The sequence below is a fragment of the Nomascus leucogenys genome, chromosome 17 (assembly GCF_006542625.1).
Source record: "Nomascus leucogenys isolate Asia chromosome 17, Asia_NLE_v1, whole genome shotgun sequence".
In the NCBI taxonomy this organism is placed as follows: Eukaryota; Metazoa; Chordata; class Mammalia; order Primates; family Hylobatidae; genus Nomascus; species Nomascus leucogenys.
This window is the reverse complement of record NC_044397.1, coordinates 87,706,056-87,775,804: the sequence shown is the minus strand read 5'-3', so window position 1 is coordinate 87,775,804 and position 69,749 is coordinate 87,706,056. Positions and strand designations below refer to the sequence as shown.

Genomic DNA, 69,749 nt, shown 5'->3' with positions numbered 1-69,749 from the left:
CGGCTGGCTTGGCCCAGGACCCATCAGGAGGTTGGCACCAGCTGGCAGTAGGGGGCAGGGTCGGGGTTTAGCAGGTCCTGCTTGGGGGGAAGAGAGAACAGAATTATGACTGGGTGGAGGGGGAGAGTCTTGGGGAGACAGAGAGGGACAGAGGATGAGAGACAGGGTGAGATGGAGAGAAACCCACAGAGAGAATGGAAGAGCAAGGTGGAAAGAGAGTGAGACACAGAGACAAGAGGTCCTGGAAGAGCCAGGAAATGAGGTGGACACAGTGACAGAGACAAAGAGGCAGGAGAGACAGAGAATGGAGAGGGAGAGACAGAGATGCAGAGAAACAACGGCGTGTAAAGAAATGCATCTTAGACAAGGCAGCATGAACAAACTGGAAACAGAGAAAGACAGAGAGATTAAAAAGGACACAGCCAGAGAAATTGAGAGAGAGAGAGAGAGTCCGAGAAAGGGGAAGACAGACACACAGACATACGTAGGCCACTGAGAGAGAGACAGAGCTACAGGATCAGACAGCTGACAGGAGGGGATGGAGAGGGACTGAGCCCTGCAGTGGGGTTTCACTGGGGACCTGACTGGCTGTGTGGCCCCAGGCAATTCCCTGTCCCTCTCTGGGCCTTGTTCCTCCTGTGCAAATTCAAGGTTTTGGATCCCTTTTGCAAAGAAGGAAATTGCAGCCTTGGGAGGAAAAGGGACTTGCCAGGGTCTCTCAGGGAGGTGGTTTGGGCTTCTCCGAGAGCTAAGACCGTGAGTCTTGGGGGGACGAGGGAAGGAAAGCCCCCAGTTTCAGTTGTCTTGACCCCTCCCCACCCCGGTTTCGGGGCTCCTGGATCCATGAGATCCCCACCACCCCTCCCAGCTCCCAGCTCCACACCTGGTACTGGTGGTTCTCTGGCCCCGCCTGCAGGGGTGGGGGTGTGGGCAGGGGCTGCAAGGGAAGGACACAGGTGAGCGGGCGCTCGGCACCCCCCACCCTCTAACCTTTGACCTTTGGTGCTAGGACAGTCCCAGATTCCAAGTCCCCATCACCCCTCCCAGACTGCGAGGCCCCTGGGCAGAGGGGATTAGCTTCCTTACACCTCCGTGTTCTCCTCTGACAAATGGGCACTGGGCCCCAGCTTCGTGTGGTATCCAAGTGGCCCGCCAGCCACTCCATTAACTCTCAGTCTACCCCTGTCAACACCTCTGGTTCTAAGCTCTTAGCCTTAGGGTTTTATGTTTCTCTTATTTTTCACTTTTTTAGAAAAAGACAGGATCTTGCTCTGTCACCCAGGCCAGAGTACAGTGGTGCAATCCCGGCTCACTGCAGCCTCAAACTCCTGGGCTCAATCGATCCTCCCTCCTCAGCCTCCCTGGTAGCTGAGACTATAGGTGCACACCACCATGCCTAGCTAAATTTTTGTAGATATGGGGTCTCGCTCTGTTCCCCAGGCTGGTCTCAAACTCCCGGCCTCAAGCAATCCTCCCACCTTGGCCTCCCAAAGTGTTGGGATTTACAGGTGTGAGCCATCATGCTCAGCTAAGTTTCTCCTTTTATTTAATCTAAATAACTTTTTTTGGGGGGGGATGGAATCTCGCTCCTGTCGTGCAGGCTGGAGTGCAGTGGCACGACGTCGGCTCACTGCAACCTCCACCTCCTGGGTTCAAGCGATTCTCCTTCCTCAGCCTCCCAAGTAGCTGGGATTACAGGCATGTGCCATCACACCTGGCTAATTTTTGTATTTTTAATAGAGACGGGGTTTCACCATGTTGGCCAGGCTGGTCTCAAACTCCTGACCTCAGGTGATCCACCCACCTCAGCCTCCCAAAGTGCTAGAATTATAGGCGTGAGCCACCGTGCCCAGCCTAAATGACTCATTTTTATAAACTTTTCGTTATATATACATAAAACCTCCCCATTATAAAGGGAGTAGCTGCTCAGTGCACAGCAAAACACAGACAAGTATAAAAGAAAAGAAGATAAAACCCACCCACCAGCCTCCACACCCCAGAGACAAATGCTGCTTCTGTTGCGCTGTTTCCTTCCAGTCTCTTTTCCTTAGGATTTTTAAAAACAGGGAACAATATATAGAGAGTTGAGATTCCCAAACCTGGTGTCAAAATGGCCCATAGGACCACAGCCAGCTCAGAGGGGAGGCGCCTGTTAGCATTGGCTTCAGGGGAGAGGCTGGGGACGGGACTCACCAGGGCTGGGTTTATGGACCTCGTGTCACTGATGGGGGACACCAGGAGGACTGGAGAGGGCATCACTTCATAGATGTTGTTGTCACCTGAAACGGGACAGGAGAGGTACCAGCTGACAGATGGGCCCCACAGGCCACTCTGGCTGCCTGTTCACATTCATTTATTTATTTATTCAATTAACATTTGTGCAAACGCTTCTTCTAGCCAAACCCAGTGCTGGGGACACAGTGGTGACCACGACAGTCCCGGGCCTGCCCTTCCAGGACTCACAGTCCAGTGGGGGATGCAGACCAGTCTCCAGAGTGACAACCTGGAGTGTTTAGGGCTGGAGTGGGGGGACTGGGGGTGGGTGGGAGCCCAAGAGGGGGTGCCTAAGCAGCCTAGGACTCAGTGAGGGCTTCCTGGAGGAGGGGACATCTGAAATAGTAGAGAGAAGTAAGAGTGAAGCCAAGGCAGGAGAGGATGAGTGCAGAGGTCTGGTGAGAGAGCCAGCTGTGTTTCAGAAACTACGTTTGATCTGTCTTGTGAAGGGCCTTGAGAACCATGTTAAGGAGACTAAACTTTGTCCCAAGGGCACAGGGGAGCCATGGAGGGCCTTTGAGCAGAGGAGTAACAGGATCAGAGTTTTAGAAAGACCTTATCGCGCGATGGGTTGGAGGGGTCTGGAGGCTGGGAGACCAGTGAGGAGCTGGGTGTGGGGGGTCTAGGAGGCTGGTAGTGGCCTGTGGGGGTGGATGGGATCCACTTGCATGATGGGATGGGGGTGCCAGCCACTGAGAAGAAGAGAAAAAGCAGGTTTGGGATGGGTGCCGATGTGCTCAGATTATGTGGGTGGAGTTCAGCGGGCCCCAGAGAGGTCTCGGGGCAGGTGCATTGGGAAGTCTCTGAGTGAGGGAGAATAAGGGGGCTTGTGGCTATGGGGGAGAAGGGAGGAACTGAGAGTAGGGCTAGGTAGTGAGATCTGGGGCTCCCGCCTTACCAGCATCATGAGCAGGGCCCAATTCTGGCTTCTCTGTGGTCGCCATCCTGGGGACACATGGAGGGAATTGATATTAGGATACAGAGATACTCAGGCGGGTGGAGAGAGACTTAGAGAAGCTGGAAATCCCACCAGGTCCCTGAAAGCCACATGGTCTCTCCTTCAGAGTGAGCTAGGATGAGACCTGAGCTATCCCAGACTCTTCTTCCATAATCCCCACCCGCAGTCCCTCAGTTTCCCTAGCCACCACCTTATGCCAGTGAGTAGTGTTCCCCAGACATCACCATTTATAGAGATCACCTAAATGATCCTGCTCCATCCACCTGTCTTATGATTTCCTTAATATTTCTCTTAACATTGATTCATTTGAATACCCTTATTTATTTTTTATTTTTATTTTTTTTGAGACAGAGTCTCGCTCTGTCCCCCAGGCTGGAGTGCAATGGCATGATCTCAGCTCACTGCAAACTCCGCCTCCTGGGTTCAAGTGATTCTCCTGCCTCAGCCTCCCAAGTAGCTGGGATTACAGGTGTGTGCCACCATGCTCGGCTTATTTTATTTTATTTTATTTTATTTTATTTTATTTATTTTATTTTTTTGAGACAGAGTCTCGCTTTGTCGCCCAGGCTGGAATGCAGTGGTGCAATCTCGGCTCACTAAAACCTCCGTCTCCCGGGTTCACGCCATTCTCCTGTCTCAGCCTCCCGAGTAGCTGGGACTACAGGCGCCTGCCACCACGCCCGGCTAATTTTTTGTAATTTTAGTAGAGACGGGGTTTCACCGTGTTAGCCAGGATGGTCTCGATCTCCTGACCTCGTGATCCGCCAGCCTCGGCCTCCCAAAGTGCTGGGATTACAGGCATGAGGCACCGCGCCTGGCCCATGCTCGGCTAATTTTGCATTATTAGTAGATACAGGGTTTCATCATGTTCGTCAGTTTGGTCTCGAACTCCTGACCTCAAATGATCCACCTGCCTTGGCCTCCCAAAGTGCTGGGATTACAGGCATGAGCCACTGCACCCGTTCTGAATACCCTTAATTTTAAAAGTACACTGGAACCAAGTGAAATGGCTCATGACTATACTCCCAGCACATTGGGAAACCATGGCAGGAGACTTTTTTGAGACCAGGAGTTTGAGACCTGCCTGACCCACAAAGTGAGATCCCGTCTCTACAAAAATTACAAAAATTAGCCAGGTGTGGTGCTGCGCACCTGGGGTCCCAGCTGCTTGGGAGCCTCGGGTGGGAGGATAGTTTGAGCCAGGGAGGTTGAGGCTACAGTGAGCTACGATCGCACCACTGCACCCCAGCCTCGGCAACAGAGTGAGACTTTGACTCTGAAAACAAAAGTACTCTTGACACCACTATAGCAAGTTTGTTAATTCACCAAATAAGTATTTACAAGCACCAACCATGTGCTGGGTGTCACTGAAGGCACTGGGGACACAGCTGAGCACAAGATGGACAGAGATCCCTGGCCCCCCGGAGCAGGCAGTCTAGGGGGGAAAGAGAGGGGAAGAAAATTGGAATAAGGCATTGACAGTAGAATATCAGACAGCAACATTCCTTCCCTATGAAGGAAAGTGGAGAGACGGGGAGGGGGTGGAAGGTGCGTGTGCGGTTTTGAGTACAAAAAATAGTAATCGACCGGGCTCAGTGGCTCACGCCTGTAATCCCAGCACTTTGGGAGGCCAAGGCGGGCAGATCACCTGAGGTCAGGAGTCTGAGACCATCCTGGCCAACATGGTGAAACCCCATCTCCACTAAAAATACACAAATTAGCCAGGCGAGGTGGTGGGTGCCTGTAATTCCAGCTACTCAGGAAACTGAGGCAGGAAAATCGCTTGAACCCGTGAGGCGGAGGTTGCAGCGAGCCGAGATCTTGCCACTGGATTCCAGCCTGGGCGACAAGAGCAAAACAAGAAGAAGAAGAAAAAGCTTGGAAATGGTGCACTCCTGTAGTACCAGCTACTTGGGGGGCTGAGATGGCAAGATGGCTTGAGCCCAGCAATTCAAGACCAGCCAGGGCAACGCAGGGAGATCTTATTTTTACAAAAAGTAAAAAATAAGCTAGGCATGGTGGTGCATGCCTGTAATTCGAGCACTTTGGGAGGCTGAGGCGGAAGGATCGCTTAAGGCCAGGAGTTTGAGGTCAGCTTGGGCAACCCGTAGCAAGACCCCATCTCTACAAAAAATAATAATACAGATAATTAGCCAGTTGTGGTAGCGCAGGCCTGTGGTCCCAGTTACCGAGGAGGCTGAGGTGGGAGGATCGCTTGAGCCCAGGAGTCTGAGGCTGCAGTAAACTATGATCATGCCACTGCACTCCAGCCTGGGTGATAGAGCAAGACCTTGTCTCTTTAAAAAAGAAAAAAGAAATAGGCCAGGCGCAGTGGCTCACGCCTGTAATTCCAGAACTTTGGGAGGCCGAGGCTGGCGGATTGCCTGAGATCAGGAGTTTGAGACCACTCAGGGCAACATGGTGAAACCCCATCTCTACTAAAATACAAAAAATTAGCCAGGCGTTGTGGTGCACGCCTGTAGTCCCAGCTACTTGGGAGGCTGAGGCACGAGAATTGCTTGAGTCCCAGAGGTGGAGGTTGCAGTGAGCCGAGATTGCTCCACTGCACTGCAGCAAGACTCTGTTTCGAAAAAAAAAAAGAAAGAAAGAAAAGAAGAAGAAGAAAAGAGAATCCATGGCACATACGGAAGAGTTGAGAAAGGAGACAAAATTGCTGCTTTCATATTCTGGGAATTGGAGAGTGATTCTACAATCAGTTCAGAATCAATTTCAAGAGACAAAGTTCTGCAAACGCTGATGTCATAAGAAAGGAATTTTTCACGAATAGACTCTCCCTGGGGGAAACAGGACCCCATCTCTCTCTCTCTCCCCACACAGAGGTAGGTAGCATCTGATAGCTGTGCCTGCCGCTGTCCACTCCCCTTCTTTGACAATAGCAACCAGTTTTCCTTTGGAGAGCCGGTCTACACTCTCAATCCACTTGATTAAACGGAGTTGGATCTAACCCAGGCTCTAGGGCTGCACAAATAGCCCAAGTTTGGCCAATCAGAGCTTTCCCTGGCCACCAACCCCTGGCCACAGTGATTGGTTCATAAAAAGTCATGTGATCTGAGTCAAGCCAATGAGAGGTAGACTTGGGGCTTTTGCTGGAACTACCAGGAACAAGGTGGTCTCCTTGCTAGGAATGGCTAAACCAGTGGAGTATGAGCCCGGGCCCCCTGGGAGTGATCTTGTCTCAACAGGGGAGAGCCTGCCTGAGAATGCCACCGAAGAAAAAGACAGAGTTGAGGAGTATATAAAGGAGTCACTTGAGAACACTGAGCCCCTGGATGCAGCCCTACCTGAAGTTAATAAGTTATGTAGTATTAAACAATTCCTTGCTTTTGGGCAGGGAACAGTGGCTCATGCCTGTATTCTCAGCACTTCGGGAGGCCAAGGCTGGAGGATCACTTGAGCTTAGGAGTTCGAGACCAGCCTGGGCAAAACCCCATCTCTACAAAAATAAAAAAAATTAGCCAGGCCTGGTGGTGCACACCTGTAGTCTCAGCTACCTGGGAGGCTGAGGTGAAAGAATCACCTGAGCCTGGGGAGACTGAGGCTGCAGGGAGTCGTGATGGCGCCACTGCACTCCAGCCTGGGTGACAGAGTGAGACCCTGTCTAAAATTCCTTGTTTTTGGTAAGTCAGTTTAAGAATAGGTTTCCTGTCCCTTGCAATGCAGAATTCTGTTTAATACAGGATAGAAAGATCCTTTTCACCCCAGAAGTTCTGAGATTTGATGAGATTGTGTATGAGCCGGATGATGTGACTTGTGGAAGAATCCATGGGGCTTGAGAAGACAATGGGAGGAGACAGGAGAGGGATGCCTGGGGGCCCTGTACCTGTGGCTCTGGCCCCTCCAGTTCCTTGTCACCAAGAGATAGGCAACGCAGCTGATGAGAAGGGCCCCGGCAGCAAGAGATCCAATGATGGTGGCCGCCAGGATCCCGGCGTTGGTGGGCAGGTATGTACTGGGAAGCTCCTTATTCTTTTCTGAGGGATGACAGAAAGAAAGAGAGAGGGGGGACTGTGTGATGTCTCCTGAGGGCTCCCCCAATCCCCCACCGACTGTATCAGTGACTGCATGGAGAACTGAGGTGCAGTTTCCTATTTCCAGCCCAGAGCTTTCTCCTGCTTTTCAGATCTGAGTATCCAACCATCTGGGTGGCACATAAAATCCAACATGTCCCAGCGGCCGGGCACAGTGCTCACACCTGTAATCCCAGCAATTAGGGAGGCAGAGGCGGGAGGATCACTTAAGCCCAGGAGTTCGAGACCAGCCTGGGCAACATAGTGAGACCCTATCTCTATTAAAAAAAAATTTCAACATGTCCCAGATGGAACTCCTTAGTTGTCCCCTATCTCTATGTTGCCACTTCCCTAGGATTTCATATGATCCTCGGCACATCCAAAATCTGCTTGCTGACATGCTCCCCAACCCTACCCCATCAAACTGATTTTTTTTCTTTTTTGAAATGGCGTCTCACTCTGTTGCCCAGGCTGGAGTGCAGTGGCATGATCACGGTTCACTGCAGCCTCAAACTCCTGGGCTTAAGCCATCCTCCCACCTCAGTCCCCCAAGTAGCTGGGACTACAGGTGCACACCACCACTCCTGGCTAATTTTCAAATTTTTTGTAAAGAAGGGGTGTCACTAAATTACTCAAGCTGGTCTCAAATTCCTGGACTCAAGCAGTTCTCCTGCCTTGGCCTCCCAAAGTGTTGGGATTACAGACATGAGCCACCAAGCCAAGACCCAATCTCCTTTGCTTTTTCTCACCTCAGTTGATGATACCTGAATCCTTTCAGCAGAAGGATGAGGTTCTGTGCTGTGTTTTGCAGGAGATGTAGGGGACTCGGAGGATTCTTAAACTGGACTTGCCAAAATTAAGACCACGCCTACCTGGCTCTTACCCTCTGACCTCCCAGCTTTACTCTCAAGCTGGACATCTGTTCTGTCCCAACCCTTCTTGGCAGCTAAGCTCATAGACTATGAGATCCTAATGCTGCCTACTAGCTGTGTGGCCTTGGGCAAATTACTCAATCTCTCTGTGACTTGGTTCGTCTGTGAAATGAGGATAATACGAATACCTAGTTCTTAGGGTTGTTATGAAGTTTGAAATACACACACACATGCACATGCTGTTCTCTCAATGATCCAACAAAGAAGTAAGCTCTGTGCCATTTTACAGATAAGGAAGCTGAGGCACGGAACAGTAAATTGACTTGCTTGATGGCTCACAATAAGTGCAGTGCTGGGATCATACCCAGGCCACCTGAACTCCTTAATGACCATGCTGTGCAGCTTCCAAAAGGGGCACCTGTGACCTGGGAGCCCCAGAAATGTGGGGAGAAGCCACTTCAGGCTCCATGAGTGAAGTAAGGACTGTTATCTCCAACCAGACTAGAGTGTCATTTTATGCAGATTTGTGTAATCAAATTAATGCATATGTTGAGTCAACTTTTGCCTATTTCATCCATTTCTCTAAAATTTTTTCTATTCAGTGTCCAAAACCCATTTTGAAATTTAACTAGGGGCCAGGAGTGGTGGCTCACGCCTGTAATCCCAGCACTTTGGGAGGCCGAGGTGGGTGGATTGCCTGAGCTCAGGAGTTGGAGACCAGCCTGGGCGACATGGCAAAACCCAGTCTCTACCAATAAATTAAAAAAATTAGCTGGGTGTGATGTCAGGCACCTACAGTCCCAGCTACATGGGAAGCTGAGGTGGGAGGATCGCTTGGGCCCAGGAGGTGGAGGTTACAGTGAGCTGAGACTGGGCATGTGGCTTATTCTTGTAATCCCAGTAGTGGGAGGCCAAGGTGGAAGGATTGCTTGAGGCCAGGAGTTTGAGACCAGCCTGAGCAATACCAGTAAGACCCTGTCTCCACAATCTTATTTTTATTTTTTATTTTATTTATTTATTTATTACTATTATTATTTTTTGAGACGCAGTCTCGCTCTGTCGCCCAGGCTGGAATGCAGTGGCGCGATCTTGGCTCACTGCAAGCTCCACCTCCCGGGTTCACGCCATTCTCCTGCCTCAGCCTCCCAAGTAGCTGGGACTACAGGTGCCCACCACCACGCCTGGCTAATTTTTGTATTTTTAGTAGAAACGGGGTTTCATCATGTTAGCCAGGATGGTCTCGATCTCCTGACCTTGTGATCCACCCGCCTCGGCCTCCCAAAGTGCTGGGATTACAGACATGAGCCACCGTGCCCGGCACACAATCTTATTTTTAAATTGAAAAAAAAAAAATAAGGACATACAATCTATTTACAAGTGCTCTACCCTCATGATCTAATCACCTCCCAAAAGCCTCACTTTTTTTTTTTTTTTTTTTGAGACGGAGTTTTGCTCTGTTGCCCAGGCTGGAGTGCAGTGGCGCAATCTCAGTTCACCGCAGCCTCCACCTCCCAGGTTCAAGTGATTCTCCTGTCTCAGCCTCCCAAGTGGCTGGCATTACAGGCACCTGCCACTACGCCCAGCTAATTTTTGTATTTTTAGTGGAGACAGGGCTTCACCATGTTGGCCAGGCTGATCTCGAACTCCTGACCTCAGGTGATCGACCCGCCTCAGCCTCCCGAAGTGCTGGGATTACAGGTGTGAGCCACCATGCCGAGCCCAAGCCCACCTTTTAATACCATCATCTTGGAGGTTAGGATTTCAACATATAAATTCTGAGGGGATCTGTGTCCTGTGGAAATGCCAAGGGGCCACAGCACCTCCCTCCCTCAATCACCTTCTTCTGGTCTCTCCTCTAAGGTCACTTCTTGAGTGAGGTCTCCCTGATGACCTCCTTTCCCATGTCACATCATTCTGGTTCGTATTCTTTACTCAGCAAGTCATAACCACTGCATGCCTCCATTTTTCAATCTGTAAAATGGAGACAAGAATGGCACCCGCCTCATGGAGTTGTTTTAAGGTAAAAATGAGTAAATATAGAGTAGTGGTTCTCAACCAGGGGTGATTCTTATCCCAGGGTGGAGACATTTGGTAATATCTGAAGGCATTTTTGGTTGGCATGACTAGGAAGCTGCTACTGGTACCTAGTGAGTAGAGGCCAGGGGTGCTGCTGAAATCTCTGCAATGCACAAACCCTCTACTAGGAAGAACTGGCCAATACAAAACATCAGTAGTGCTGAAGCTGAGAAACTATGCTTTAGGGAAAATGTTTAAGATGGTGCCTGGCTCTTAATGATCACCCAAGAAATGCCAGCTGTCATTATTGCCCACTGCCCTTTCCCTCACACTTTGCCCCGAGTGGATTCATCAGTAAATACTCGTTTTATGAACATAAAGATTGAGGGATGCATTCCTCACAACCAGGCATACAGTAAGTGCTCGATAAAAATTTGGTTAATGTTAGTGCATGTGAAAGGTAAATGAGATGGTGCATTCTCCAGTGTCAGGCACAAGGCAGGCATTTCTTAGATATTTTATTAGTTAATGCATGTGAGGGTTAAAGACTATCTCTGGGGATTGGTACACAGTAGACGCTCAATATGTGTCGAGTGAATGAATGAGAGGACCAAATGAAATGGCGTTTGCACAGCACCTGGTGCATGGTAGCTGCTCAGGGCTCATTAGCTTCCTCACCTCATCCCCAGACCCTAACACTTACCAGCTACCTGGACCTCAGTCTTGGCCTTCATAGTCCATTCAGAGTTGATGGTAACAGCTACTTGGTAGGTGCCACTGTCTGCAGGCTGGGCGCGGCGCAGCAGCATGGAACCATTGGGGAAGCCCACGATGTCTCGCTGTCCCATGGCACTGCCATCCCTCTGAGGCCGTTGTATCCCAGGGATGTAGGTAAATAGCCTCGTGCCTCCATACGTCTCCTCCCCCAGGTACCAGTTGAAGTCCTGGAAGGTGTCTGGGACACCCTGGACCAACAGGAGAAGGTCCTGGTTCTTTTGAGGCTGCTCTGGAATCTTTTGGATGTGGAGAGCTGCCTGGGAGCCTTGGAGCATCCAGAGGACCAGGATTGAGGCTGTGGGAAGTTATAGGGAAGGGCTGAGATCAGGGCTGTTGCCAGGGACCATGGCATGCTCTTCTCTAGATAGAGATCTTCAGCAGGGAGCAAGGACTCTGAGTGCTGCTCACTGGAAACAATGCTGGGATTGATTAGTGATGTCTGCCCTCGGTGCAGGAGTGGGAACACAGGCATGGATACCACAGATTTGCCATCCTATTGATCCAGAGGTTTTTCTACCTTGAGATGCTGTGTGGCCTGCTTCTAAACACATGGACTGTCTGAATTCATTCATTCATTTATTCAACCAATACTTAGAGGCATATGTAATGTATAAGCTATAATACCAACTATATATAATACATCTAAACTTCCTTCAATTTCTAGACACTGGAGATATAGCAGGGAAACAAACATACATAAATTCCTGCCTCCATGGTCCTAACATTATAGAAAATTCTATAGATAAAATGGCAATGAGGCTGTGATTCTGTTGCCCCTCCCCCATCTTACTCTAATTTCATCCTCTCAGGTAATCTTTCCCTACTTCTAAGAGGAAACTTCAATCTCTGGGCTGAGTCTCCATTTCTCCCCTTGGCCTTTAGGGTCTATTTCCTCCTTACCTGAGAGCAGGAGGCTCTTTGAGAAGCAGCCCTGGGTCCCCATGGGAATCTCCATCTTGGCGTCTTGTGGAAATGCCAAGGGGCCACGAACTGGACACTAAGGGGGCCAGAGGGGTGGGCCCTGGCTGTCTGAAGTAGGCCAGCTCAGTGGGGATCCCAGGGGTGCCTTAGAGACACCGCTGGGGCTGGCCCAGCCCCAGCATGCCCTGTCCGCGGGCTCTGGAGGCTCCACCTACACTCCCTGGGATGGGAGCACAGAGGTTGAACCAGTTTTTCAGGGTAACTGGGGAACTTCCCAGGACTCCTCCCCTGACCCTCTTCAACCTTTTTTTCTCACTCAGTGTGACTACAACAGCAGTCACTATAGCAATAGTCATAACAGCCTCTGTTTGAACAATTCCCCTGGGTTTGCTCAAACACACACTGCCTCATTCAGCAGCCACCATAAATAACTGTTCCCATTGCACAGATGTGGAAACAGAGGCTCAGGAAAAGAGGCAAGTCTGCCAATAGACAGAGGTGGGATTTCACCTGTGGCTGACTCACTTGAAGGCTCTGAGACAGGCTGGGTGCGGTGGCTCACGCCTGTAATCCCAGCAGTTTGGAAGGCCAAGGTGGGTAGATCACAAGGTGAGGAATTTGAGACCAGCCTGGCCAACATGGTGAAACCCTGTCTCTACTAAAAATACAAAAATTAGTCGGGCGTGGTGGTGGGCACCTGTAATCCCAGCAACTGGGGAGGCTGAGGCAGGAGAATCACTTGAACTTGGGAGGCAGGGATTGCAGGGAGCCAAGATCGCACCACTGCACTCCAGCCTGGGTGACAGAGTGAGACTTCGTCTCAAAAAAAAAAAAAAAAGCTCTTAGCCTCGTGTTTTTTTTTTTTTTTTTTTTCTTTTGAGATGGAGTTTTGCTCTTGTTGCCCAGGCTGGGGTGCAATGGCGCAATCTCAGTTCACCGCAACCTCTGCCACCCGGGTTCAAGCAATCCTCCCACCTCAGCCTCCCGAGTAGCTGGGATTACAGGCATGCACCACCATGCCCAGCGAATTTTGTAGTTTTAGTAGAGATGGGGTTTCTCCATGTTGGTCAGGCTGGTCTTGAACTCCTGACCTCAGGTGATCTGCCCACCTCGGCTTCCCAAAGTGCTGGGATTACAGGTGTGAGCCACCACGCTCGGCCTGTTTTTTTTTGTTTTTGTTTTTGTTTTTCTTGAGACAGGGTCCTGCTCTGTCTTTCCATTCATGAACATTGGTTGTCTTACCATTTAAATATGTCACCTATAATTGCCAGAATATTTTGTAGTTTTGGGAGTGGTTTTTTTTTTTTTCAGACGCTCTGTCACCCAGGCTGGAGTAAAGTGGAACAATCTCAGTTTACTGCAACCTCCGCCTCCCAGGTTCAAGTGATTCTTCTGCCTCAGCCTTCTGAGTAGCTGGGATTACAGGCATGCGTCACCATGCCTGGCTAATTTTTGTATTTTTAGTAGAGATGGGGTTTCGCCATGTTGGCCAGGCTGGTCTCAAACTCCTGACCTCAGATGATCCTCCTGCCTCGGCCTCCCAAAGTACTAGGAGTATAGGCATGAGCCACTGCACCCAGCCCCAGAGTGTATGTTTTGTACTTTTTTGGATCATGTTTATTCCAAGTGTGTTACTCTTTTTTTTTTTTAAGACAGGGTCTCACTCTGTTGCCCAGGCTGGAGTATAGTGGCATGATCATTGCTCACTGCAGCCTCCAATTCCTGAGTAGCTGGGACCACAGTTGTGCGCTACCATCCCTGGCCAATTTTTTTATGTTTTGTAGAGACGGGATCTCACTATGTTGCCCCAGGCTGGTGTTGAACTCCTGGGCTCAAGTGATCCTCCCACCTTGGCCTCCTAAAGTACTGGGATTACAGATGTGACCCACCACACCTGGCCTAGCCTAGTTTTTGAAAAGCATCCTCCATTCATTCCAGCACACACTCCTAGTGCCCAGTTGTGGGTGCTGTGTGATGTTGGTGACACAGTGATGATTGAGACCACCTCTGCTCTGCCCTCTGTCCACAGTAGGGCACACAGTCCTGTAGGGTATGGGGGGCAGACCCCTCTCACACAGTTATGATCCAGAGTGATCACGGCTGGGATGGAGGAGCCCGGGAGTCTGGGAGAGCCCAAGGAGACACACCTCATTCAACCTGACGGCTAGGGAGGGCTTCCTGGGGGAGGGGGCATCTGAGCTGAGACCTGGAGTAAGAGTAGAAATGAGGCAGATGATGGGGTGAGGCAGCGTGAGGTGCACCAGGCAGCATAAACAGCAATACAAGGATGTGGAGGCTGAGATAGTCATCAAGGTGTATTGAGGAGGTTGCAATATCTTGGGTGAGTGGAGCCAGGAAGGAGGGTGTGGGGCATGTGTGTGTGAGGCTGGGAGGTGGGAGAGATCAGGTGTGCTCTGTTGGCTGGATCAACAGAGCTTGGGTGATAGAGGGTCTAGAGTTACGCTGTTTAATATCATAGCTATTAGTCATATGTGGCTATTTAAATATAAATTTAGGCCAGGCACAGGTGACTCACACTTGTAATCCTACCCCTCTGAGAGGCTGAGGTGGGAAGATTGCTTGAGCCTAGGAATTTGAGACCAGGCTGGGCAACATAGTAGGACCCCATCTTTACACAAAAAAAATTTAAAAAATTAGGTAGGCTTGGTGGCTTTCGACTGTAGTTCCAGTTACTCAGAAGGCTGAGGCAGGAGGATCGCTGAGCCTGGGAGGTCGAGGCTGCCGTGAACTTTGATCATGACACTGTACTCCAGCCTGGATGACAGAGTGAGACCCTGTCTCAAAAAAATATATTGAATAGGCCAGGTGTGGTGGCTCATGCCTGTAGTCCTAGCACTTTGGGAGGCAGAGGCAGGCAGATCACTTGAGGTCAGGAGTTCAAGACCAGCCTGGGCAGCATGATGAAACCCTGTCTCTACTAAAAATGCAAACATTAGCTGGCCATGGTGGCACACGTCTGTAATCCCAGCTACTCGGGAGGCTGAGGCAGGAGAATCGCTTGAACCCGGGAGGTGGAGGTTATAGTGAGCCGAGATTGTGCCACTGCACTCCAGCCTGGGCAACAGAGCAAGACTCCATCTCCAAAAAAAAAAAAATTGAATATATATATAATATATGTGTATGAATATATATATATAAATGTATATATGTGTGTATATATATTCAAAGTAATTAAAATTAAATGCATTAAAAATGCAGTTCCTCAAACTGGCCACTTTCAAGTGCTCACTTAGCCTCATGTGATCAGTGGCTACTCCATTGGACAGCACAGATAGAGAACGTTTTCATCATCATCTCAGAAACTTCTATTCGGGAGTGAGAGCTGACCTAGGGATCTGAGGCAGGCGGTGCCAGGCATTTCTACCCGGTGAGGTCCATCAGAAAGAGACAGCTAGGTCTGGGTGTGGTGTATCCATAGCACTTTGTGTGTGTCTGAGTGTTCTGGACACACATCTTCAGCTTGTCGGGGGTGATGGTATCTTCTAGAGGGCCCAGGTTGAGGAAAATCAGGAATCTTGACGTTGAACTGCCTTGAAGGATGGAGTGGCCCGGCTATGGACTGAATGGTTGTAGACTCCAGGCAGCTCTGCCGTGAGCTGGTGAGTCTGGCTGAAAACTTGGTTCTACCACCATTTGGCCGGGGTATTTTGTGGCGCATGACTTCACCTCTCTGGGCCTCAGCCTCCTCCCCTGGAGAATGGGGAAAAGCATCACCACCTCACAGGGATGTTGGGAGAATTGTATGCAAGAGGCCCGGCAAACAAGCAACAAATGCCTGTCATTGTTATTATTATTATTGCTGTTGACCTTGTCTTTGGACTTGCCCCACCTCCCACATTGCCCCCACCCCTCGTGACCCTGCTCAAGAGAAGTCTATTTTCCCTGGAGGGATTTCCAATCCTCCACATCCTCAATGTTCCTTAATGCCTGGAAGATTTCATGCTGGGTTCCTAGGGTCAGAGTACCCTCAGAATCCACCTGACAGAGTCTTGCTCTGTCGCCAGGCTGGTGTGCAGTGGCACGATCTCAGCTCACTGCAACCTCCGCCTCCCGGGTTCAAGCGATTCTCCTGCCTCAGCCTCCCAAGTAGCTGGGACTATAGGCGCGCGCCACCACGCCCGGCTTATTTTTGTATTTCTAGTAGAGACGAGGTTTCACCATGTTGGCCAGGCTGGTCGCGAACTCCTGACCTCAGGTGATCCAACCCACCTCGGCCTCCCAAAGTGTTGGGATTACAGGCGTGAGCCACCGTGCCCGGCCCTTCAATCCTTCCTGCAGTTTTGTAGTTTCCTTGGTCTGTCTCCGGGAGAGAGGTTGTTGCAAACCCAGCAGTTATTTCCGGGCATGGGTTAAGCAAAGCCAGCTATTCTGGATTTTCCGGTGGCTGGATTCTACTCTCTCTCCTGTCTCCTTCCCTGCCTCCCTCCCTTCTTCCCTCCCTCCCTCTCTCTTTCTTCCTCTCCCTTTCAAACAAACACTTCGATTCCTTTTGCATTATTAAAAGAAGAGTCAAGGTTTATTGCAGAACTTTTAGACAGTACTTAAAAGAGAATAAAATTCAAACATGTTTCAACCACCCAGACAGAGGTAGTCACTGCTGGTAACATAAGTCTAGGATTCCATCCTGTCCTGCAGCCTTCATCCGGGCCTCTCCCCAGCCCCAGAGGGCAGGTCCTGATTGGTCCAGCCTTCCAGGCGGTCCCATTCTTTTGGCCAGGGATTGGTTGAGCGGTGGGCGGCGCTGGTGAATGAGACCGGAAAAGACGCTGCTGGGTGAGGTTTCTGCTGCTGGGTGCGGTTTTTCGTTCCTACAAAGCTCACCCAGGTAGGGATGGGCAGCTTCTCTGGGTCTGATTCTGGATGTGATGCCCGGAATGCAGCAGCCATCTTGGCACCAGAGGGTGATGCCAATACGTGGAGGAAAGCAGAACAAACAGCAGAGCAGCAGAACTGGGCCCTGCACGCCGTGCCCGGAGTAGAGCCAGACAATCCAGTTCTTTTTTTTTTTTTTTTTTTTTGAGACAGAGTCTCGCTCTTGTCACCCAGGCTGGAGTGCAGTGACTGGATCATGGCTTACTGCAGCCTCCACCTCCGGGTTGAAGGGATTCTCCCACCTCAGCCTTCTGAGTAGCTGGGATTACAAGCATGCACCACCACGCCCGGCTAATTTTTTTTTGTAGAGACACGGTTTCACTATGAGCTGGTCTTGAACGCCTTACCTCAAGTGATCCACCCGCTGCAGCCTCCCAAAATGCTGGGATTACAGGCGTGAGCCACTGCGCCCAGCTCATAATTTTTTTTAAAAAGTTAGATTTCAGTAGCACAGGCATTTTCACCCCAAGCAATCTGCAACCCAGAGGCTTCTGGGACCTCACAGCTCCTCAAGGTGAGATCATATCAACCTGAAAAGATTCCCGACTCCCATGCAGGAGCAATGCAGAGGGAGGGTGTGGAGTGTTTTAGCCTCTTTATGATCTCCATCATACCCTGCCCCCCGCCAAGTCTCTGATATGGATAGTTGCGGTTTTCTTAACCTTACTGTAAGTTTATACAACACCTATACCAAAATTCTGGGTCAACTCTCCATTCCTGGCTCTGTGGACTCCAAGGATGCCCCCTCCCTCCAGAAAAAGGTCATCACCTACGTTGCTGGTGGGAACAGAACTCAGCACAACTTCTGTGAGGGTTCATTTGTCAATATCTATCACAATGACAAGAAACATACTCTTTGGCCCAGCAATTCCACCTCCAGGAGTGTGACCTACACTCAGGTGTCAACATGAGCTAAATGACAGTGTGCATTGGCCAGGCACGGTGGCTTATGCCTATAAATCCCAGTACTTTAGGAGGCCAAGGCAGGAGGATTGTTTGAGCCCAGGAGTTTGAGACCAGCCTGGGCAAGATGGCAAGATTTCTGCCTCTAAAATAAAAAAAAGATAAGTAAAATAAATGACAGTGTGTAAAGTTATTCACTACAACATTGTAATCGTAAAAGGCTGGAAATGATACAAATGCCTGTCCTTAGGGGCCTCGTTATAAAAGCCCTGTGCATCCCTCCCATAGAATATGAGGTGGGTGTAGAACAACTAAGGAGGTACTCTCTGAATTACCAGAAACTGAGCAACGAAAGTAAGGTCCAGGGCGGGCGCGGTGGCTCACATCTGTAATCCCAGCACTTTAGGAGGCCGAGGCAGGAGGAGCACTTGAGTCCAGGAGTTCCAGGCCAGCCTAGGCACATAGCAAGATGCCCATCTCTACAAAAGTTAAAAAGAAATTTAGCCAGGTGGGGTGGCGCCCACCTATAGTCCCAGCTACTCGGGAGGCTGACATGGAAGGATCGCCTGAGCCCAGCAGGTCGAGGCTGCAATGAGCCATGATCACGCCACTGCACTCCAGCCTGGGCAACAAAGTGAGACTCTGTTTCTAAAATAAATAAATAAATAAACAAATAATAAATAAATAAATAAACTGTACTATTCAATGGTTTTTTGGTATAATTAATTTTCAAAAATGGTGGTTAAAAAGAGATAACAGAAAATTTGCCATTTTAGCTATTTTTGAGTGTATGATTCAGTGGCATTCATTACATTCACAGTGTTGTGTAAAACTGGATATCCACGTGCAAAAGAATGGAGCTGGACCATTATACTCCAAACACAAATTAGAATGGATCCCTCATGTCTTTTTATAACTTCTAATTTTGGGAAGTTTATGTACTATCTAATTAAAAAAATTAGCTTGGCATGGTGAGGGGCACCTGTGGTCACAGCTACTTGGGAGGCTGAGGTGGGAGGATTGCCTGAGCCCCGGAGTTAGAGGCTGCAATGAGCTATGATTGTGCCACTGCACTCCAGCCTGGGTGACAGTAGACACCGTCTCTTAAACATTTTTTTTGGAGAGGAAAAAAAAAAGACAAGCTGTTCCTAAGGTGCCTGGGAATCCCAGCCCTTACGGCCCTCTTCATTTAGCGTCTTGCTTCCATGCCTCTGGTTCCATCCCATGTGGTGACAGTACACATGAAACCTGTCTGCTCCTTGATTTCCACAAGAGACCCCATTGCACACAGCCACTGGAGGTACAATAAATAAACTTTAATGAGATTCTGGGCGCAGGAGACAGACAAGGAGCTTATGTGCCACCAAAGCAACCAATGTTTCTTTGTCTCCTCAACTCTGTGGGGTCCCACCGGCCTCCTCACCCTTGAGCCCTTTGCCCCTGCCATCCTGCTGGTTCCTATCTCTTCCCCACACTTCTCTGTTCCCTGTTCTTCCATCTCTGTCCAGAGCAAATCCTCCGTCCTGCTTATTTTCTCTTGCAGAGCAGCTCAAACATTGCATTCCCATTTAGCATCTTGGCCCAAAGTCTTCTCTCCCTCAAGGTATCTTCCCAAAAGCTTTTCTTTATAAGAGGAATTCTGGTGTCTGCCCTCAAGATCATAGACCTTTTTAACTTGTCAGTTGCACCGAGCAGCTGGGCCTCCTGGGTCTTGGGTCACATCCATCTTGGTCCTATAGGAGCGTGTCCTGAGCAACTGCGGCGCTGCCTCCCGCTGCATCCCTTCCCCCTTGTGTTGGAAAAAGCATTTGCTTCTTTTGTGGGTTATTTCCTGCCAGTCCCAGCTTGCTGGCTGCAGATGCTGGCAGAAAGTGGCTGCAGCTGACAACCTTCTTCAAGTTCACATCTAGTAGTTTTCTCGGCTCCTTGGACACCCCCCAGGCAGCTGCTTGTGGCCTGAATTGCAGCCTCTGGTGACCAGGGTCAGTGGCTGTTTCTTGTAACCACAGAGATCTGACAGATACAGAGATTTAGAAGCTCAAGGCCAGAGGCCAAATTTTTACCGAAATTCTCTGGTGATCCACACCCTTCTGTGTGGTCTGCTATGCAGTAAAGGCTTAACCTTGCCCAAAGAAAGATCGGGCCCTTTATCCTCGGCTCCTGGGCATTCATCTGTAAGCCCTTGGAATATCCTGCCTGGTAGCTGATCTGAGAGTCTTGGGCCACTCTGGGTGGTTCATGCTAGTGATGTGATTTATGGTGGGGGTCTTGGGCCACACGGTATTGGCTTGATGTATGAGGTCAGCCGTGTGGATGGTGAGCTGCTTAATTCAGCACTTTGGGAGGCCAAGGCAGAAGTATCACTTGAAGCCAAGAGTTCAAGACCAGCCTGGGCAACACAGGGAGACCTCGACTCTACAAATAATAAAAAGATTAGCCAGACGTGGTGGCACATACCTGTAGTCGTAGCTACTCAGGAGGCTGAGGTGGGAGGATGACTTGGAGTTGAGAAGTCAAGGCTGCAATGAACTGTGATCCCACCACCATACTCCAGTCTGCCAACAGAGCCAGATCCTGTCTCAAGACAAACAAAAAACTCTGGACACGAAGATCTCGAGTGAGCTGCTCTCTTTGGCAGTACTTCTTGCATGTTGTCACATGTTGCTGTGAGAATCAGGTGCTGCCTATATGGCTCCACTGGGAGAGGGCAGCTGGAAGCTGGCGCCTCATCTGTCCTGGAACGTGTGCTGTGCACCTCGGTCCCTTTGCTGATCTTAATCTCTGTCCTTTTACTGTAATAAACTGTAACTGTGAGCCTAACAGCTTTCCTGAGTCTAGTGAGTCCTTCTAGCAAATGAACAGAGGGTGGTCTTGGAGACCTCTGAACTTGCACCTGCCCCCCTTGTTTTGAGGTCTGGCACAGGGAGGGAGGGTGGTCTCTTTGGAGGCGGTCTTCATCCACTGGGGTGGGGTCCAACTCTGGAGGCCCATGTCCTTGCCAGCTCCAGTCCCTCTCCCCTCTCAGTCCTGATGCTGTCACCTTGTGCCCTCTGTCTGTGGATCCTCTCTGCTCACAGCTGAATAGGAGACGTGCTAGAAGAGGGTTTTCAAACTTTAGCCTTGGGGCTCTTTTGAACAAAATCAAACATCTTCCCACTGAAGCCCAATGTGCAAAGAACTGCAGGCCCATCCCCTCCTCTATCCCTGGAAGCCAGGGATAGAGGCTTCTCAAGGTGTGTGGCCATGGGTAGAATTGAGGGGGCGGGGATTGGGGGGGAGGGAGCGGATATTAAAATGCAGATTCCCCGGCCCCATCACAGACCAGACTGTCTGGGGCTGCGTCTTAGCAAACTCTACAGGGGATTCCGCCCAGCAGGAAGGGTTGGGAAATGCTGCTCAAGGCAACAGGAGAAAAGACCCAGGCTCCTGAGGCCAGGCCGTGGGCATCTGAAGACGTCTGGTCTGTAGTTCGTGCAGACCCCACGCCCTTCTTAGCTCCAACGTGGCACTTACCCCATTAGCCGAGGCGCTGGCATGCTCATTACCTGGGGAAATAGGAGGGGAAGTCGTCAGGAAGGAATAATGCTGGGAAGCATGGGAAGAAGACATGCCTGGGTGTCAGGGCCCTGAAAATGTCAAGTTCTGCCTCTGCTATTACATGGGGGTGCCATTTCCCTTAATGGTGTACACATGTGTCAGACAGGGATGGCGGGTGTGCTCTTTAAGGATCTGATCATCCAGTTATTCACTTGGTTATTAAATATCCATAAATATCGAGCCTGGGCTCTAGAACCAGATGGATGGGTTCAAATTCTATCTCTGTTCTTTAGGAGCTGTGTGAACTTGGACAAGTGACTTAACCTCTCTGTGTTTCAGTTCCTAGACTATTCAACAGGGGTTTATTTAGCAAATAGTAGTAGTATTCAGCAAATGGTAAATGTCTACTTTGTGCCAGGTACATTCTAGGTGCTGGGGACACTGCTGTGAACAAAACAGATAAAAATGCCTGCTCTTGGCCAGGCATGGTGGCTCACACCTATAATTCCAGCACTCTGTGAGGCTGAGGTGGGTGGACTGCTGGAGTCTAGGAGTTTGAGACTAGCTTGGGCAACACAGCGAAACTCCATCTCTACTAAAAATATAAAAAATTAGCCAGGCATGGGAATGCATGCCTATAATCCCAGCTACTCGAGAGGCTGAGGTGGGAGAATCACCTGAGCCTGGGAGGTTGAGGCTGCAGTAAGCCAAGATCACACCACTGCACTTCTCCAGTCCGGGCAACAGAGTGAGATCTTGTCTCAAAAAAAAAAAAAAAAAAAAATGCCTGCTGTTGTGCAGTTTATGTTAATAATAACAATAATAGTAATAATAGCAATAACAATCACAGCTAATATATACCCAGTATGTGGCTTACAATGTGCCACCTGCTGTGTTAAGTGCTTTACTGTATTATTAGGTACCGTCACCCCATTTTACAGATGAGGAAACTGAGTCATACAGATTAAGCTATTTGCCTATGGTGACATCACTAATCAAGCAGTAGCTTTAGGGCCCAGATACAGGCAGTTTGGCTCTGGAGTTGACACATTGAATCACTCAGCAAACACTTCCTCGAGTGCCTCTTTTATGCCCGGCCCAGTGGTAGGTGGTCCTGGGGACATAGTCACAACAGTGACAGCCTCAGGTCTGCTCTCTAGGGGCTCACAGTCCACTGGGGAAGACAAACAAGTCCCCCACAGTGATGACCCAGAATGGGCAAGGCTGGAATGGGAGAGCCTAGTGGATGCTTGGCCCATGCTTGGGGGTCAGGGAGGGCTTCCTGGACGAGGCAGCATCCGCCCAGGATGTAAGGGAGCAGATCTGTTTAGTGGTTGAGGGAAAAGCTTGGTAGTCAAAGATCTGGCTTTTTCTCCCCATCGACCACTTTCCAGCTGTTTGACCACTGGCAGGTAACTTCATCTCTCAAAGCAAATACTTCCTCCTCTGTAACATGGGGCTCACGGGAGAAGCACTTTGCTGGGTGGTTGTGAGCATTCAAGGAGATTGTACAGGCCGGGTGTGGTGGCTCACACCTGTAATCCCAGCACTTTGGGAGGCTGAGGCGGGTGGATCACAGGAGGCCAGGAGTTTGAGACCAGCCTGGCCAACATGGCAAAACCCTGTCTCTCCTAAAAATACAAAAATTAGCTGGGCATGGTGGTGCATGCCTGTAATCCCAGCTACTCAGGAGGCTGAGGCATGAGAATTGCTTGAACCCGGGAAGTGGAGGCTACAGTGAGCTGAGATCGCGCCACTGCACTCCAGCCTGGGCGACAGAGTGACAGCCTGTCTCAAAAATAAATAAGTAAATAATAATAAAAAATTAAAATCGAGGGGGTTATACATACAAAGTGGCACGTAGACAGTGCTCAGCAAAATATCGTTCCTCTGATTACAGAATTAGCTGGCGCACTTCTCCAGAAGGAGCCATGGGAGGGTGCTCCAGGCAGGGGAACGGCCTGTGCAAATCTCTTGAAGTGTGACAGCATCAGACCCTTTTAGAGCTAAGCCAGTTCCTGCCATCTCCTCCTAGGAGTCACTCCTGAACAAGGCAGATGGAGTAAGGCTGAGGGGTTAAGCATTATTTCACCCTCCATCCATCTGGCAGGGACTCCCACATCACCTGAATTAAATTCCAAAGTCCCTACCACCGCCTTAAGGCTCTATACGCTCTTCTCCCACTCTGTAAATAATATTTGTAAATGTAATCAATGAACCAGTGAATGAGACTCCCTGGCTCTGCACCCTCATCGGTCAAATGGGGGAAACCTCATGGCAGTGGGGTGAAGATTCAGTGAGAGGCACACGGGAAGGACTCAGCACAGAGCCCAGCACATAGTAGGTGCTCGATTACGGCAAATCTGGTGATGCTCACTCGAGGGAGACAGATGACGGTGCCAAAGGAACTCACGGGAACGTCTGAACCGATAGCAACAAAACCCGATCCCCAGCAGCAGGATCAGAGAAATCGCGATTCCCAGAATCAGGACGGTGATGTCCTTACTGGACATGCCTGAGTGCTCACTGGGAGGTCCCTCTGAAAGAGAAGGAAACAGATACTTAGGTAAGGAAGCTCTTGGGGTTTATCCCTCATTCTTGAAATGGCATCTCGAATTTCTTTAGGGAGCCACCACTCCACTTGCCTCAGTCTATTTAATTCAGGTGAACTGGATCCCACCCTCTGGTTCCTAGAATGGGACTTTGACACAGGCCTGGCCAATCAGAACATTCCATTCTCCCTGGCTGCTATGATTGGTTCATAGCTGGGCTGTGGCCTAAGCTGGGCCAATGAGAGCCAGCCCTGGGACTTTGGCTACAGTTATTGAAAGTGGTGTGTTTTTTCTCCTGCTGTTGCTATTCTGGTAGGATGTGAGCCTGTTGCTGCTGAGGGCCATCTTGCTTCAGAGCCTGCCTGAGAATAAAGCCAGTATAACGAAAAGCAGAGACAAGAGATGTATAAAATAAAAGTTCCTGGGTTACATGGTTGGAGCCCCTGGATCTAACAATACCTGAAGGTGAATTTTCCATAAAGTCCTGTTTCGTTTGTTTGTTTGTTTGTTTGCTTAGACTACTTTGAGTTGTGTTTCTGTCAATTGCAATTGATAGAGGTCTGCCTAATACATTTGGAAAGGCCTGAGTCCCTGAGAGAGAGGGATTCCACATCTATCCCAACCTGTGTGTGTGGAGGGAGTGTATCCAGGCAGCTGAACAACGGTACCAGTGGTATAGGTATGGAGTTAACACGGGAGTAAAGCTGGCCCCACTGGTCCTTTTGTGAGAAGGCTTAGGAGAAGGATGGGAGCCAGAGAGCATTAGAGAGGGAACCCTGCCTCGACCTCTTCCTTTGGTCCCTGTTCTCCCCACCCAGGGAGTTCCTCACCTTTGACCTGGACGGTCAGTTCTGCCTGGCGAGCTCCTAGGGCATTGGTGACGTTGCAGATTAAGGTTGTGTTGATTGGTTTGTCCACAGGACGGATCAGCAGCTGGGCGCCCTGGGCCACAGCAAAGGGTGGCAGGGGACCCATGGTCCTGGGAGAGACAGAAAGGTGAGGAGGTGGCTTCTGCTGCAGCTCCGGAGGGACAGTGATTGAGCACTCACTACGTGCCCAGAAACCCTCACGCCCTCTACAGCATAAGCGGAGAGCAACTCTGGAGGCCCCCCCGACTCTTCCCTTCCTCTCATGCCCACACCCAACCCATTAGCCAATCATGTCGGCCCCGCCTTAAGATCTGTCCAGAATCCCACCGCTCCTCAGGGCTTCCACGGCTACCTCCCTGCTCTGGCGCTGTGCATCCCGGCCCCCAGCAGCCGCCTCCACGCTGGGCTCCGTTTCTGCCCTCGCCTCCTCGTCTGTTCCCCACATGGCCACCAGAGGTCGCCTGTGAACCCTAAGTCAGTTCCCGTCCCTCGGCTCAGTACCCTCTGGCGGCTCAGCCTGGCTCAGAGTTAAACCGAAGTCTTCGCGTGTCACAGGCCCCACGTGATCTGGCCCCTGCTACCTCGGCCCACGTTTTCCATTACTCTCCCCTTTGCTCCCGCCTCTGCATCCACCGTGGCCTCCTTGTTGGTCCTCAAACTCTCCAGTTAGGTGTCCAGGGTTTGCTTATGCAGGGACCGATGGATAGAAATGGGTTTGCCCATGCTGTTCCCTCTGCCGGAATGCTTTCCCCCCTAGGTACCCGCAGAGCTCACCCTCATCTCCTTCAGGCCTCTGCTGGGATGTCACCTTAGTAACACCTCACTTGGCCACCCTGTTTCAACTGTGATGATCACCCTTCCCATCCCCTTCTCTTTTTATTTATTTTTTTTTTTGAGACAGCGTCTCACTCTGTCACCCAGGCTGGAGTGCAGTGGCACCATCTTGACTCACTGCAACCTCCACCTCCTGGGTGCATGGAATCTTTCCACCTCAGCCTCCTGAGTAGCTGGGACTACAGGTGCATGCCACCACACCCGGCCAATTTTTGTATCTTTTTTGGTAGAGATGGGGTTTCGCCATGTTGGCCAGGCTGGTCTCGAACTCCTAGCCTCAAGTGATCCTACCATCTCTGCCTCCCAAAGTGCTGAGATTACAGGTATGAGCCACGGTGCCCAGTCCCATTCTCTTCTCTGCTTTATCTTCTCTATGGTATTTATCACCATTGCACACACACTACACACTTTATGACTTTATCTTGCTTCTTGTTTCTTTCACCACTAGAATGGAAGCTCTATATGGGGAGGAAATTTGGTCTGTTTTATCGACCAACGTATGTTGGTTAATTGTACCCGGCACACAGTAAGTAGTCAAGGAACACTGGTTTAATGAACAGAGGTGGAGGAGATGGAAGCATCAGGCTTTGGGTGCTCTGCAGAGCTGGGATGCAAACGCAGCTATCTGGCTCAAGAGCTTGAATTGTGGTGCTTTGAGGCAGGACAGTAAAGGCACCATCACACCAGTTGAAAACCTTTGACCGGCAATTCCTTCCACGGACAACTGCTAACAAATGACCAGTGGGTATGGTCACCACCATGGCATTTGCAGAGTTGAAAATGGAAAATGACATCTGTGTCCTCTACTAGGGACTGGTTAAATAACTGATGACATCCACATATGTTGGAATCCCTTCCCTGCCCTTTGGGAGGCCCAGGTGAGAGGACTGCTTGAGTACAGGAGTTCAAGACCAGCCTGGGCAACATAGTGAGATCCTGTCTCTATTCTTTAAATTTTTTTTTTTAAAGTGGTGGAATTCCAGCAACATTAAAAAAGGGGCCAGGTTAGCCAGGCGTGGTGGTGTGTGCCTGTAGTCCCAGCTATCTGGGAGGCTGAAGCTGGAGGATCGCTTGAGCCCAGGAATTCAAGGCTGCAGTGAGCTGTGATTGAGCCACTGCACTACAGCCTGAGCAACAGAGTGAGGCCCTGTCTCAAAAAAAAAAAAAAAAAAAAAAGCAGGGGAGCTGGGGGTGCTCTGAAATGCATAATATGATTGATGGATGAATAGAGGGACTGAAGGAATCACAGAAACGTGATAAAGCAAGCACAGTAAAATGTTAGTGGGGGAATCCACGTAGTGGAATCTTATGTGTTCACTGGAAAATTCCTATGATTTTTCTGTATGTTTGACAGTCTTCCTAATACAACGTGGGGGAAAATGGAGTTGTGGATCTATGTGCTTTGACATGGAAAGGTATTCACAAGATAGATGAAAAGTTTCAAAATTATATGTACAGCATAATTCCAGTCTTTGTTTAGAAACAGAGAGAAAAAAGACAGAAGGATGTATAATAAGGGGTCACTGGGTATTTCTGGAGGTGGCTGGGTACACTTGACTATAGGCACTACTTTCTTCTTTTTGCTCATAACTAAATTGTTTCATATTTCTACAGTGGACACAAGTTATTTTTGTAATAAGGAAAAAGACCTAAGGCTGGGCAAGGTGGCTCACGCCTATAATCCCAGCACTTTAGGAGGCTAAGGTGGGTTGACTGCTTGAGCCCAGGAGTTGGAGACCAGCCTGGGCAATGTGGCGAAACCCTGTCTCTGCAAAAAAAATACAACAAAATTAGCTGAGCGTGGTGGCGTGTGCCTGTAGTCCCAGCTACTCAGGAGGCTGGAGGTGGGAGGATCACCTGAGCCCAGGGAGGTCCAGACTGCAGTGAGCTATGATCATGCTACTGCACTCCAGCCTCGGCGAGAGATCCTTCTTAGAAAAAAAAAAAGGCGGTTCAGTAAAATTATGTAATTTATGTAAAATTATATATTATAAAATTATGTATTATCTCTTTGCCTTTTTCTTACCTTGCTCTTGACCTCAGCCTCAGTATGAATCTGGGGAAATCTGTGAGCCTCAACTTTCTCATCTAGACAATGGGGATAGTACTTGCTCCGTCCAGAGGTAACCAAGTAGGTTACACAAGGAGACGGTGAGGGTGAGGTGGTTACAGTCTAGAGTGGGGGTGTCCAATCTTTTGGCTTCCCCAGGCCACACTGGAAGAACTGTCTTGGGTCATACATAAAATACACTAACACTAACGATAGCTAATGAGCTAAAAAAATTCGCAAAAAAAAAAAGTCTCATGTTTTAAGAAAGTTTACAAATTATGCGGCCTGCAGGTTAGACAAGCTTGGCTAAGAGGCGGAGGACCAGCTTTGGAGCCAGGCGCGGATTCAAGGGCCGCTTCTGCCCTCTTGTGGCTGGTCTTTAACCTGGGCAGGGCAACAGCTACTGACTGTGCACAGCATGGGGTCACGTGGGATTCGGGGGAAGTACAGGGCACAGAGCAGGCACACCCCAAAAAGCAGGTGCATCCACCGGCCAGGATTCAACCACCTGCCAAACACCTCAACTGCAAAACAGAGATGTCAAAACAGGGACGCCCCCCACTGGGGGGCCCGAAGTCAACCTCCTTCTCTTTTTTTCTTCTCTGAATCCCCCTCCTCTCTTAGACCAGGAGTCCAGGCCCCAGTCCGTCCTGCCTCAGACCCAGGGGTCCAGGCTCCCAGCCTCTTCTCCCTCAGACCCAGGGGTCCAGACCCCCAGCCCCTCTTCCCTCAGACCCAGGGGTCCAGGCCCAGCCCCTCCTTCCTCAGTCCCAGGGGTCCAGACCCCCAGCCCCTCTTCCCTCAGACCCAGCAGTCCAGGCTCCCAGCCTCTCCTTCAGACCCAGGGGTCCAGGCCCCCCCCAGCCCCCAGCCCCTCCTCCTCAGTCCCAGGGTCCAGACCCCCAGCCCCTCCTCCCTCAGACCCAGGGGTCCAGACCCCCAGCCCCTCCTCCCTCAGACCCAGGGTCCAGACCCCCAGCCCCTCTTCCCTCAGACCCAGCAGTCCAGGCTCCCAGCCTCTCCTCCCTCAGACCCAGGGGTCCAGGCCCCCAGCCCCTCCTCCCTCAGACCCAGGGTCCAGACCCCCAGCCCCTCTCCCTCAGACCCAGGGGTCCAGGCCCCCCCCCAGCCCCCCCCCCCCTCCCCTCAGCCCAGGGTCCAGACCCCCCCCCCCCTCCCCAGCCCCTCCCCCCCTCCCTCAGACCCAGGGGTCCAGGCCCCCAGCCCCTCCTCCCTCAGACCCAGGGGTCCAGACCCCAGCCCCTCTTCCCTCAGACCCAGGGGTCCAGGCCCCCAGCCCCTCCTCCCTCAGACCCAGGGGTCCAGACCCCCAGCCCCTCTGCCCTCAGACCCAGGGGTCCAGGCCCCCAGCCCCTCCTCCCTCAGACCCAGGGGTCCAGGCCCCCAGCCCCTCCTCCCTCAGTCCCAGGGGTCCAGACCCCCAGCCCCTCCTCCCTGAGACCCAGGACTCACGTGCTCCAGTTATAGCCTGTGGGCTCTGGGTTGCTGCGAGCGTCGCAGGTCAGGGTGGCCTCATTCTGGCCGAGGTACCAGTTGTTATCATAGCCAGAGATGGATACCTCTGGGGGGTCTGCAGGAAATGGACACAGAGGTTCAGAGACTGGGAGCCTTTGGGGGGCCTGGGGCTACGTGGGATTCACGACACTGCAGGAAAAGGCCTGGGGATATTTGGAAAACAGCGGGAGCTGGAGAGGCCTAGGAGGAGTCTAGGTAGATGGTGTGCCGCAGACAGCAGAAGCCTGGGAATCCTTGGTCAGTGGGGACATGGAGAGGGCTTCCGAGGACCTGCTTTTCTCCACTAGCTTTCCTGGGTAGCCTGGACCAGGCATGTCTTGGGTGTCCTGCAGGAAAAGGCCTCCTCCTTTTCTCACTCATAGGCAATGACCACTCATAACACACAGCAGTGTATTCAAGGCTCTGACAAGTCCTGTGGGAAAGAGTCTTGGATAACCCTGCTCTTGGCTGCTGCTCAGCCATCCCAGACGTGATTGACAGCGAAGACCTTTCAGTGTCCTCGGGGGGCAGGCCAATGGGACAGGGTTTTTTTCAGGAGCGAGGGGTAGGAGTCAGTATAGATCTCCCCCTCACTCAGACCCAGTGACAGTGTTGAGGGACTCCAGTATAGACAGTACCTGAGGGAATCTGTGTACCAATTGCCTGGCGGGGAGTAAGCAGTATAGACAATGGTGGGAGGAACAGTATGAATGATGCCTAGAAGAGTTTGTGTGGATATTACTGATGGGCTCAGTGTAGACAGGGGGTTGGAATATTACAGCAGATGCTATATTGTCGGGCCAGTGTTGAAAATGTTGTGGTGGGGGTGAGATCACCCCCACATAGAGAGTGTGTCCGCGGGAGCTGACGAAATTAAGACAGGCTCTGTGTGTGTGTGTGTGTAGACAGTATTTGAATGAGCCAGTGTAGACGATGTGGGAGCTTAGTCTAGATCTGTGCTGTCCAATATGGCACCTCCTGGCCACATGTGACTAGCGCGCACTCGAAATACAGCCAGGCCGAAACACACACCATATTTCAAAGGCTTTACTAGGACAAAATAAATGGGAAAGATCTCAAGAATAATTAAAAAAAAAAAAAACAATTACAAGTTGAAATAATATTTTGGGTATATTGGGGTAAGTAAAGGCAATTATTAAAATTAATTTTGGCCAGGCACAGTGGCTCATGCCTGTAATCCCAGTACCTTGGGAGGTTGGGGCAGGAGGATCACTTGAGCCCAGAAGTTCGAGACCAGCCTGGGCAACATAGGGAGATCCTGTCTCCAGAAAAAATAAAAATAGGCCGGGTGCGGTGGTTCACGTCTGTAATCCCAGCACTTTGGGAGGCCAAGGTGGGTGGATCATGAGGTCAGGAGTTTGAGACCAGCCTGGCCAACATGGTGAAATGCCATCTCTACCACAAATACAAAAATTAGCTGGGCACTGTGGCCAGGGCTTGTAATCCCAGCTACTTGGGAGGCTGAGGCAGGAGAATCGCTTGAACCCGAGAGGCGGAGGCTGCAGTGAGTCGAGATCGCGCCACTGCACTCTAGCCTGGGTGACAGAGCAAGACTTCATCACAAAACAAAAAAACACAAACAAAAACAAAAATTGGCTGGTCATGGTGTCACATGCCTGTAGTTCCAGCTACTCAGGAGACTGAGGCTGAGGTGGGAGGATCACTTAAGCCCACGAGGTTGAGGCTGCAGTGAGCTGTGCCACTGCACTCCAGTCTGGGTGACAGAGTAAGACCCCGTCTCAAATAAATAAATAGATAAATAAATAAACAAATAAATTTCTTCTCTTTCTTTTCTTGTTTTTTTCTTTTTTTGTTTTTGAGACGGAGTCTTGCTCTGTTGCCCAGGCTGGAGTGCAATGGCGCGATCTCGCTCACTGCAACCTCTGCCTCCCAGGTTCAAGTGATTCTCCTGCCTCAGCCTCCCGAGTAGCTGGGATTACAGGCACCCGCCACCATGCCTGGCTAATTTTTGTATTTTTTAGTAAAGATGGAGTTTCACCACATTGATCAGGCTGGTCTTGAATGCCTGACCTCAGGTGATCCACCTGCCTCGGCCTCCCAAAGTGCTGGGATTACAGGCGTGAGCCACCGTGCCTGGACTCTTTCTTTTAAATTTTTAATGGGGTGGCTGCTGGAGAATTTAAAATCCTATATGCAGCTTGCATGCTATTTCTGTTAGACAGCAGTGGTTAGAGAGTCCTGGGGCTGTCAGTGGAGATAAATGTGTGGGTGTCAATGTCAATGATGCCGTGAGGGAGCTGGTGGAGGTAACGCTGTGCAGGAGAACCAGGACAGATGCTGTCAGGGGGCTGTGCAGACAGAGCACAAGGAGGCCAGTGTGGTGATGTGGGGTGAGACTGGATAGCCTGTAGATGAGCCAGTGTAGACAATATTGGGCAGAGGAGCATGGAGACTACACTGGGGGACTCTGCAGACACTGCTTAGGGGAGCAAGCACAAACAATGTGGGAAGATCAATGCAACTAGCACCCGGCGGAGACAGTCGATCGTGGCTCAGGGGAACTGGTTGATACAATGTGGGAGGTGAATGCAGACAGTTCTCCAGGGAGTCAGTGTAGACAGTGTCGGGGGGCACTTTAGAGAGTGCCTAGGAGAACCAGTGTAGAAAAAGTGGGGTGTTTATGTAGACAGTGGTCATAGGAGCCAGTGTAGACACCATGGGAGACAGTGAAAACACCCCACAGCTGGTGGCCGAAATAGGTGGTGTAGACAATGGGGTTAGTGCTGTCTGTGGCCCAGGAGAGCCAGGGTAGACAATGGTAAGGCAGCACAGAAAATGGACAAGGGGCCAGGTGCAGTGGCTCACACCTGTAATCTCAGCACTTCGGGAGACTGAGGTGAGATGATCACTTGAGCCTAGGAGTTTGACACCAGCCTGGGCAACATAGCAAAACTCTCTCTAGAAAAAAATTGTAAAATTAGCTGGGCATGGTGGCTGCACCTGTAGTCCCAGTTACTTGGGAGGCTTAGGGAGAAGGATTGCTTGAGCCTGGAAGGTTGAGGCTGTAGGAGCCATGATCATGCCCCTACACTCCAGCCTGGGTGACAGAGCGGGACCCTGTCCAAAGGAAAAAAAAAAAAAAAAAAGCCGGGCACAGTGGCTCATGCCTGTAATTCCAGCACACTTTGGGAGGCCGAGGCAGGCAGATCACCTGAGGTCAGGAGTTCGAGACCAGCCTGGCCAACGTGGTGAAACCCTGTCTCTACTAAAAATACAAAAATTAGCCAGGTGTGGTGGTGTGCACCTTTAATCCCAGCTATTTGGGAGGCTGAGATAGGAGAACCACCTGAACTTGGGAGGCAGAGGTTACAGTGAGCCGAGACCGTGCCACTGTACTGCAGCCTGGGTGACAGAGTGAGACTCTATTTAAAAAAAAAGAAAAGAAGAAAGAAAGAAAGAAAAGGACAAGGGAGGGGGTGTAGACAATAAGGGAGGCAGTGTTGATCGTGGCCAGGAGAACCAGTGTAGCAATGTGGGGAGGGTGATTGTGGATACTTGCCTGGGGAAGTGGGTGTAGGCAGTTTAGGGGCAGTGTAGACTGTGCTCAAGGGAGTCAACAGAGTGTCAGGTATCCGTGCAGACAGCAGCTAGAGGAGCCAGGGCAGACGATCTGGGTACCAGCATTGACTATGGCCCAAGTAAACTGGTGTAGACAATAGGGACGGTGTTGTTTATGGCCCAGGGGAGCTGGTGCAGACAATGGGGGTGGGTCGTGTAGATAGGAGTCAGGGGAGCCGGTGCAGATGATGGAAGCAACGCCTACAGTGCCTTGGGGAGTCAGTGTAGACAGTGGTGGGGGCAGCCTGGCAGGGGTTCTTGCCATCGCTGACTTGGGCACACTCACAGTACACGGTGAGGTTCACAGTCAGCAGCTGAGGCTTCTCAAAGCTCTCGTGCTCCACCTTGCAGGTCACACTCTTGCCGTCCACCTGGCTTGAGGGCACCAAAATCCAGAGGCTGGTGACAGTGACTGTGCCAGACAGGAACCCTGGCACCTGGCTTGTATTGGGCATCCCGCCCAGGTCTGAGCGCCAGGTGATTTGGGCCGGCGGGCGACCCCCTGTGGAGACACAGCGGGCCACGGGCACCGGCTCTCCGGTGAGCTGCACCTTCTGAACCTCAGCTGTGTTCTGGGGCTTGGCTGGGAAGAGGAACCAAAGCAATAGGTCATTCAATGAACACCTCCGTGGTAGAAGGGGGCATTCATTAAGGGTACAGGATGGCATGGTTGCTGGGTGGGGTGGCTCACGCCTATAATCCCAGAACTTTGGGGGCCTGAGGTGGGTGGATCACTTGAGGTCAGGAGTTCGAGACCAGCCTGGCCAACATGGGGAAACTGTCTCTACTAAAAATTAGCCAGGGTATGGTGGCACACGCCAGTAATCCCAGTTACTTGGGAGGCTGAGGCCAGAGAATTGCTTGAACTCGGGAGGCGGAGGTTGCAGTGAGCTGAGATTGTGCCACTGCTCTCCAGCCTGGGCGACAGAGAGAGATTCTGTCTCAAACAAACAAACAAAAAAAGGATACAGGATGGCATGGTTTAAACCCCAGCTGTGTTGGTCTTGGGCAAGTCTGTGCCTCAGTTTCCTTTTCTGTCGACAGGGGATAATGATGGTATCATAGGCAATGAGAATATGCAGGTAAAGCTCTTAGAATGGCACATAATAAGTGCTCAGTAAATATTGTTTGGTGGAAAGTGCTGGAGCCCAGCAGTGACCAAAATATCCCTGGTTCTGCCCTCATGGGTACACAGTCCAAGGGGGCAGACAGACTCTTTCCTAGGCAGTGATGACTTGGAGAGGGCAGGGCTGGGAAGGGGAAACCCAAAGGGGGTTATCCTAGTCTGGGGCTCAGTGGAGGAGAGGAAGCCTGAGCCCTGAAGTTGAGAAGGGAAGTGACTTGCCCACAGTCACACAGCTGTAAGCAGCAGAGCTGGGTTTTCACATAAAGTCTGTCTGACTCCAAAACCACCTTGACCATCTCTTAATCATCATCCTGGTGATTCCCAAACCTGGAACTTCCTTCCCCATCATTACCTGTATTATTTACTGAAGATTTCTCCTTAACTTGACTCACTTTCTGTTTTACCCTCATCCTAAACCATGATACCTGGAATCCCAGGCTTGCTGGAGTCACAAGAGCTGCCTTTGGTTGGGTATTGTGTGCTAGGCACAGTTCCAAGCTCTTGACATTTCATGAGTTTCTCATGCACAGGCCTAGAATAGTTCTCGGCATATAAGCTTAAAAAAACACAGAACAAAACAGAAAACAAGTTGGGCGTGGTGGCACATTCCTGTAATTCTAGCTACAGGGAGGGTGGGAACATCCCTTGAGCCCAGGAGTTCCCGGCTGCAGTGAGGACCTACTACGATCACACCACTGCACTCCAGCCTGGGCGACAGAGCTAAACTGTCTCAAAAAAACAAAAAAAAGGGTCAGTTTTTTTGAATCCTCACGGTGATCCCTATCCCACAGATGAGGAAACTGAGGCACAGAGACTTCTCGCTCAAGTTCCAAGAGGAGGGCTTCATGGAGCTCATGAAAATGAAAGCATGATCCCGTCCTCTTTTGGGTATCAGGATCCTTGCTTTCCTGTCTGTCTGTTTCAACTTTCTCCTTCTTTACCAAATAAAGTAACAGTAACCAACAGCTCTAAGGGGCTCACATGTGCCAGCGGTGAAGTGCCACTGCCCTAAGGCTGCACCTTTGGTCTTGGGCAAGTCTGTGCCTCAGTTTCCTTGTCTGTCGACAGGGGATAATGAGGGTATCATAGGCAATGAGAATATGCAGGTAAAGCTCTTAGAATGGCACATAATAAGTGCTCAATAAATATTGTTTGGTGGAAAGTGCTGGGGCCCAGCAGTGACCAAAATAGCCCTGGTTCTGCCCTCATGGGTACACAGTCCAAGGGGGCAGACAGACTCTTTCCTAGGCAGTGATGACACTCAGGACAGCTTTCCAAGGGTGATGCTATTGTCACCAACTCTTTTACAGATGAGGAAAGGAGGGACCCAGAAGAGGCCACCCAGGCCTCCTCCCTTCCTTCCCAGTTCCCTCCCAGCTCCCTTTCCAAGATACCCCTCCCCCTCCCTCAGGGTGTTCTGATCCCAGGCTTGGTCCTTACTCCCTGAGATCTCTGCTGTCTTCCTGCCCTGCAGCCCCTCCCGCCACTCACCTCCCCCCACCCCACCCCCCATCTTTGCGCTGCCCCCTCCTTTTGTCCCCAGGGAATCTGCTGTGGAGGGAATCTCCCTCCGTCCCAGGCCTCCCCGCTCGCTCGTTGCCACCTTCCCTGATCCTCCCAAGTCTCCGCCTTTCATTCAGCCTCCCCAAAATCCCCTGCTCACCAAGCACTCGGAGCCAGATATCCACGCTCCTGCTGCCCTGCGGGAACGTGACGAACAGGCAGGTGTAGTTGCCTTCATCCTCGACGCGCAACCCGAACATCCTCAGCGAGGCATCCCGCAGCTCCGCGCCCAGTCTGGCGGCCACGAATTCCAGCCGTTTGGACTCCGAATAGCTGGGGCCCTGCGTTTGGTGGAAGACGGCCGTGCTGCCAGATTCACCATGCCGCGCCCAAGTCAGCTGTGACACGTGCGTCACCTCCATTCTGGGCACCTGTAGGTAGCAGGGCAGCGTCACGGAGTCGCCCAAGAAGCCGGGCACCTGGGTGGGCGCCTGCACGACGACGTCCCCTGCGGAGAACCGAAGAGAAGGTGTCAGACCCCGGGCGATCTTGGGCTAGACAGGGAGGGGCTCCAGGAGCCCGGGCACCTGGGCGTGCACTTGCACGCTGGGGCCCTGGAGCCCTGGTGGACGGTGGGGTGTGGGGGGAGGGGGGACTGGGGCACTAGTTGGGGTCATGGCAGGCGAGGAGGGTAAGGGCGTCTGGGATGGTCTGCAACTTGGTCGTGCTCCTTCACTTTGGCTATTTATTACCATATTTCTTCTATTATTACCGTATTTCCCTCAATCTCAATATCGATTTAAAAAATTGTGGTAAATATTGTGGCTAAAAAACTAAATTTACCATTGAAGCCATTTAAAGCATACAGTTCAGTGGCACTATGTACATTTCACGATATTGTGCAACCGTTACCACTATATAGCTCCAGAACTTTTTCTTTTCTTCTCTTTTTTTTGAGACGGAGTCTCGCTCTGTCACCCAGGTGGAGTGCAGTGGTGCAATCTCTGCTCACTGCAAGCTCTGCCTCCGGGGTTCAAGTGGTTCTCCTGCCTCAGCTTTCCGCGTAGCTGGGATGACAGGCTCCCACCACCACACCCGGTAATTTTTTTGTATTTTTTTTTTTTTAGCAGAGATGGGGTTTCACCATATTGGCCAGGCTGGTCTTGAACTCCTGACCTCAAGTGATCCTCCCACTTGGCCTCCCAAAGTGCTGGGATTACAGGTATGAGCCACCACACCTGGCCCAGAACTTTTTCATCACACCAGTGTGGTAGGTTTCACATACCATGACTCGTCATTTACAGCACAACTTGCCATTAGGGGTTAGAATATCCCCAATGTAGAAAACTGGGAGAAATCCTGGGTCTTCAAATCCATGACACGCTGCATTATTACTCTGGGTGGGTCCTGGTCGGAAGAATGTGGGGGATCGAGGCACGAGAGGAAGGCAATGATAGCCCAGGAGTTTTGGGTCCCTTCAGTTTTCTGCTGTGAAGCTTCAGGCTGGCTACTTAACCTCTCTGATTCTTTTTCCTAGTTTGTAAAATGAGACTTAGAACAGTGGACACTCACAGGGTGCTGACACAGATCAGGGGCTATTCTGGGTGCTTCACATATATCTTGGCATTTAATCCTCAAATAGCCCCCCTGAGGCAAGCACTACTGTTAACATCATTTTACAGACAGGGAAACTGACACAGAGTATAGTGTCCTCCAAGTCATACAGAGGTTTAGTGGCAGAGGTGGGATTTGAACTAGGGTGGTCAGAGACTGACCTCTAATCCCCCAGGTCCTATATAAAAATCTTTCTACTAAGGGCCCTAGCACATAGTAGGTCCTCAACATGTGACAGCGCTTATTGACGCTAATAAACATGGTCCTATGCATTCTTTTTTATTTTTAAATTTTTATTTAATTATGTTTGTAGAGATAGGGTCTTGCCATATTACCCAGGCTGGTTTTGAATTCCTAAGCTCAAGTGATCCTCCCACCACAGCCTCCCAAAGTGTTGGGATTACAGGCATGAGCCACTGTGCTTGGCTGCAATCAGCCTCGGCAGAATAGCGAAACCCTATCTCTACCAAAAATACAAAAAAATTAGCCAGGTGTGGTGGTGAGCACCTATAATCCCAGCTACTCCAGAAGCCACAGTGAGAGGATCGCTTGAGCCTGGGAAGTCGAGTTTGCAATGAGCTGGGATTGTACCACTGCACTCCAGCCTGGGCAACAAAGCAAGGCCCTGTCTCTCTCTCTCATACACACACACACATACACGCACACACACACTATAGATATATACAAAATATATAAATAAATAACAAAATATTTATTTACTCTTTAAATGTATAATAAATATATATTATTTATTATATAAATAATATATATGTTATATATATTTAATATATACTTATTAAGAAATATGTTATTATATAATATATTATCAATTATATAATAATACATAATATATATTATATATTACATTATATTATATATTATTATATTATATATAATATATAATAATAATACATAATATATATATTTATCAGGAGTTTGAGACCAGCCTGGCCAACATGGTGAAATCCTGTCTCTACTAAAAATACAAAAATATTAGCCAGGCATAGTGGCGCATGTCTGTAATCTGAGCTACTCGGGAGGCTGAAGCAGTGGAATCGCTTGAACTCGGGAGGAGGAGGTTGCAGTGAGCCAAGGGCAGGACACTGCACTCCAGCCTGGGTGATGGAGTGAGGCTGTCTCAAAAAAAAAAAAAAAAAAAAGAATGAAAGAATGAATGAATGGCCAGGCCCTTGGAATCAGACATTGGGGGTCAGAGGGGTAATGAATGGTGTCAAGTGTCACCCACTGTCCTCCTCCCCAACATCAACCATCCTCTCCGTCCACACCCAGCCCGCCAGCAGGCTGCTGGGTTATGGCCTGGGTAGGCTGAGCAGGAACCTCGGTAAGGTAATCCGGCATGAGTCACCATCTGCTGCTTTTCCGAGATTCACTTGCCTTTTTGGGATATTTCCGCACCCAACTCCATCCCCTTTCCGAGGGGCCCAGAGGAGGGTCTTGTGCCCACCCCGTGTTGCTGCCAATTTCGAGGAATTTCTGTACCTAACTCCGACCGCTACCCGGGTGGCTAAGAGGAGGGTCCTGCCCTCGCTCCGTTTTCCTGCCAATTTCAAGGAAGTTCTAAACCCAACTCCGACCGCTCTCCGGGTGGCCAAGAGGACGGTCCTGCCCTCGCACCGTGTTCCTTCCAACCCCGGGGCAGAGATGGGGGGTGGGTGGCGCCGGGCGGCGCCGTCATCTTCGGGAACCCAGGGGGCCGAGTACCCGGCCTGGATGCGCAGCTGGGAGCCAGACAGGGGCCACCGGACTGCGCGGGGGTCACTCACCGGTTCCTGGGGACGGCCAGGACAGCACCAGTAGCGCCACCAGCAGCAGCCACGCGGCGGCCATGGCTTGGGCCATGCCAGTTGCTCTGGGCAGCTGGGCCTCCGGCGGGCGTCTCCTTCTCGCTTCCCGGCGCCCGCTCGCTCTGCCGTGGCCGCTGCGAGTCCAGCTCCCGGAACTCAGGTCCTGGAATCCCCGGGGGGCCGCTCCGCCAGTGCCTGGGGTGGGAAGGGGAATACCCACTTCTTCAAGCTCCAGACCAGTGACTGGAGCGGACGGGAGTTGGCGGCCAGTCCCACCCAGGCTGGCCCTCCCCGCGCGCCTGCGCCTGCGCAGGTCTCTCCCGGCGCTCAGTCTCGCCGCAAACTCGCGCTCGCTCCCTCGGTGCGCACTAGAAGAGGCGGCTTCCCATGTGAGGTCGCACACATTCCAGGCGAGGAAACGGGGGCACGCGGAGAGATTCAGCAACTTACTAACGGCTCGCGGTTGCCGAGTGGCAGAGCTGAGGTTCCAACTCGTGATGGGACAGATCCTGAGCCCACCAGGCTGTCCTTCCACGCAGCCTAAACTTCCCATGGGCTTTGGGGTCAGACAAGACCTGGGCTCATGTTGGGCAAGTGGTTTCTCCTCGAGGGCCCTCAGATTCTTTATCTGAAAAATGGGCATAGTAGGGCGTGGTGGCTCAGGCCTGAATTCCAGCACTTTGGGAGGCTGAGGCAGGAGGACTGTGTGAGCCCAGGAGTTAGAGGCTGCAGTGAGCCACCATCGCACCACCGCACTACAGCTTGGGTGACAGAGCCAGACCTGTCTCAAAAAAAAAAAAAAAAAAAAGTTGGGGGCTGGGGGAGCAGGTGCAGTGGCTGACGCCTGTAATCCTAGAACTTTGGGAGGCCGAGGCAGGAGGATCACCTGAGGTCAGGAGTTCAAGACCAGCCTGGCCAACATGGCAAAAACCCATCTTTACTAAAAATACAAAAATTAGCCATCATGGTGGCACATGCCTGTAATCCCAGCTACTAGGGAGGCTGAGACAGGAAAATCACTTGAACCTGGGAGGTGGAGGTTGCAGTGACCCAAGATCGGGCCTCTGCACTCCAGCCTAGGCAACAGAGCAAGACTGCGTCTCAAAAAAAAAAGAAAAAAGGGCATACTAACAGTACTTACCTCACAGCGTGGTCTGTAAAACTTAAGAAACTGCTTAGCTCAATTTCGGGGATACAGTTTGTACTAAATAAAAAGCAGATATACCAACAATAGCAGCAGTGGCAGTGACAATTATTATTATTGTTGCTTTACAGTTGCCATCAAATAATAATGTTGATGAGAATGGTCATTCATTCATTCTTCACTCAGTGTGTATTTATTGAGCCAGCCAGTATCCCAGGCACTGGGTATACAGCAGAAAATAAGACAGACAAAAATCTCTGCCTTTAATGAAGACTGTGTTCTAGTGGAGGGAAACCGACCATAAACAGATTAATACCAGAACTCCATCAGGTCTGGGGAAGATAAGGGTTATAGACCAACCTGCAGTAGGGAGAGGGGAGGAGGGAGGGAGGGAGAGAGAAAGAGAGAGAGAGAGAAATGAGAGAGAAACAGAGAGACACACTCAGAGATAAGGGCTGGGAGACAGAGACAGAGAGAGATTGAAACAGATAGAGACACAGCATAGACAGAGCGAGATGAGAGAGAAGTGAGAGGTGACAGAGAGACTCAGAGAGCCAAACCCTCAGAGATAGAACCTGAGAGACTTCCTGGTCCCCAGAGGTGTCTGTCCTGGCCAGGGTCTCCATGAGGCCAACTAACAGCTCTGGTCCCTGTTCTCTGACATGTTTATATCCTTTTTATTTTTATTATCTTTTTTAGACAGGGTCTTACTATTTCACTGAGGCTGGAGTGCAGTGGCGCCATCATTGCTCATTGCAGCCTCCACCTCCTGGGCTCAACTCCTGCCTCAGCCTCCTGGGTAGTTGGGACCACAGGCATATGCGATCACGCCCAGCTAGTTTTTAAATTTGTTGTAGAGATAGGGTCTCGCTATGTTGCTCAGGCTGGTCTTGAATTCCTGGCCGCAAGCGATCCTCCCACCTTGGCCTCCCGAAGTGCTAGGATTACAGGCATGAGCCACTGTGCCCGGCCCCACATTCCTGTATCTTTTTGTAAAATCCTTCCTTTGGCTTTTGGCTGGCTTGGAGGTTTCTGTCCCCGGGTGCCCTCTCTAACTTGGATCTGATGCTTGTGTATGACACATCTGATGCTTGGGGTCTCTCACCCTGGATGTATGTAGGTGAATTTCTAAATGGAAATATGGAGGCTAGTCTCTTGGAAATATCTGAATTTTCTGTCACTGTTGTTTTGCTGAGTTATTTCCAAATTGGGAATCTGTGGCCATCATTATGTTCCTCCTCTTGACGATGCTGTCACCATCTGGGGTTCCCCCACCTCTCTGGGCTCCCAAGCTCCTGTGGCTCCAGGGACTCCTCTCAGGGCCCTGGAGGGTCAGAGGCTGCTCTGAAGAAACAGGCTTAGAAGAAAAAGCAAGTTTGGTTCGGGGCATATCTGCTTGCTTCTGTGTGTTTCTCTGTCAAAAGTCTAAATTCCTTGAGTGTTTGGACCAGTTGTAGACATTTTCTTCACTCAAGTGCTGAAATATCATCTGATAAAATAGTGAATGGAGATCTCCAATGGGCATCTTAATTTTTTGTGTGTTTGTTTTGAGACAGAGTCTTGCTCTGTCTCCTAGGCTGGAGTGCAATGGCATGATCTCGGCTCACGGCAGCCTCTGCCTCCCAGGCAGCCTCTGCCTCCCAAATAGCTGGAATTACAGGCCTGCACCACCATACTCAGCTAATTTTTTTGTGCTTTTAGTAGAGATGGGGTTTCACCATGTTGGCCAGGCTGGTCTCGAACTTCTGAACTTAGGCAATCCACCCTCCTCAGCCTCCCAAAGTGCTGGGATTACAGGCGTGAGCCACCATGCCCAATGGGCATCCTCTTGATGCTGTGGTTTTCAAACTTCTGGATCCAAAAGGATCACCAAGAAGCTTGTGTAATTAAGCACATATGAATCCATTTCCTTATTCTTCCCTCTCCCATTAAAAAATAAAATGGTAGCATTATTCTGTCTCTTTCTGTTTTTCACTTAGCAACATATCTTGGTGATTTTCCCATAGGCAGATATATTGAGCTACCTCATTCATTCACAAATGTGTACTATTCCATTACATGAATGCCCCATCATTTTTGAAACTGTCTTCAGGGGATGGGCTTTTTGGGTGTTTCCAGCCCTTTCGTACTTGCAAACTGTGCTTCCCTGGGTCATCGTGTCCATGGCATTTCCCATGTATGTGACAGTATCTGTCATATTTATTCCCAGAAGCCGATTTGCTGGGCCAAAGGCTATGCACATTTGTGGTCTAGGGGATGTTGCCAAATTGCTGTCCAGCATCCATGCCAGCAAAGTAAGGGCGTGGAGTGGCTTCTACCCATAAATGCTCACGGCAGTCAGGGAAGGTTTAAAAATTTCAGATATGCCCCCATCCCCCGTATCTCTACAAAAAATTAAAAAATTAGCCAGGTGTGGCGGCACATGCCCATAGTCCCAGCTACTTGGGAGGCTGAGGCTGGAGGAGCCCTCAAGCCCAAGAGTTTGAGGCTGCAGTGAGCCATGATTGCACCACGGCACTCCAGCCTGGGTGACAGAGTGAGACTCTGTCCACCCTAAAAAAGAAAATGTCAGATGCGAAGCTTTGTCCAGAAGGGTGTGATGTAGGAGGCCTGGGAGCAGGAGGAGAAAGAGAGAAAGACATGGAGAGGAAGAAGAGGAGATTGGGAACGAGGGCTCCAGAGACTCCCTTGGTTCAAATTCTGCTTCCACTAATTGGTAGCTGGCAATCCTAAGCAACTGGTATCGCTTCTCTTGCCTCTTTTTTCTCATCCATAAAATAGGGGGTCATAAAAACATGCGGTGCTAGTTAAATAAGTTATTTAGAAATAAGTTATATGTGGCTGGGCATGGTGGCTCATGCCTGTAATCCCAGCACTTTGGGAGGCTGAGGTGGGTTGATCATTTTGAAGGGGGCCTGCCCCTCCACACCTCTGAGTATTTCTCACAAGGTGGAGATGAGAGACTGAGAAAAGAAATAAGACACAGAGACAAAGTATAGAGGAAGAAAAGTGGGCCCATGGGATTGGCGCTCAGCAAATGAGGACCTGCACCGGCACTGGTCTCTGAGTTCCCTCAGTATTTATTGATCACTATCCCTACTATCTCGGTGAGGGGAATGTGGCAGGACTATAGGGTAATGGTGGGGAGGGGGTCAGCAGGAAAACAGGTGAGCAAAGGACTCTGTGTCATAGATAAATTTAAACAAAGGTGCTGTGCCTGGATGTGCACGTAGGCCAGATTTATGTGTGACTTTACACAAACATCTCAGTGCAGTAAAGAGCAGTATTGCTGCCAGCATGTCTCACCTCCAGCCATAAAGCAGTTTTCTCCTATCTCAGTAAATAGAATGTACGATTGGGTTTTACACCGAGATATTCCATTCCCAGGGACGAGCAAGAGACAGATGCCCTCCTCTTATCTCAATTGCAAAGAGGCCTTCCTCTTTCACTACTTCTCCTCAGCACAGACCCTTTACAGGTGTCAGGCTGGAGGACGGTCAGGTCTTTCCCTTCCCACGAGGCCATCTCTCAGGCTGTCACGGTGGGGGAAACCTTGGACAATGCCCAGGCTCTCTTGGGCAGAGGTCCCTGCGGCCTTCCACAGTGCATTGTGTCCCTGGTTACTCGAGACTGGAGAGTGGCAATGACTTTTACCAAGCATACTGCCTGCAAACACATTTTTACCAAAGCACATCCTGCCCAGCCCTAAATCCATTAAACCTTGAGTCAGTACAGCACACGCTTCTGCGAGCCCAGGGTTGGGGCTAGGGTTACAGATTAACAGCATCTCAAGGCAGAAGAATTTTTCTTAGTACAGATCAAAATGGAGTTTCTCATGTCTTCCTTTTTCTACACAGACACAGTAGCAGTCTGATCTCTCTTTCCCCCACACTTTTGAGGTCAGGAGTTCAAGACCAGCCTGGCCAACATGGTGAAACCCCGTCTGTACTAAAAATACAAAAATTAGCTGGGTGGTAGTGGTGTACACCTGTAATCCCAGCTACTTGGGAGGCTGAATCACTTGAAGTGGAGGTTGCGGTGAGCCAAGGTCGTGCTACTGCACTCCAGTCTGGGCAACAGAGTGAGACCCTGTCTCAAAAAAAAAAAAAAAAAAAAAAAAGAAAGAAATTATATGGTTTAAAAAGTTATTTATTTAGCTGCTCAACAAATGGCAGCAATTATTATTGATGTCTCCTGGGGCTTATGATTCTTCATCTGAAAAATGGGCATAGCATGGCACAGTGGCTCAAACCTGAAATCTCAGCACTTTGGCAGGCTGAGGTGGGAGGACTGTTTGAGAATAACGCATTAAAGCTCTTTGGTGCAATGCCTGACAATTATCACTATGGAGACCTGGCTGCTCTTTAAACAATTTTTAAAATTTTTTTATTTTTGGCAGAGTCTTGCTCTGTTGCCCAGGCTGAAGTGCAGTGGCACAATCTTGGTTCACTGCAACCTCTGCCTCCTGGGTTCAAGTGATTCTCATGCTTCAGCCTCCCAAGTAGCTGGGATTACAGGCACGCACCACCACGCCTGGCTAATTTTTTTTGCATTTTTAGCAGACAAGTTTTCGCCATGTTGGCCAGGCTGGTGTTGAACTCCTGAACTCAGTCAATCCACCTGCCTTGGCCTCCCAAAGTGCGAGGATTACAGCTGTGAGCCACTGCGCCTGGCCAAAAAAAGTTTAATTTTTAAATTTTATTTTTCCTAAACACCAACTCCAATCAGAAGACCTGGCTGCTCTTTTTTTTTTTTTTTTTGAGACGGAGTCTCGCTCTGTCGCCCAGGCTGCAGTGCAGTGGTACGATCTTGGCTCACTGCAAGCTCCACCTCCCGGGTTCACGCCATTCTCCTGACTCAGCCTCCCGAGTAGCTGGGACTACAGGCGCCCGCCACCATGCCAGCTAATTTTTTGTATTTTTAGTAGAGACGGGGTTTCGCTGTGTTAGCCAGGATGGTCTCGATCTCCTGACCTCATGATCTGCCTGCCTCACCTCCCAAAGTGCTGGGATCACAGGCGTGAGCCACCATGCCCGGCCGTCTGGTTGCCTTGTTATTAATGATCTTAATGTGTTCTCTAGTACAGCTGACCCCTCCCTCACTAGGAAGCCCTCCTGGATCCTCCAGTCTCCATTAAAACTCCCCCCTGGCCTCCCAGAGGGGAGTGATGACTCTGGGTCATCACTGGGAACAGGTCTGTCTCCCTCACTGTACTATAGGCCCTAGGAGGGCAGGCCCAGGGCTGCTGTGGTCACCTCTTGAGGCAAGAGAATAGGGAATTAGGGTAACCAAGGGTAAAGCCATAAGCAAAAGAACGCAGGTACACCTAGTTCTAGGCAAGATTAGGCAGCACAGAAGCCACATCCCCATTCCTGTGATAACAAGGAACAGGGTTTCACCATCTTGCCATGCTGGTCTTGAATTCCTGACCTCAGGTGATCTGCCTGCCTTGGCCTCCCAAAATGCTGGGATTACAGGCGTGAGTCACCGTGCCCGGCTAACATCTCTTACTTATTTTATTTTATTTTTGAGATAGTGTCACTCCCTCACCCAGGCTGGAGTGCAGTGGCCATGATCTCGGCTCACAGAAACCTCTGCCTCCTGGGTTCAAGTGATTCTCCTGCCTGAGCCTCCCGGGTAGCTGGGATTATAGGCACCTGCCCCCATGTCCGGCCAATTTTTGTATTTTTAGTAGAGACGGGGTTTCATTATGTTGGCCAGGTTGGTCTTGAACTCCTGACCTCAGGTGAGCCACCCACCTCGGCCTCCCAAAGTGGTGGGCTTACAGGTGTGAGCCACTGCGCCTGGCCTGCTATGACACATTAATCATGTAAGGTAAATAGTCAGTGGCTGGCACATGGAGAGCCCTCAACAGACAAGACTTGGACTCAGTTCTGCTACTATTATTGCTAAGCAGAATGGCATGTTAGGTGGTTCTGTGTTGGTCACAGAAGCACCGAATGTTCCTCAAATGTGAGATATATCCCCCAGAGGAGTTTCAGCCATACTTGTGTGCCCTGTGCCTGCCATCTGTCAGGATCCTCCTATGGAGAGGTATTAAACTTGAACAGCACAAAGCTCTTATTTGCAAACATGCCTCTCCCACTCTCAGGAAGAGAGGCTTCATGAGAAACCACTCAGAAGTGGTGGTGTTTTTATTTATTTTTTGGTTCTTTTTGAAAAAGAGAGAAAAAAAGCAGCATGTGTAGAAGACATATTTTGGAGTCTGGCCAATTTCCAAGGTAAAACCTCCCACCTGTTTTCTGAGCACTCAGCTCCCACAGACAGGGATGAGCCTCTGATGCTTTGCTTGCACAACGTGTCACAGTGATGGGACCAAGGATGGCACCGAGTCAACCCATCAGATGTTTCCTTCAGGTGTTTCAGAAACAGGGCAAAGGGAGTCTGGTTACGTTGCGTTGTTCCCTTGAACAGAGATGTTGCAGACTTGGAAGCTATGGGATGGGGTCTTTTCCCACGTGGATAGAGACGTACATAGTGCCCATCTGCAGAGAGAGACAGAGAACTGTAAATTCCATGTGCAGGAGGAAAGGAATTGTAAGGGCTTGGGGTAGGGGTGAAGTGTATGGGTGGGGGAGGCTGGCAGAGAGAGCTGTGTGTACTTCCACATTTCTTCGTAGATTGTGAAAATGGCCACAGATTTTTCCCTTCCTAGCAAGAGGTGGAGTCAACTTCCCCATTCCCTGAATTTGGCCAGTCATGTAACTTTGGCCAATGAAGTCCTTTCTGTGGCAGAAGTGATGGCATGTCCATTTTGAGCTTGAGACTTAAGGGGCCTTGCAGTTTCTGCTGTTACTCTTGGAATCCTGCCTCTGCCATGTGAACAAGCTTGGGTCACCCTGCTAGAGGATGAGAGACAACATGAAGGAGAGGCCAGTTGTCCCAGCTATGAGGCTATCCTAGTCCAGACAGCCCCTGGGCAATCTGCCAACTGACCCCAGATGCAGGAGCGAGCCTGGCAGAGACCAGAAGAACTACCCAGCTGAGCCCAGCCCAAATGGATGACCCATGAAATTGCAAGCTAAATAAATGGCTGTTATTTCAAGCCAGTGAATTTTGGGGAGGTAGTTTGTTACAAAGCAAATGCTGGCTGTCACACCTATGGATCGCTGAAAAATTTCATAGGTCCTTATATTAAACTGTTCATTTTATTTTTTCCTGAGCTACTTCAGTGCGTTTCTTTTGCATGGAGCCCAAGAGGTTTATGAAATATAGACTGCTTGTTTAGGCGGCTTCCAGGAATTTGATGAGCTGGGCAGATGGGGTGCTGGCAGTTGGCAAAAGGAGAGAAAAGCAGCTCCTGGAGCTCTCCACAGGAGGGGAACATCTCACAGACAAATGACCAGGGAACCAAGAGGGAGGAAATCACATATGGAGTCTCTGCCCAGGAACTTCATTCTGTTCCAAAACCTAGGATTTCCTTCACACCCTTCCCGGTATTACCTCTTCAGCTGACAGGAGAGTTGCCCACATTTCAGCTGCATATTCCTATTTTCTGCCTGTCAGTCCTGCAGTGGAGAGAGAGAGAGACAAAGAGAGAGAAAGAGAGAGAGTGAGAAAGAGAGAATAAGAATCAACTGAATTATTATCCGCTCCCCACATTAATACCTAGTCCTAACCCTCCAATGTGACTATATTTGGAGATAGATTCTTCAGACACAATAAGGTTAAATGAGATCGTAAGAGTGGGGTCCTGATCCAATAAGACTGGTATCCTTACAAGAAGAGGAAGAGACACCAGCGATGAGCATAGAGAAAAGGTCATGTGAGGACACAGCAAGAAAGTGGCCGTCTGCAAGCCATGGAGAGGGGCACCATGGGACATCAAACTGGCTGCCACCATGATCTTGGACTTCCAGCCTCCAGAACTGTGAGAAAATAAATTTTTGTTGTTTAAGCCCCTGTCTGTAGCATTTTGTCACAGCAGCTGGAGCAAACTAATACAATCATCATCATCACATGGCTGAGGTTTATTGAAGGCTCATGACATTCCAGGCACTGTTCACAGCTCATGACTCCCATCATTTTACTTAATCCTCACTCCTGTCTTTGGAGGAAAGTATAATCACATCCCTGGGTTTTTTTTTTTTCTTTTTTCTTTTTTTTGGAGACAGTCTGACTCTGTTGCCCAGGCTGGAGTGCAGTGGCGCTATTTCAGCTCACTGCAACCTCCACCTCCCAGGTTCAAGAGATTCTGTTGGGAACATGCCCCCCAAAATCTGGCCATAAACTGGCCCCAAAACTGGCCATAAACAGTGGCCTAGCCCTCCAGATCTTTCTTTTCCGGAGGACACTGGGTGAAAAGTAGTTGCCTCAGTGACTGTTTGAGCAGCACCTCGAGCGATCGCTGTCAGTTCTATTCAGGCAGGAATCCAGCAAGCTAGAAGAGAAGGTGATTTAGAGGCTTGGCAGTTCCCTGTTAGAATACACCCCCCAGATCAACAGGGAAATATTATAGCTACATTTGAGCCTTTTCCTTGTAAATTACTCAAAGAATTTAAACAAGCTATTCATACTAAAAAAGAATGTAGAAATAATCAGCAAGTCAGGCTGCCAGATAGGGGAAAAAAGAAAATTGCTGAGTCTGAAATATTCCAAAATGTAAAAAAGAAAAACATTGGGCTAATCAGTGTCACTCTAAGTTTGATAAAGAAGGGAACCCGATTTCGGGAAATGCCATGAGGGGCCCGTCCCGGGCCCTGTTCCAAACTGGGGCATTTCCAGCTCAGGCCATTCCCTCACCCCTGTACAATGTCTGTCCCCTGCCACAGCTGGTAGTGCCGCAGTAGATTTATGCTGCACAAAAGCTCTGAGCCTTCTGCCTGGGGAACCCCCGCAAAAGGTCCCAACAGGAGTCTGTAGACCCTTGCTAGCAGGGACAATAGGATTACTTTTAGGAAGGTCTAGTTTAAATTTAAAAGGGGTACAAATACATACAGAAGTCATTGATTCAGATTACAATGGGGAAATTCAAATTGTTATATCTCCTTCTGCTCCCTGGAAAGCAGAGCCAGGAGAGTGCGTAGCACAGCTCCTGATTGTGCTGTATGAGGGAATGGGAAAAAGTGAAAATAAATGAACAGGAGGATTTGGAAGCACAAATAAACAAGGCAAAGCAGCTTACTGGGTAAATCAAATTACTGATAAACATCCTACCTGTGAAATAACTATTCAGGGAAAGAAATTTAAAGGTTTGGCAGATACAGGAGCGGACATTTCAATCATTTCTCTACAGCACTGGCTGTCCGCGTGGCCAATTTAACCTGCTCAATTTAACACAGTTGGAGTTGGTAAAGCCCCTGAAGTATATCAAAGTAGCTATATTTGGCATTTTGAAGGGCACGATGGACAGCTTGGGACTATTCAACCAATTATAACTTCTGTACCTATAAATCTATGGGGGAAAGATTCATTACAACAATGGGGAGCACAAGTTCTAATTCCAGAACAATTACATATCCCTCAAAATCAACATATGATGCATGAAATGGGCCATGTCCCTAGCATGGGACTAGAAAAAAATTTGCAAATTTTGAAAGAACCGCTTCAAGCAGAAAGACAAAGTTCCAGCCAAAGCTTAGAATATCATTTTTGATGGCGGCCATTGTTAAGCTTCCAGAACCGATACCTTTAAAATGGTTAACAGATAAGCCAATTTGGATAGAACAATGGCCACTAAGTAAAGAAAAACTGGAGGCTTTAGAGGACTTAAAATTGGCCTTTAATAGTCATAGATTTAAAAGACTGTTTCTGTACTATCCCTTTAGCTGAGCAAGACTGTGAATGGTTTGCATTTACAACCTGTAGCCTGCTAAGCGTTTTCATTGTTTTACAGATGGGTCTAATAATGGTAAAGCTTCTTATTCTGGCTTGAAAAGTAAAGTTTTCCAGACGCCCTATACTTCAGCTCAGAAAGTGGAGCTTGTAGGTGTAATTGAGGTATTGAGTGCTTTTGATATGCCTATTAATGTGATTTCTGATTCTTCATACGTGGTTCATTCCACACAGTTAATTGAAAATGCTCAGTTATGATTTCATACAGATGAACAACTGATGATAAAAACAAAACAGGGGGAGAAACAGGGATTATGGGATAGCCCATACGCAACTGAATCTAGCATTATTAACTTTAAATTTTTTGAGCCTGCCCAAAAGCCAGATGTTATCAGCAGCTGAACAGCATCTACAGAAACCAGCTGCAAAGACAGAAGCAGAACAATTGGTTTGGTGGAGAGATCCGATAACAAAAAGTTGGGAAATAGGTGAAATAATAACTTGGGGTAGAGGTTATGCTTGTGTTTCTCCAGGCCAAAATGAACAGCCGATTTGGATACCATCAAGACACCTGAAACCTTATCATGAGCCAGATGCCGAGGAAGAGACTCCGGGAGGATCCTGGCGACCCCCTGGTTGCAGCCATGTCAAGGCTGATGCTGAGGAGGACCCCAACTGTCATGAGCAACACCCGTCGAACACAGCCACCCACCTGGGGACAGATCAAGAAGCTGTCACAGCTGGCAGAAGAAAACCTGAGGAAAGTGGCACAACCAGTCACAATAAGTAATGGTAGCTATGATAGCGGTGATCACAATTGCCGTGAGTATTACTTAAAGAAGGGCTGACACAGAGAACAATGATACTTATAAGGCATATTTATCAATCTTGGCTGGCAATAATGCCTGGATGTAATCACTCTATGACATAGTTACACGTGCTTTCTGATCTCAGTATTTACCATAATAAATCTGCTCCTATAATTGAGGCATACCGCCCTCAAAAACCTATTTGTAAACAAAATTGAACCTGGCCAGAAAAAATGAACATACTTGTTTAGGAAGATTGCACTGCAGAACAGGCAGAGGGGCTGCACAATGATTCTTATGGAATCATTACTAATTGGTCTCCTAAAGGGATGTTTAGCTTAAATTGCACCTTGCAGTCTGTGTGCCACAGCCACACTATGTTCAGCTGGTCTGAACAAAATGGTCAGATGGTAAAAACGGCAAGAAGTACGGCAAGAATTCCTATTATCTGAAACCATGGCGGTATAGTGGCACCTCAACCTCAAATGATATGGCCCACTCTAGGAGCTTAACATAAGGATTTGTGGAAACTATTAATAGCTCTTAATAAGATCAAAATTTGGGAAAGAATAAAAAAGCATCTAGAAGGACACTCTACAAACTTGTCTTTGGATATTGCAAAATTAAAAGAACAAATATTTAAAGCATCCCAGGCACACCTGACCTTACTGCCAGGAACTGGAGTGCTTGAAGGAGCTGCAGACAGATTAGCAGCTAGTAACGGATTAAAATGGATAAAAACACTTGGAAGCTCTGTGATTTCAATGATGATTATGCCTTTAATCTGTGTTGTTTGTCTTTGTACAGTCTGCAGATGCAGATCCTGACTCCTGCGAGAAGTAGCTCACCGTGACAAAACTGCCTTTGCTTTTATTGCTTTGCAAATCAAAGAAGGGGGACATGTTAGGAACAGGCCCCCCCACAAACCTGGCCATAAACTGGCCCCAAAACTGGCCATAAACAGTATCTCTGCAGCACTGTGACATGTTCGTGATGGCCATGATGCCCACGCTGGAAGCTTGTGGGTTTACTGGAATGAGGGCAAGGAACACTTGGCCCACCCAAGGCAGAAAACCACTTAAAAATGTTCTTAAACCACTAACAACAGTATGAGCAATCTGTGCAGTATGAGCAGGACATGCTCCTGCTGCAGATAACTAGCCACACTCATGCCTTTATTTCGGCCCATCCCTTTGTTTCCGATAAGGGATACTTTTAGTTAATCTAAAATCTATAGAAACAATGCTAATGACTGGCTTGCTGTTAATAAATACATGGGTAAATCTCTCTTTGAGGCTCTCAGCTCTGAAGGCTGTGAGACCCCTGATTTCCCACTTCACACCTCTATATTTCTGTGTCTTTAATTCCTCTAGCGCCGCTGGGTTAGAGTTTCCCAGCTCCGTAACTTACTAGCAGTGAGGCTGTGGGCAAGCCACTCCCCTTCTCTGTGCCTCAGTTTGCCTATCTGCAAAATGCAGATGATAATAATAGCATCTGACTCTCTGGGTTGTTGTGAGTGAATTTTTCTTTTGCTAGTGCCCTCTTCTATCTCTTTGTTGCTGTGATCCCATTTTGGAAACCAATGAGTCAGATGGGCTCCTCAGGAGTCCCTATCACCCTCCTTGATGGGGGTGTTGGTTTCATCTCTGTTTCCTTGTTGAGCCAGCTCTGTGCCCCATGGGGGCTGAGTGGATGTTGCCCAGTGGACGGAGGTGAGGGATGGAGGTACCTTAGGCTCTGGATGATGGTGAAACACATGCCTCCAATCAGTGTCCTGGCTCCCAGGATCCCAGCCGCAAGGAGCCCAATGGCAGAGCCTCCTGACAGGGACAGAGTGGGGTCCAGCTCCATGGGCTCTGCTTCTGTGGGCTGCACGACAGGTTCTGGGGACCAAGGAGGGGTGAGATTGGAGGAGCCATCTGCCCGCCCTCCCTGTGCACCCCTCCCTCCTGCCATTCCCCCTCCCAAGGGTCTTTTCAATCCAACCTTCTCTTCCATCCTCCAGGTCTCTGGCCCCCTCTCCTCCCTGCTCTCCTGCCCTAGTCCAGTGCCCATCCACCTTCCTACCACATGGAAGCCAGGAGGATCTTTCTAAAGCTCACACCTGACCTTGTTCCTCCCCTGCTCAGAACCCTGCTGTGGCTCCCCAACACCCTGGGGCAGAAGTCAGTTTCTCACCTTAGCCTTTGAGGCCCTGCCACCTGGCCAGCCTCATCCCTCTCACTGCCCTGCCTTTATAGCCATGCAACCCTGGACTCCACTCAATTTTCCAAGCTCATCCCTTTCTTTCTCTCTTGCCTCCAGGCCTGTCCATGCTGCACTCTCTCTCTGGAATGCCATCTCTCTCTCGGCTTGCATAATTCCCCTCCACTTTTTTTTTTTTTTTTAGACAGAGTCTCGCTCTGTCACCAGGCTGGAGTGCAGTGGCACAATCTTAGCTCACTATCTCCACCTCCTGGGTTCCAATAATTCTTGTGTCTCAGCCTCCCTGGTAGCTGGGATTACAGGTACGTGCCACCATTCCCAGCTAATTTTTGTATTTTTAGTAGAGACGGGGTTTCACCATGTTGGCCAGCCTGGTCTCAAACTCCTAGCCTCAAGTGATCCACCCGCCTCAACCTCCCAAAGTGCTGAGATTACAGGAATGAGCCACTGTACCTGGCCAGCTTGCATAATTCTTATGTATTGTAGTACCACCTCAGGTGTCCCTTCTTCCAGGGAGCCCTCCTTAACTCCTAGGCTGAGTCCCATAGCTCTCTGGGCTCCCCCATCCCAGCCCTGCCCACTCTGATGATCACCATCTGTGGACACTGGACTGTGAGTCTTGTGAAGGGAGGGCTGCAGCTGTCTTGGTCGCCAGGGTGTTCCCAGCTATACGGGCTGGCCACACAGCAAGTGCTCATAAACATTTCCTGGGCAGTTGATGAATGAGCAAAGGGGGTCTTGGAAGTATTGTCCTTCTCAGTAAATATCAGGGTCAGTAGGTGCTATAAGATTTACATTTTTTCCCCCAGTGCATCAGCCCTGAAGCTCCCACTGGACCCTGGCCAGGGAGGTGAGGTGGTTCTCTGGGACCCAGCCAAGCTGAGATTCCCATCACCCATTCCATTCCACGTGCCAGCTCTGAACCTTGACTCATGCATTCTTTGCTACCCCAAATACCCTCCCCCTCTTCTGTCCTGGCCAGTTCCTCTGCATACCTCTAGTTCACTCCAAGCCATGGTAGTCCATTTTCATACTGCTATGAAGAAATACCCGAGACTGGGTACTTTATTTAAAAAAAGGAGGTTTAATGGACTCCCAGTTCCACGTGGCTGGGGAGGCCTCACAAGCATGGCAGAAGGTGAAGGAGGAGCAAAGGCATGTCTTACATGGCGGCAGGCAAGAGAATGTGTGCAGGGGAACCACCTTTTGTAAAACCATCAGAACTTGTGAGACTTATTGACTATCATGAGAACAGCATGGGAAAAACCTGACCCCATGATTCAGTTACCTCATACCGGGTCCCTCTCATGACACATGGGGATTATGAGAGCTACAATTCAGGATGAGATTTGGGTGGGGACACAGCCAAACCATATCACCATGTGTCCCTCCATGAATAACACACTAAAAATAATATTCACCATAACAGCTGCTATTCAAGGCACCTGCTGCCTGACAGTTGTTCTGCCAAACTCAGTCACCCCTTGTTTTCGTTCCTTATAACAACCCTGTAGAGGTATATAGGATTACCCCCATTATACACATGAGGAAACTGGGGCTTAGAGAGGGGAAGTCACTTGCATTAAGTTACCGAGCCAGGAAGGCACAGGAACAGGGACTGAACTGGGTTTTGACCACGTCCCAAACCACTTCTCTGATCTCAACAACTTGCTGTCATTCTGATTGCCACCTAGGGCTCCATATACTGACTGTATATGGTAATAGCTACAATTAATAATGACAATGCTAATTGCAACAATGATATTGGCTCATGGTTATTGAACACTCATTAGTGTTCGATAGTGCTAGACATTATTGTTTTAAGCTATTCACCTGCTTATCTCATTGAATGCTCACAACTACACACTGGGGTAGGCACTATTATCTTCCCAGTGTTATAAATGAGGAAACTGAGGCACAGAGAAGTCAAGGCACTGGCTCAGAGTCACACAACCAGGGATTCAAATTCCAAAGCCATTGCTTTGAACCACTCCTTAGATGATGACAATGGTGATTTTTTTTTTTGAGACAGTTATCCTCTGTCACTCAGGCTGGTGTGCAGTGGTGCGATTACAGCTCACTGCAGCCTTAAACTCCTGGGCTCAAGTGATCCTCCCATTGCAGCTGGGACTACAGGTGGCACCACCATGCCTGATTAATTTTTTTAACTTTTTTTTTTTTTGGTAGAGACAGGGTCTCACTATGTTGTCCAGGTTGGTCTCTAACTCCTGGGCTCGTGTGATCCTCCTGCCTCAGCCTCCCAAAGTGCTGGGGTTACGGGTGTGAGCCACTGCACCTGGCCCACTCCTTAGATTTTGATCTGTATTTTTTGCAGGTATGTGCTGAGACTTAGAGAGGCAAAGAGGCTTCCCATGTTCATGTAGCCAGCAAATGGTTGGAGCCAAGGACCCAGGTAACCTGGTCCAGATCCTAAGCTGGGCTTTCATCATAGTTAACCTCTTTGAGCCTCAGCCTGTCATCTGAAAATGGCCTAATTGGCTGGGCAAGGTGGCTCATGTCTGTAATCGCAGCAGTTTGGGAGGCCAAGGTGGGTGGATCACTCGAGCCCAGGAGTTTGAAACCAGCCTGGACAACACAGTGAAACCCCGTCTCTCCTAAAAATACAAAAATAGGCCAGATGTGGTGGTGCATGCCTGTAATCCCAGCTACTCAGGAGGCTGAGGCATGAGAATCACTTGAACCTGGGAGGCAGAGGTTGCAGTGAGTTGAGATCACACCACTGTACTCCAGTGTGGGTGACCGAGCAAGACTCTGTCATAAAAAAAAAAAAAGAAGAAGAAAAAGAAGAGGAAGAAGAAGAAGAAGAAGGAGGAGGAGGAGGAGGAGGAGGAAAGAAGAAGGAAGAAAGAAGGAAGAAGAAGAAGAAGGAGGAGGAGGAAAAGAAGGAGAAGAAAGAAGAAAGAAGAAGAAGAAGAAAGAAGAAAAAAAAGAGGAAAGAAGAAAGAAGAAGAAGAAAGTGGCCTAATAATCCACAATCTGCCAGGTGGATGGAACACTGGAATGACGTTTTGCCTATAAAGGGTCTCGAAGGGGACTGCTCATAGTAGGTGCCTCAATGGAATCAGAGAGGCTGCCTTTCCAGAGGCTGGAGAGGGTGCAGGGCTCTTGGGTGGGGTGGGGTGGGATGGGGGACTCACTTGGCAGTGAGATGGTCACAGTCTCAGAGACCAGCTGTTTCTTGCTGTTCGTGGCTATGCACATGTAGGTGCCCAGCTGCTCCCAGGACAACCGTCGGATGAACAGCTTCTCTCCCATCCCACAGGGCACCCCACTGAAGGTCCAGCTCAGCACGGGCTCAGGGTCCATTGTCACTACCCACTGCAGGATCACAGAATAGTTGAGCTCACTCTGGATGACTTCCCAGATAGCAGCTGGGAATGTCTTCAGTGGCATTAGTTGGAGGCTGTCTGTGCAAACAGAGAACAAGGCCACAAGAGTGGAGATCACTCAGAAAAGCTGGGCATTTCTTCTGCCCACCATAGAGACGTCCATTGTTTCATGTGTTCATTCATTCATTAATTCACCCATGAATGTGTTTGAAGAGCCTGGTCTGTGCCCAGTGCCCCCAGTCCAACCCCTTGCCCTTCCCACTTCCAATGGCCAGCACCTGCATCCCGTTGCCTAAGGACTTTTGCTGGTGGCCAAAGCCTACTCTGCCCATGGAGGAAGCAGGCTGGAAGTGCTGGGGAATAAGCACATCAGGGAGCAGCCCTCCACAATGCCAGGACAGGTTGGTGTATAAATTCCCCAGCTCCCTCGCTGCTATGTGGGATAACTCTGCAGCGTCGTTCCACACCAGGGCCTGAGTTCCCCAATGGGACTGTGCTGCAGTGGCCCCTAGTAACCAGCTTGGGAACACAGCTTTTATTATTTCCTGCCTTCTCTGCCTAACTTCCCCACTCTCCAGTTCCTTGCACCTCCCAAACAGACTATCTGTCCTTGAATCCTCACCTCTGGATCTGGGTGAACCAAATCTAGGACTCTAAGGCTCTAGGACTCGGGGGCTCAGCAGTCATTAAACAGACGCAGTCGCTGCCCTCATTAAACTTACAATTGAGTGAGGAGAGGGTCAACAAACTGATAAATATATATAGTGGTGGTAAGTGCTGTGAGGAAAACTGCACAGGGCTGTGGGGTTGGACTGGGGGTGGGGTAAGCCCGTTTCAGGTAAGGTAGGTCAAGGAGGACCTCTTTGAGGAGGTTATGTTTGAGCAGAGTCCTGAAGAAGCAAAGGAAGAAGCCATGTGGATTCCTAAGAAAAAGAATGTTCCAGGCAGAGGGAACAGCAAGCAAAAGGCCCTAAGGTGGGTGTGAGCCAAGGTGGGCATAGAGAGGAGGGAAAGGGAGAGAGGGCTGGGAGAAGAAGTCAAAGAGATAATGGGAGCAGATCATGCTGGGGTTTCCTGGGCCAGGGTGAGGACTCTGATTTTGACTCTGAGTGCAGTAGGACCCATGAGAGGACTGCCCAGAAGAGGGACGTGAGCTGGCTTAGGTTTGAACAGGCTCACTCTGGCTATCATGTGAGAACTTGAATTTAAGTTTGCAAGAGTGGAAACAGCCCAGTAAGGAGGTGACCCATGAGGTCCCCACTTCTTGTCTGCATTTTTCAGGTGAAAGACTCTGAGGTTTGGGGCTCATTAGGGCCAGGCTTCGTGGTCAAGTAGGGACACATCTGGGATTTGAACTCCCAGACTGTGCTGGGAACTTCCAGTTAGAGCTGATTTCTGATTTCAATGCAATGTTATAAGTGAAAAGAACTTTAGCACAACCAGAGAGCTCATGGAAGGCTTCCTGGAGGAGGTGTCTGAGTTAAGCCTTGAAAGAGGAGAAAGAGCCCACTAGGTGTACAAACAAGAGGCAATATAACAGCCACCTGGATTGGGCTTTTTTTTTTTTTTCCTTGAAACGGAATTTTGCTTTTTCATCCAGGCTGGAGCTTGGCTCACTGCAACCTCTACCCCCCGGGTTCAAGCAATTCTCCTGCCTCTGCCTCTCTATAGCTGGATTATAGGCACCCGCCACAACATCTGGCTAATTTTAGTATTTTTAGTGGAGATGGGGTTTCACCATGTTGGCCAGGCTGGTCTCGAACTCCTGACCTCAGGTGATCCACCCGCCTTGGCCTCCCAAAGTGCTGGGATGACAGGCATGAGCCACCATACCCGGCCATGGATTGGGCTCTTACTATGAGCCAAGCACACATGTTAATCCGTGGCTTGTTATACTGCATGCGAGACCCATGCCCAGGTGTCTAAATCATTTAGTAGACTGTGATCAACATTTAAAACATGAAAAGAAATATTATAGAAAACATCAGAGAGCATTACTCATAGTAATAACTGTTATTACACTTGCCTTTTGGTTAGTTGTGGGATATACTGGGCATGATGTGAAAAGCATTTCTTATGAAAGCCACTGGATTTATTCATTTAATCCTCACAACAATCCTAGGAAGTAATTATTATTATTCCTTTTTTTTTTTGAGACAGGGTCTTGTTGTCACTCAGGCTGGAGTGCAGTGGTGCAATCATAGCTTACTGCAACCTCCACCTCCCAGGCTCAAAGGCTCCTCCAGAATAGTTGGGATTACAGGCGTGCGCCACTACATCCAGCTATTTTTTGTAGAGATGGGGACTCACCATGTTGCCCAGGCTGGTCTTGAACTCCTGGGCTTAAGCGATCCACCCACGTTGTCCTCCCAAAGTGCTGGGGTTAAAGGTGTAAGCCACTGTGCCTGCCCTTATTCCCATTTTGATGAGAAAAGGAAGGCTCAAAGAAGTCAAATCCTTTGAAACAAACAGGACTTTTTTTTTTTTTTTTTTTGAGACAGGGTCTTGCTGTGTCCCCAAGGCTGGAGTGCAGTGGCAAGGTTACAGCTCACTGCAGCCTCAGCCTCCCGGGCTCAAGGGATCCTTCCATCTCAGCCTCCTGAATAGCTGGGACTATGGGTGCACATCACCAGGCTTGGCTAATTTTTAAATTCTTTGTTGAGATGGGGTCTCATCATGTTGCCCAGGCTGGTCTCGAACTTCTGAGCTCAAGCAATCCTCTCACCTCGGCCTCCCAAACTGCTGGGATTACAGGTGTGAGCCATAGCACCTGGCCAGGGCTAACATTTACTTGCTCTTTGTCAGGCATTGTTGTAGGCATTTAGCACAGATTAACTCACTTACTCCTCACAGTCACCCTATGAGGTAGGTTCCGCTATGACCTCATTGCACAGATGGGGAAACTGAAGTGCAAAACAGAAAGTTACTTTTTTGCAGGGACTCAGGGGCATAACAGATGGCGGAGGGATTTGATCCAGGGAGTTCTGGCCGCAGAGCCTGCACCACCGAGCGTGAGTTCCTGCAGCCTCTCTATTTAGAAAGGGCCCTTCGGACTGAGAATGGCATAGGCAAAGGTGTGGAGCCAGGCCTTTAGAAGAATTAGCCTTCAGGCCGGGCACGCTGGCTCACGCCTGTGATCCCAGCACTTTGGGAGGCCAAGGCAGGTTGATCACCTGAGGTCAGCAATTCGAGACCAGCCTGGCCAACATGGTGAAACCCTGTCTCTACTAAAAATACAAAAATTATCCGGGCGTGGTGGCGGGCGCCTGTGATCCCAGCTACTCAGGAGGCTGAGGCAGGAGACTCGCTTGAACTCCTGTGGTGGAGGTTGTAGTGAGCCGAGATCGCACCACTTCACTCCAGCCTGGGCGACAGAGTGAGGCTCCATCTCACAAAAAAAAAAAAAAAAAAAAATTAGTCATCAAATCACAGAAATACAGATGGATGAACCTCAGTGGTCCATAAATTCTCTGGGAGGGTAGTAAAAACCCGTCTGTACAGAAGCGGGGTTCTAATCGCGATCCCCACCTTTGCATTGTACCATGGAGACGTTGCTGGGCTGGAGAGGCCGCACAGAAGGAGAGAGGCTCCAGGATCAATGAGTCATCATATGACCTTTGCTCAGCCCTTTGCTTGTCACATGACCACAGGCCATTGATGTCACGTCTCTGAGCCTCAGTTTCCCCACCTGTGCAATGGGTTGCTGCTCAGAGCTGCTGCTTGTTGGGCTGCTGGGAAATCATTCAGTGTCTGGCATGTCAAGAATGCTCAGTGAACTGGCTCCCTTCACTATTTTTTTTCTTTGAGTTGGAGTCTCACTCTGTTGCCCAGGCTGGAATGCAGTGCCGCAATCTTGGCTCACTGCAACCTCTGCCTCCTGGGTCCAAGCAATTCTCCTGCCTCGGCCTCTCGAGTAGCTGGAAATGCAGGTGTGTGCCACCATGACTGGCTTAATTTTTTGTGTTTTTATCAGAGATGGGTTTCACCACGTTGGCCAGGCTGGTCTCAAAGTCCTGGCGTCAAGTGATCCGCCTGCCTCAGCCTCCCAAAGTGCTGGGATTACATGCGTGAGCCACCGCACCCAGCCTCCCTTCAGGCTTGCTTCCCGGTGTTTACTCTGGCTGGCCTCTCTGCAGGAACACTTTTCCCTACTTTTCACTGGGCAAATTCCTGCCCATCGTACAGGTCCCAGCTCAGGCTTCAGGAAGCTCTACTGGCCCTCCAGGGCTGTCAGACACCTTCTTTGGTTCCCACATCTCCCTGGCTGCAATCTCAGCATCAACCAGGACAGAGAAGTCACGAAAGAGGTATTTGATGTGCACGCAAAAAGTCAGCTCTGGGAAAGTCCTGTTGCATAGAAATCTGAAGGTCACTCCTAAAGCCTATTGTCAGCCCTCTTCACCCAAAACTCCACCTGCCTCCCTCTGTGACACTGAAATGCCAGTGGCCTCATCTGTCCCATGGCCTGTACACTGCTCTACTCTCATTGTGTCAAACTCATCAGCATCTCTCTTACCCTTCCAGTGCTTGTCCACGTTGTTCCTGCTGCCTGGAACAACCTTCCATATATTTATCGGCTAAATTCTATTTTGCTTCAGATATAATTTTAAATGTTACTCCTGCAGATAAACTTTCTGACCCTACACTTGGAATTGTTCATTTAGTGTCTGTCTCCCGTGATAGATTGAGAATTCCATGGTGGGAGAGATCAACTCTGTATTGTTCACTGCTGAATTCCCCCTCCTCCAGGAAGTCCTCCCAGACTCCTCAAAGGGGCCAGGTGCTCTCTGCGCTCCCACAGTCCTATGGGTTCCACCCAGCCCAGCTCTGCCAACTCTGGGTCATCATTATCTGGGGATGGGTCTGTCTCCCTCCCTGGACTGTGAGTGCAAGGATGGGAGGAAGAGGCCAGGGCTGTCTCAGTCCCTGTTGTGTCTCCAGCATTGCCCAGTACAGGGTAGGTCCTGATGGCTTGTTGAATAAATGGATAGCAAAATGTTCCCGCTCCCCAAAGCCTTCCCCCAAAGCCCCAGCCCTCCTAGCCCATATCACTGTTCCTAGGGAATGAACCCCTTTTCTACACACCCATTCATGTGCCTACTGTAGAGCTGGTAGCCCACATGGAGTGGGCTGACTAGCACTTTGGGAGGCCGAGGCGGGTGGATCACGAGGTCAGGAGCTAGAGACCAGCCTGACCAATATGGTGAAACCCCATATTTATTAAAAATACAAAAATTAGATCATCCCTGGATGATCTAGAGGCCAAATATATTGGGTTGGAAGGAATACTTGGCTAAACCCTTTGGGATTCTGAGGGATGGGGGTAGGGGTGAGCCCCAAAGGCATTCTCCACTAGCAACCTGTGGCAGAAAGTGCTGGATGTCTGCCAACATCTCTTTTCTCCTTTGTCTAGTCACAAACCCCCACATTTTAGCTAGGCAGATGGCTGCCTGGAATAAGGGCTACATTTTTAGCTCCCGTTGCAACTAAGTATGACCAAGTGACTAGATTCCAGCCAACGGGGTGTGAGCAGCCACCACGCTGGGCCTTAAAAGGAAGGCATTTTCACCTCCTTTCCCCCCTCTCTGGTATGTTGGCTGGAATGCAGACGTTACGGGAGTCACCTTGGATCCCATGGATGGGACAACTCCCTGTCAATAATGGAAAACTCGAAGGACCCCACATCTTGGCACCATGGAGCCATTGTATCATCCTTAAACTGCTTATGCCAGACTGTTATGGGAAAGAGAAATAAACTCCCATCTTGCTTCAGACACTGGAATTTTTTTTTTTGAGACAGAGTCTCACTCTGTCGCCCAGTTTGGAGTGCAGTGGCATGGTCTTGGCTCACTGCAACCTCTGACTCCCAGGTTCAAGCGATTCTACTTCCTCAGTCTCCTGAGTAGCTAGGATTACAGGCGCCTGCCACTATGCCCAGCTAATTTTTGTATTTTTAATAAATACGGGGTTTCACCATGTTGGTCAGGCTGGTCTCGAACTCCTGACCTTGTGATCCACCCGCCTTGGCCTCCCAAAGTGCTGGGATTACAGGCATGAGCCACCGTGCCTGGCCAACCCTGGAACTTTTTGAGTCTTTGTTAGAGCATCAGAATCTGAACCCTAACTAAGTTGATCTGTGTTATGAACTGAATTGAGTCCCCCACCAAACATATATGTTGAAACCCTAACCCCGAGTACCTCAGAATGTGACTGTATTTGGAGATAAGGTCTTTAATGAGGTGATTAAGTTAAAATGAAGTTGTTAGGGTGGGTCCTAATCCAACCTGACTGGTGCCCTTATAAGAAGAGGAAGTTTGGACACACAGAGAGACACCAGGGATGTGCACACACAGAAGAAAGACCACACAAGGACAGAATGAGAAGGCACCCTTGTGCAAGTCAAAAAAGAGAGGCCCCAGAGGAGATGAAACCTGCCAGCAGCTTCATCTTGCAATCCATCCTTCAGAACTGTGAGGGAATAAGTTTCTGTTGATTAAGCCTAGAGTATTTTGCTCGAGCTGACTAAGCCAGTCTCTGGACTATCTTCTAAAGGGAGGATGGGTCTGGTTACCCTCAGGGCTTTGTTTTCCTAATTCAGATATGAAAGTTTGAGTCCAGGTGATAAAAATATAGATGAGGTTGAAAGCTGCTACCAGAGACCTTCTCTACCTTTCCCAAGTGATGATGAATGCGGATCTCATGCATGTCTGTTGCAAGTCTTGGCTGTTATAATTTGGATATTTATCCCTGCCAAAATCTCATGTTGAAATGCGATCCCCATTGTTGGTGGTGGGGCCTGGGTAAAGGTGTTTGGGCCATAGGGGCGGATCCCTCATGGCTTGGTGCTGTCCTCATGGTAGTGAGTTCTCATGAGATCTGATTGTTATAAAATGTGGCACTTCCTCTCTGACTCTCTCTTTCTCTTGCTCCTGTTCTCATGGGAGACACCTGCTCCTCCTTTGCCTTCACTATGATTAAAAGCTCCCTGAGGGCTCCCTAGAAGCTGAGCAGATGCTGGCACCACGCTTCCGCCTGTGGAACCATGAGCCAATCAAACGTCTTCTTCTTCTGTTTTTTTAAAAATAAATAACCCAGTCCCAGGTATGTCTTTATAGCAATGCAAGAACAATCTAACACAATGACAAAAAATAGCCACAACACATTGCAACTCCTCTCCTTAAGAGGTGGGGCCTATTTCCCGCCTGTTGAAGCTGGGCTGGCCATGTGACTTGCTTTGACCAATAGAAGGTGGTGGAAGTGATGGTGGTCAGTTTTGGGCCTGGGCCTGAAGGAGTTTTGCAGCTTTACCTCTTGTTCCTCTTCCATTGCTGAGTGAACAAGCCCAGGATAGCCTGCTGGAGGTTGGGAGGCTATGTGGCCCACTCACCCCCATCACTCCAGCCACCAGCTGGTCCATGGCCAGGCACATGAAGGAGGTCATTCTGGACCAGCCAACACCCAGACACCCCAACAGCTGACCACAAGAACTGTCCAGCTAGATAAGTGATTGGTGTTTTAAGTTTTGGGGTGGTTTATTGGGGAGCAATGGATAACCAGCACAGAAAGTGTCCTGGTGGGCTCTTCTGGGGTCCAGTGGGTCTGCTTTCTGAGAAGTCAGCCCCTTCCACTGTGGGGCCCCACTCACTCTTGACATGGATCTGCTCCGTCACACTCCTGCGTCCCCTGCTGGTTTCCAGCACGATGGTATAGCTGCCCGAGTCCTGAGCCGTCACGTTCCTGATGACCAGGCTGCCTTGGGTTCCCAGCATCTCTCAGCCAGTGTGAGCAGGTCCTGGGAGGCCCTCCGGGGAGAATATCATGGCTGCTGGTGAAGGGCGACAGGCTAGTCAGAGACGACACCGGTGGCAGCCAAGAGATCTTTATTGGAGAGGTAGAGGTCAGGTCTCGCGGGGGAGAGAGAGAAGAGAAGAGAAGAGAGAGAGCTGCTGGTGTGCTGGGTTTTATATCCCTTGGGCCTACGTGGGGCGGGCCCAAGGGAAGGCGGGAGATGCTTCTTTCTGATTGGCCCTCCTTTGGCGGGTTCAGACAGTGCCCGGTCAAGGAGGGGAGAAGAACCCGGAACCGGCGCCATTAAGGTACCCCTGTTACCTAACAGCTGGCTGGGCGTCATACCCTCGGAACCAAGACGTGGTGAGAATGCCTTCAAGGCTTCCGGGGACAGGAAGGTGGACACTGGCTCCTTCGGTCAAGGTGTTCAGCTGTGCCGAGAAGGGCAGCTCCGAGAAGGCAGAGCAGATGCAGGTATGTGAGCAGGGTGACTTGGAGGAGCAGGGAAGGAGGAGGAGACAAGGGGAGCAAGTGAGACCAAAGGCGAAATGCTGTCCCTGCAAGTGATTTTTCCCAAGCCACTGAGAGTGAGTGTGGAGCATCAAGAGTTGATGATGACAGTGGCAGTAATGATAAAAGTAGAGTAAAATAGCAGAGAACATTCACTAGCACCCACCACAAGCCTGACTGTTCTAAGTGCTGAATGTGTATCAAATCATTGATTCCTCTCCTTGAGCCCATGAAGCACACACTTATATTATACTGGATGTTGTAAAAATTGGTTTTCTACCCTTCTCTGCTCCACTCTGCTGCCTGAAAGGCTGACTTCTCTGAGCTGTGTTGTTGGGGTCCCCTTAGCTTTTGCTGCTGGTTGGTTTCTGTCAGTGGGCATGCTGGCAGAAAAGGAGAGGGCAGCAGGGGAATAAGCTTGAAGGGATTAGTCCTACAGTTGGCTGGGTCCTTCTGTTCCAGCCTACAGCTCCTGCTGAGTGTCCCTCTCCATATACTACTAATGTCTTCTGGTTCTGGGATCCGCTTTGCTCCATTTACTCCTACCCAACCCCTCACCCAACATTTTCTCACCACCTTATTTTGAAATAATAATGGGTTATAAATCAATGTGAATGGTACATTTTTAAAGGGTGACATAATGTTTGTTCTGGACACTAAGTTATAATCTTGCGTCTATTTTTTCTTTTTAAAATTAACAAATACAAATTGTATATATTTATGGTGTACAATGTGATGTTTTAAAATACATATACATTAGGCCGTGCGCGGTGGCTCACGCTTGTAATCCCAGCACTTTGGGAGGCCGAGGCAGGCGGATCACGAGGTCAGGAGATCGAGACCACGGTGAAACCCCGTCTCTACTAAAAATACAAAAAAATTAGCCGGGCATGGGGGCGGGCGCCTGTAGTCCCAGCTACTCAGAGAGGCTGAGGCAGGAGAATAGCTTGAACCCGGGAGGCGGAGCTTGCAGTGAGCTGAGATTGCACCACTGCACTCCAGCCTGGGTGACAGAGCGAGACTCTGTCTCAAAAAAAAAAAAAAAATAAAATAAAATAAAATAAAATACATATACATTGTAGAATGGCTAAATTGAGTAATTAACATATGCATTACCTCATGTACTTATTTTTTTGTGGCGAGAACACATAAAATCTACTTTCTTAGCCAATAATTTACTCATTTAAAGTGTACCATTCAAGAGCTTTTAGTATACTCACAGAATTGTGCAACCATCACCACAATCAATTTTAGAACATTTTCATCACCCCAGAAAGACACCTTGCATCTTTTGGGCACCACACCCTCATCCTTTCACTCCAGATAGGACTTTTTTTTTTTTTTTTTAAACATAAGAGTGGGCCGGTGTGTTGGCTCCCACCTGTAATCCTGCACTTTGCGGCGGTGGAGGGGGGCGGGGCAAGGCTGGAGGATTACTTGAGTCAGAAGTTGAAGACTAGCCTGGGCAACAGAGTGAGGCCCTGTCTCTACAAAAATAAAAAATTCGCTGGGCACGGTGGCATGCGCCTGTAGTCCCAGCTACTTAGGAGGCTGAGGTGGGAAGATCCCTCAAGTCCAGGAGTTTGAGGTTTCAGTGAGCTATGATCCTGCCACTGCACTGCAGCCTGGGTGACAGAGCAAGACCTTTCTCCCTCTCTCTCTTTTTCTCTCTCCCTCTCTCTACATATATGGTATTACTCATATATACTCATATATATATATATATATATCCATTTTTATAGCATAAAACTTAGACACCTAGAAATAAACACTATGTTTTGGAAACTTTTACTATTTTTTTCAAGCTTTATGCTTGTTATTGTTTCTATTTCTTTTCTTTCTTTTTTTTTTTTTTTTTTGAGATGGAGTCTTGCTCTGTCGCCAGGCTGGAGTGCAGTGGCGTAATCTCAGCTCACTGCAAGCTCCACCTCCCGGGTTCAAGTGATTCCCCTGCCTCAGCCTCCGGAGTAGCTGGGACTATAGGCACGCGCCACCACGCCCGGCTAATTTTTTTGTATTTTAGTAGAGACAGGGTTTCACCATGTCGGCCAGGATGGTCTCAATCTCCTGACCTCCTGATCCGCCTGCCTGGGCCTCCCAAAGTGCTGGGATTACAGGCGTGAGCCACTGTGCCTGGCTGTTTCTATTTCTTTTAAACAAAAAGTAGAATTATGTTCGGCAATTCTTACAAGGCATCACAAAAAACAACCTCTGCTCCTCATTATAGAATAATTTGGAAAGTAAAGTAAAAAGCAGTAAAACAAATCCTTAAGCCTAATACTCAGATAACCACTTTGGGGAGTATATTTTCTTTGAAGGTTTTTCATAATTTTTAAAATTAATTTTTAATTACTCAGGAGCTTCTCCTCAGGAAAAAAAAAGTAGACCCATATAAAGCCAAATATCCCTTTGACCTCCACCCCTACGCTTGTCCTGGTCACACTCTCCAGGTACCTGCTGTTATCAAGTGAACATTTTGTATTTACAGAGTTGAAGTTTGTTGCACCGTGGCTTTGTTTTCCTTTGGACAATGTTTTGTAAGCTGCCCCACCTCGCTTTGCAAACATGTTGTAAACAACTTTCTAAAAACTGGTTGCTATTTTATCCAGTGGCACAGCCAATTCCCAAAGTACCCCACCCTACCCGCCCCCAGGAAGATCCAGCAACACACAGCATGCCTTGTTTCCGTCATAAAACTGCAGCAGCCTAGGAGACACTTTCCAACCTCCTTTTCCTTCCTTCCTCCCCTCTGCCCTCCGCCCTGAGAGGGGACTCAGACAACAGCTCTGACGAAATAGGGAAGAGGCCCACCCCGTCCCTTTCCTCCTTCCGGTGTGACACCTGCCTGAGCTGGGGACAGAGCAAAGCTTTGAACTAGGTGGACTTTGGGGTTTTAAAATTACACGGAACTGAACTTTTTTTTTTTTTTTGAAGATGGAGTTTCGCTCTTGTTGCCCAGGCTGGAGTGCAATGGCGCCATCTCGGCTCACCGCAACCTCCGCCTCCCGGGTTTAAGCAATTCTCCTGCCTCAGCCTCCCAAGTAGCTGGGATTACAGGCATGCGCCACCACCCTAGCTAATTTTGTGTTTTTAGTAGAGATGGGGTTTCTCCATGTTGGTCAGGCTGGTCTTGAATTCCTGACCTCAGATGATCCGCCCGCCTTGGCCTCCCAAAGTGCTGGGATTACAGGCGTGAGCCACAGCACCCGGCTCAGAACTTAAATTTTTTTTTTTTTGAGACGGAGTGTTGTTCTGTCGCCCAGGCTGGAGTGCAGTGGCACGATCTCGGCTCATGCAAGCTCCGCCTCCCGGGTTCACGCCATGCTGCTGCCTCAGCCTCCCGAGTAGCTGGGACTACAGGCGCCCGCCATCACGCGCGGCTAATTTTTTTGTATTTTTAGTAGAGACGGGGTTTCACCGTGTTAGCCAGGATGGTCGCGATCTCCTGACCTCATGATCTGCCCGCCTTGGCCTCCCAAAGTGCTGGGATTACAGGTGTGAGTCACCGCGCCCGGCTCAGAACTGGATAAGGAAGCAATTCATTCACTATCTGAGAGGCAGATGTGTGTGGTCTCTGGAAAGTGTGGTCTGGGAAGCCAGCCCATCTGGCTTCACATCTTCAGTCTGCCACTTCCAAGTGTGCGACCTGGAGAGGGCGCATGATCTCTCTTAACCTCAGTTTCCCCTTCTGTGAAATAGGGATTGTACAGCTTTGATCTCAAAGAGTTGTGATAAGAGGTAAATGTTACTACAGGAAAGCACTTAGAATGGGCTGACAGGCTGGGTGCAGTGGCTCATGCCTGTAATCCCAGCACTTGGGGAGGCTGAGGCAGGAGGATCGTTTGAGCCCAGGAGTTCGAGACTAGCCTGGGCAACATAGTAAGACCTCCTCTCTACTAACTATAAAAAATTAGCTGGGTTTGGTGGTGCAAACCTGTGGTCCCAGCTACACAGGACGCTGAAGCAGGAGAACGGCTTCAGCCCAGCAGGTTGAAGCTGCGATGAGTCATTATTGGGCCACTGCACTCTAGCCTGGACAACAGCAAGACCTTGTCTCAAAACGAAACCAAACAAAAAAACAAAAACCCCAAACAGGCTGGTATATAGATCTATTCAGTTACAGTGACCTTCTATTACGGCTGTTATTATTTTATGATTGTTATTATTTATATTTATTATTACTAGGTTGCAGATTGCTGGGGTGAGACAGGGCATTCTGGTGGAAGGGGGCTGGGCTGGGGTCCCAAATTCTGATCCTGCCCCTTGCCGTCCCTGCGATCTTGTGTAGGTGACCTGGTCCCCTCTTTGCGCCTCACTTCCCTTCTTCCTAAGACAATAGGGTCATCTCTTGTGGCGGAGTGGCCTTCAAGAGTTGTCATGAGTTGGGTGCCTGAGCTGCACGGGCCTCAAACTGACAGGGTCAAAGCTCTGAGTGGGGGCGACTCGGACTTGTAAGGAGACTCTCTCTTCCTTGTCCCTGGCCCGTGGTGAAGCCGCTGTCTCCAACGCACCTGTTAAAGGCAGCTTCCTCCAGGCAGGGGTGTGGCCGGAGCTGACGTCCAGAGGACTCCTCATCTCGTATTCTGTCCAGGGCCTGTGCAGAGAAGGTCTCCTCATCACACATGGGGTCTTTATAGACCTCTATAGTCGTGTCTGCAGCCCCGGCCCCGCCCTGCAGGACCCTGCTCACGATGACCATGCCCTACCCTGGCCACTTCCCCACATGACTTACACCAAGTTGGCTGGGAAGTCACCTCCAGCCGCATCCTTCTCTAGCATCGGGTCAGTGGTGGTGGTGGGTGGGGACCAGGCTGGGACAGGGTTCCTGGGAAGGGGGCTCTGAGGTTTTGCTCTCATTCTCTCACCCTACAATCCCCGCCGGGAGATGGAGGGAGAAGCAGAATCGCCCGCTCCTATCACTCACATCGAAGGCAAGGAATGGCCAAAGGTCAACCTGGTAGGAGGTGACGGGGCTTTCTGTTGGCCTCCTGGCTTCTCTCCTGGACTCTGAACCACAGCTTTTCTCCTCTGTAAAATGGAGGCGTTAATAATAGTGCCTGCCCCAGAGTCAGACGGGGCCATGGACACAAGGTGCTTGGAGTAGTGCCTGGTCACGTAGTAGGCGCTCAACGAATGGCAGTCACTGTGAAGTCAATGCTAATTATAATTTGGTGTCCAGGATGTCCTGGAGGCATGTTTAGAATCCCGTTATCAGGAGCTTGCTCAGACTATATTCTGAATTTTAGATTCTAGAAGGATAAGCTACACTAGCTCCTTTTTCCTCACCCTTCTCACTCCCCAGGTCCATTCTTTCCTCCTCAAATTAATAATTATATTGCTCAAACTAATAGCTGGTGTTTATTGAACACCTACTATATGCCGGACACAGCATTAACCTTGTAACAGGGTTGCCTAATTGAATCCTCATACCAACCTCGAAGGGTAGATATGAGCATCCCCATTTTCCCATGGTGCACAGGGGCTGAGTAACTCACCTACTA

The 69,749-nt window shown here is 49.6% G+C and overlaps 3 protein-coding genes across 3 annotated transcripts in view; all 3 read right to left on the bottom strand.

Annotated features, from left to right (window-relative positions):
* Positions 1-11,880, bottom strand: part of CEACAM19 (CEA cell adhesion molecule 19) — a 12,724-nt gene extending 844 nt beyond the window's left edge. Inside the window, exons 1-8 of the mRNA XM_003277563.4 lie at positions 11,826-11,880; positions 10,852-11,220; positions 7,074-7,224; positions 4,584-4,667; positions 3,173-3,219; positions 2,194-2,279; positions 884-937; positions 1-77 (exon numbers count right to left, since the gene is read on the bottom strand). The exon at positions 1-77 is cut by the window's left edge and continues 844 nt beyond it. Of these exons, the coding sequence (XP_003277611.2) occupies positions 24-77; positions 884-937; positions 2,194-2,279; positions 3,173-3,219; positions 4,584-4,667; positions 7,074-7,224; positions 10,852-11,220; positions 11,826-11,880 (900 nt within the window). The 3' untranslated portion in view covers positions 1-23. The remainder of the gene's footprint in view (positions 78-883; positions 938-2,193; positions 2,280-3,172; positions 3,220-4,583; positions 4,668-7,073; positions 7,225-10,851; positions 11,221-11,825) is intronic.
* Positions 11,881-16,354: 4,474 nt separating this feature from the next.
* Positions 16,355-38,978, bottom strand: PVR (PVR cell adhesion molecule). The gene is made up of 8 exons (XM_030797408.1): positions 38,627-38,978; positions 35,389-35,736; positions 32,886-33,182; positions 28,958-29,075; positions 24,562-24,710; positions 23,557-23,718; positions 21,156-21,187; positions 16,355-20,735 (listed from the first exon to the last, which is right to left on the bottom strand). Exons 1-8 carry the CDS (start codon positions 38,700-38,702, stop codon positions 20,679-20,681), a joined length of 1,239 nt encoding a protein of 412 aa, XP_030653268.1. The 5' UTR covers positions 38,703-38,978; the 3' UTR covers positions 16,355-20,678.
* A 6,957-nt stretch (positions 38,979-45,935) lies between these two features.
* IGSF23 (immunoglobulin superfamily member 23) lies at positions 45,936-69,188 on the bottom strand. Its single transcript, XM_003277562.3, has 5 exons — positions 68,981-69,188; positions 55,759-56,024; positions 52,125-52,278; positions 47,256-47,320; positions 45,936-46,297 (listed from the first exon to the last, which is right to left on the bottom strand). The coding sequence occupies exons 1-4, from the start codon at positions 69,103-69,105 to the stop codon at positions 47,287-47,289; spliced, it is 579 nt and encodes a 192-aa protein (XP_003277610.2). The 5' UTR covers positions 69,106-69,188; the 3' UTR covers positions 45,936-46,297; positions 47,256-47,286.
* Positions 69,189-69,749: the final 561 nt, after the last annotated feature.

Excerpts from the sequence above, each read along its gene's own strand:
- PVR (XM_030797408.1), bottom strand. The coding sequence starts at position 38,702 with ATGGCCCAAGCCATGGCCGCCGCGTGGCTGCTGCTGGTGGCGCTACTG. Across the intron at positions 33,183-35,388 it reads TATCTGGCTCCGAGTGCTTG|CCAAGCCCCAGAACACAGCT; the intron begins GTGAGCAGGGGA and ends TCCTCTTCCCAG. Across the intron at positions 23,719-24,561 it reads ACTGACCGTCCAGGTCAAAG|AGGGACCTCCCAGTGAGCAC; the intron begins GTGAGGAACTCC and ends CTTCTCTTTCAG.
- IGSF23 (XM_003277562.3), bottom strand. The coding sequence starts at position 69,105 with ATGAGAGCAAAACCTCAGAGCCCCCTTCCCAGGAACCCTGTCCCAGCC. Across the intron at positions 56,025-68,980 it reads GACTTCCCAGCCAACTTGGT|CCTCCAACTAATGCCACTGA; the intron begins GTAAGTCATGTG and ends TTGCACAGACAG. Across the intron at positions 52,279-55,758 it reads TGTGACCATCTCACTGCCAA|AACCTGTCGTGCAGCCCACA; the intron begins GTGAGTCCCCCA and ends CTTGGTCCCCAG.